This window comes from Amphibalanus amphitrite, unplaced genomic scaffold (assembly GCF_019059575.1).
Source record: "Amphibalanus amphitrite isolate SeventyFive unplaced genomic scaffold, NRLGWU_Aamphi_draft 001389F_arrow, whole genome shotgun sequence".
Lineage (NCBI taxonomy): Eukaryota > Metazoa > Arthropoda > Thecostraca > Balanomorpha > Balanidae > Amphibalanus > Amphibalanus amphitrite.
The window spans coordinates 115791-175805 of record NW_024882882.1 but is presented as its reverse complement, the minus strand read 5'-3'; the positions used below and the strand labels follow the sequence as shown (position 1 = coordinate 175805).

Here is a 60015-nt window from a genome sequence, read left to right as displayed (position 1 = left end):
GGGGGCAGCCTGGCATCAAATAGGGCTTTTAAAATAACCCGCGCACCGACGGGGGGGGGATATCCGCCCCCTGAGGTTTCGCGAATAGCGGGAAAACCGCGGCGCGTAGCGCCGCGAAATTTGGTATGACTATTCCTTATCATTTTACACATGGTGTGCAAGTTTGAACCTCCTACCTTTCAAGGTCAGGTCACCAGGTCACTTTGAATGACCAACCTCAAGTCACTTTTTGCAACTTTGTCACCGTGCCGAGCTACAGTAGATGTCGGAGGCCTTTGAAAGTCGCAGGATGTTATTAGGTCATTAGTAGCTACAATTTGTATATCTCGGAATTTTGATATCGGTGACCTAAGGTCAGGTCAATTTCGCGACCTCCCCATTATAAGTCAATGGGGGAAAAATCAACTCCCTGTTTTTACCACTAAAACGGGTCGGAATGGCCCCATATACCATACATGACTTCATATACGATCAACCTTCACTACCTTGAGGTCTGTTTTGCTGTTGGGCACCTGTGAGGTCATGTGACGTCATCAAAGGTCACCAAAGGTTTTTGGCCAATAACTCCGTACAGGAACAAGATACAGACGCGTGGATGGTCTCATTGTGTTCAGCTCGTCAAGACGCATCGAATGATATACATGATGACCTCGAGGTCACGTGACCTGAGGTCAACCTTTGACCTTGACCTTTCGAGGTCAACATATATATCATTCGATGCGGATTGACGAGAGGATCACGATGATGCCCTTAGTTTGTTCCTATCTTGACTAATTCGAAAGTTATTCGAGAAAAACTCTCTCCATATTTAGCGCCGCCATTTTGACTTTTTCGACCCCTGTGACGTCATCTTTGACCTGACCTGAAAATGACCTTAGTAAAAATTGTAGATCTTGACCGTGCGTATCCGATGCCGTTTACCGCTTGTCGCTATCTTGCTTCGTTCTCGAGATCTCAGGGGGGGCGGTCATCCGCCCCCCCCCCCGTCGGTACTAAGTTGGCGCAGACCCCCGTCGGTGCGCGGGTTAAAAAGAAGACGGCTGAACAGTAAAAATTTTTTTTGTCGCCGCTCACTAACCAGCTCATTAAAAAGAGAGAACTCCAAATATAGGACTAATTGGCTAGAGAGCGAATTGGCGAATTGGCTAGAGAGAGAGAGAGAGAACTTTTGCTTTTTTTAACCCTTTCGCGGGTCTGCAACCACGGATGCATTCTGTTAGCGGGTGCAAGTGAGTGCAACCGATTTTTTTTTCGTATTCGGGCACGGGTTTCCGGATTTTACAACAAAAATATGTGGCAGTCGTGCCGATGACGGCTGAAATGATTAACTTTGCAATGAAACAAAGCTCAACAAATCCTCTGCGAGTAGGTCGGCTTTCGTTGACTACATGCCTACTGCCATCACCAGTTAGCGGACGGCGACTCCCACCTCCCCCCTATCCCTCCGCAGTCCGTAACCACTCCCCTCGCCACGCCGCGCTGGCTGCCTCCGCGTGTCAGGCTTCGGTCAGTGCTTCCAGTGGCTCTCAAACTTTTCCGCTCAACCGCGGCTGGGACAGGCAGCGCCTTCCCTCAGAGTCGCCGATACTTTCAAGAGAGACTATACGATAGACGGGGACTGTGTCTGTGTTACGCTGCTCGTTATTTTAATGAGCAGCATGATTAATTACCCTCTTACGCCGAAGAAGACAGCGTGGTGGTTCCCGTCTATTTCTACATCTTTTTGCGACTTAGCTGCGTTTTTCCGCAGCTCCCCTCTCTCTCTCTCTCTCTCTCTCTCTCTCTCTCTCTCTCTCTCTCTCTCTCTCTCTCTCTCTCTCTCTTTCTCTCTCTCTTTCTCTTTCTCTTTCTCTCTCTCTTCTCTTCTCTCTCTCTCTCTCTCTCTCTCTCTCTCTCTCTCTCTCTCTCTCTCTCTCTCTCTCTCTCTCTCTCCCTCTCTCCTTTCCAGCTAAGGAGCCGCTCCCTCCCAGCCCCTGTCTCAGACGCGCCATTTCCTCACCCCTCCCAGCCGGCTACCCCAGCTGGCCATCTAGGCCTCCAATGCTGAATATCCCGGCCCGTAATACGGGTGGTCAGATCGGAATGTAAATGGGCTGATTGGACCGGTATCAGACGGCCATCGGACCGACCAATGATTGGGGTTTTACGGAGGATACCTTCTGCGGGCGAGCACCGGGGGCCCGGATCCTTGGGGGGGGGGGAGGGACGGGGGGAAGGCTGGATGTGGCGGTTACATGAATGGCTGGGTTGGATGATTTTTACGGTGATCGAACGATTGATTTATAAATTGATTTACTAAATTTAGTAAGTTACTGCCGAAAAATTTTGATACTACTTGTTGGTCGTTTTTATCATCGCGTACCTAATTCTTATGCTCCCCGTTTTGCAATAAACTTACCTACAATTTTAGGTATACATTGTTCAGAGTAAAATGACAATAATATTCACGAAATTACGAACCAGTGCTGTTTGTTTCACGATTATATTTCTCGCTGATATGCTCGTATAATCTTCATGTGTGATGTGATGCAATTCATCTCTGAACCGTATGTACTGATTCTGATCTCTGATCACGCACATCTCTGAGCCGTAATTAACCCTAAAAACCACCTAACTGGCCCGTCGCTCGTCAGGTGATTCTGAACAAGGGCCACGACAGGGCGGTGGACTACTGGAGTCTGGGGGTGCTCATGTATGAACTATACACCGGAGCGTAAGTAGACGGAGGGGTTACGGTCTATGGGAGGACGGTCTAGCAGAGACGATCACGGTCTTTTGAGGACGGTCTGTGAGGTGTCTATTAGCATAGACGGTCACCGTCTATTGTCAATGGAAAGGAAGTTTGTGGGACGTGTCTAGTAGCATAGACGGTCGTGGTGTATGAAGATCATTCTATGGGGTGACACCGAAGGGCAGCGTCTATTGGAGTACTGGGGTCCTAGGAGGCGCAAAGCTTTTTTATTAGATGGGTGACAGGAGTCAAAAACAAAGTTTGATGATTGTTGTGAAACTGAGTGAAACTTTGACTATGAGTGTAATGTGTATCGTTAAAATGTCTTGTAAATCCACCAAACTGGTGAGGTGGCTTATCACTACCGACAAAATACCCTGTGTAGTAACGATTCCAGTGACACCCCACCAAGAAATAACGCGCTGTACCATCCGTTTTCAGTCCGCCGTTCTCGGCCTCGGACCCGATGAAGACGTACAACATCATCCTGAAGGGGATCGACATTATCGACTTCCCCCGGAACATTCCCAGGTCCGGGGAGCAGCTCATCAAACGGCTCTGCAGGGACGTGCCCACAGAGAGACTCGGTCAGTGAAGGAGAGGGAGAGGTGGGAGAGAAGGCTGAAGAGGGAGTACGGAATAGGGAAGAGAGTTGTTAAAGTTTTTTTTTCTTACATGTTGTCTTTAACCGAACTGTCACATGATGAGAGAATATTTTAAAAGGCTTGCCATTGGAACCAAGGTTAACCCTCGCACGACCAGGCCATTTCTCATAACACGAACGACCAGGGGGGGTTGTTACGACCCCCCCCCTGGCGTTTCGAAACGGAAGGTCGTAGAGCTTAGCGGAAAAAACCAACGGATTGCTCTCAACGAGATCTCGCGATTGGTGGTATATTTTTTGGTCCTAGGTCAACATTTGACCTACTTATGACCGGTCAAAGGTCAAATTTTCCGAAAAAATCAAACTTTTTCAACTTTCCGCGGCGATTGCGGCAAAACGGTGGGAGATATCGACTTGAAACCTTCACTATCGTGTTCCTTGATCAATTCTCTATCGTTTGGTATGTATTTCGTTTCCCTAGCTCTAAAAATGGCGCGTTGGGAGCGCCGGAAGTCGGCAAGGTCACAGTCGGCGGCAGAAATTCGAAAAATCAAAATTTAATTTTTTGAAATCTGATTGTATTTTTGGATTTGGGAGGTCCATTTGCTCCCTATAGAAGCTAATATTGCTGCATATTCCCATTGAGGTGACAAGAATTAGCAAAATAGTGGTTCGGGCGCTTTTCAAAAATAGTACCGGACGCTGTTCCTCTTGTGACGTCATAGCTCCGTGACCTGACCTGACCCGGTCAATTTTCTTGCACCACACGATAGCCAATGCTTGCCCCAACATGCATGGGAAGTTTCATCATGATCCATCAAACAATGTGGGTATCACCGGCAGAAAACCTAGGGATTCGGCGCACACGTTTGGTAACTGTCGGCCGGAGGCTGTACCTCTTATGACGTCATAACTCCGTGACCTGACATGACCTGATCAATTTTTTTCGGCAAAAGATGCGCAAAGGTTGCCCCAGAGGGTATTGAAAATTTCAGCCCGCTACGACAAGCCGTTTAGCGTGCACTTCGAAAAAACCTCAGGGGGGGGTTGATACAACCCCCCCCCCCCCTAGGCGTTCTAGGGTTAAAATATGCGATTTATAATGATCAAAGATAGTTTCAAATTGACAATTACATACAAGATAAGAATGCTAACGTCGAGTACCCGAAGCTTGCCAAATTAGCCTAGCTATTGACTCCCCGTATTTTTAATGTTGCTACCTTGCCGCGACCAAATCGTTGCATTATATTTCGTGCTGGAATCGAGTCTAGAGAACGGTTTTCGGATCCCATTTCTTCCGATGGAACCGACCACATTCTTACATTATTCGCTCCCCACTGACTGATCTCTCCCTTTGCCAGGCTACCAGCGGAACGGTGTGGAGGACATCCGGAAGCACCGGTGGTTCCAGGGCTTCGACTGGGAGGGTCTCCGATCCCGACAGCTTGCCCCTCCTATCATACCACAGGCGAGTCCTTTAGAGAAGACGATTAGAGAGAGCGAGCGATGAGCGTGGAGGCATGAGGAGGTTATGTTTATATAGAGCGGACGTTGTTGTTGGATGGAGTCATGGGAGTGCTAATTGGATAACTTTGTTGGTTCTCATCTTAGCTGCCACGATGTGTTGCATTATTTTTGGTGTTAATTTCAGGTTGTGCCGCAAGTTTGGGCTACAATTTACTATGTCAAGCAAGTTGGTGACTAATGAATAATTAGGCTCAAAACTTGCGATGAAATAAACAACTAAATTTAGGCTTATCGCTGAAGAAGATGCTCTGTTAGCACTTCAGCCGTCGCTTGATTCTCGTGACCTGTATGTTTATCGTGACCCGTTTTCGTGACGTGTCTCTCGTCTACTACAGGTGAAGGGTCCGACCGACGCGTCCAACTTCGACTGCTATTCGCGGGATCTGGAGACACCCCCGGACGAGCTATCCGGCTGGGACGAGGACTTCTGATGGCCGCTGGACGCTCTATAGGTGGCGCTGCGGTCGCCCCTATAGGTGGCGCTGCGATCGGCGGTATAGAGGACGCCACCGTTGCGCGCTCCGATCGGCGCCCTGCTTCAAGCTCGTGATTGGGTCGCTGTGGTGCCGTGACGCGGGAAGGGCAGCCGCAGAGCTCAGGTGTTGTATAGGGAGTTTTGTCCTAATTTAAAAGCAGACGCACCAAAACACGTGCCTAATGGGACCGGTGACCGCGACGGCGGCCGCCGGGCTGCTTTCGAGTTTGTGTGTGTTCTCTCACCAAAGAGCGAGAATGACGAGTTAGTGAGTGACGAGTTAGTGAGTGTGAGTTTCAGTGCTTACAGTGATGGGTGCTGCGGTCAACATGTGTATGTGATAGTATGCGCGTGAAAGTGGTTATCTATACGTATATGGTGCTGTTAGAACCGGATGATTGAAATGTACCGGATGTATTCGCTGGCTTGGTGTCAGGCCGCAAATGTTGATTGATGTGAGTCATTTATAACACTGGGCTAACGTGTGGGACTGGAGAGACATGTTTATTTTTTGAAGTAGTGTCGTGATAAGCTCCTCTATATCGTATCGTTGACTGGATGTGTTTTCTAGCTATCTGGCGTGTGTAAACCTGCCTAGATCCGGACTGATTCGGATAATTCGACAGGTTTTGTGTCAGAAAGTCGTGGTTTAGGCGTTGTACTAGCGATATTTCGCGAGAAGGTCGCTATCTGGAGGATTTCTGCTGATAAATCCGTGTTCGCCGATGCCAGATGGAGACTAGTGGCCAGCTGCGGTAGACGGTTGTTGCACGTGCGGAATTTTATCTGCGTGTTTCTGGCGTGATGGCTGCCGGTGATTTGCGTCCGATTTCAATCACGGTTAATCCCTAGTGATGAGTCACCAATTGTGGGCGTGGTTTCACCCACCAATCAGTTGCCGTGGTTTTCCGATGGGAGATTTTCGTAGCCTGCCTGTTTTAGATGCGATAAACTTAAATTCTGAACCGTGTTTATATGAGAAAAGGCCTGCTGATTTTCGACAATACGCTTTTCGAGCTCTCTCCTACCTTTATGACACGTTATGAGACAAAATTGTGCTTAATCTGGAAACCTCGCTGGCTGTTCCACTAATCTACGGGCCTGATAAATTCGGAAGCCTTTCGCTTTAATTTAATAGCCTTTCTTCTTTCACCCCTTCCCCGTTATAAATTATATCATTTCCCAGAATTGTTTGGTTTGAGCTAAGCACCAAACCATATCCAGTGAACCAAGTGCTAACCGGAACATTTTCACGCTGTTCCAAGCAAAGCGACCAGTTAGCAGCATTGCCCGGGAATCGAACCTGGAAGATGACTTCCCAGTTCCCACACTGCACTGGGACAGTTTCGTGAACAGGCAGGCTAACTGGTCGCTGCCAGCACGCTGCCAGCGCATTTCGCTAGCTGACGTCACAGATCGTGGTAATGTTGGAGATACGACTTTGTTGATGCCTCCATTGAAACCCAATTTGACACGTGTAATCATAGAAATAGTTACCGTATAATAGCAGCGTGCTGGCAGCGGCTGCGAAACAGGGCCCGTCAGCGGGCACATGACGTCATCGGTCTTGACGTTTCACTATGTGACGTCACCGCCCCCGCGTCTGTGATTGGCTGTAGCGTAGTGCCGCCACAACCCGCCAACCCAAGTGACCTTGACCGGCCACTGCGCATGCGCAGTAGGTACGCTGTCTGGAAAATTCGGCCGGCCATCGACGTTTTGGCTGGGGCTCTGCTAACTGGCGGATCAGGATGGGTGATGGAGGGATCGTGAAAGGTCAGTTCTATTTGTGACAGGGACGTAGTCAAGGGGGCACGGGCGCCATGCGCCATGCCCCCCCCCCTTAGCCCGCGCCGAGCTGGTGCTCTGAAACTTCCGTGCCGGGCCGGGGGGAGGGGTTCTGAACACTCCCCCCCCGTGTAATTCGGCTCCTGGGCCACGTGGCGACACGCGGTAAGACTGTAAGAGGTATTCGAAAGTGCGTCAAAAAATGACGGAAACACTTTCAGTCATTTTTGGGTCAGGTCAAAGGTCAGGTCGCCAGAGGTCATCAAAGGTCAAATGTAGTCTATTTCAACAATTTTGGAAACTGCCAACGGCTAACTCGAGAACCAAGAGAGCTATAGCACCGCGGAAAAGCGCATTCACGGTGCGGGATAACCCCGTTGACCGTATTTTTTTTGGGGGGGAGGCTTTTGGCATGGTGGAGGGCCCAGTTCGCAAGTCGTGTCACGTTGCCCCTCCCGGAGGGGCACCGTGAATGGCATTCTAAAATCCTGTGTGCGCGCCTGCAGGGTCATGAAATTTTCAGGGTAGGTGTAAAATTGATAAACGCGCGGGCACTGGAAAGTTTGGTCATCAGTTTCGTCGCGATCGGCCGCTTTTTACGTTTTTTTTTTTTTTTACGGTTTGGTGCCTGTAGGGGAGAGCGGGGCCAGTTGAAACACGGGGTCAGATGAAACATGGCTTTATTTTCAACAGTATGCAACATATGGCGTTGCCGACACCACTGCGCATCCGCGCTCGACCACTTCCTTTGTCAACGGCGTTTGGGCGGCAAACGGACGGTAATTTTGATTTTACACTTGTTTTTGTGTTTTTGAGGGGCGCGTTAGGCGGCACGGGCGGACATCGATAGCAGCGCCTCTATCGGTCACTAGGGAAAGCTGGACTGTAGGCGACGAAATACCGGCTGGGTTGTCACACGTTGAATAGGTTTATAGACATCCGTCTTGTGAAAAAGTTAAACTTTTGCCTTCAATATTTCTACAGGCAATTTTAGAAGTGTCTTCAGATAGATTACAAAACCGTTTAGATTATTGTATTCACTTCAAGCCTTCCATATTGTTCTTGACGATGATGCGGGAACTATTTCTAATTAGTGTTTCTAGCTTAGTAAGAGAACATATCGTGCAAACGATGAAAAAAGCATAAATGGAAGATTTTAAATGCAATTTTCTCTGGCAATTAATGGTTAATTCTCTACAGATCAAGGAAAAGGTGCATGCTAACTGATAATTTTAAGTTCTTGGGGCCAGTTGTTTTCTTCTTTTCTTACGTCGCCCCAATGGCCGCGAATACACTCGTGATAACGCCTATCGGTTTGGGAGAAGTCGTTTTTATGAATATTTTGTGATATCTCATATACCTTTGTTTGCTGAAAGAAGAACTCCTGGCTCCGGAATAACACCTTACTTGGCCCTTCATTCAGCATGATGCCGTCCCTCCAGCTCGTTTGACATGTGCTTTACGGCGCGTGCGAGATGGCAGGAGCGGATGGGGTCAATTGAAACGCTTCTCTGAGGGTCAGTTGAAACAGGGCCACAGGCCGTTTCAATGGACCCCGGTGACCTTTGCAATGGTTATTGTTCAGGGCTGTAAACATTAAAGGAAATAGTCCACCTTTGAAATGAGCTTTTAAACTGAAATAGTAGTTTCATAGAGCTCAATTTTTGACCCCTTTTTCTCCAGCCTTTTGCTTGAAAGCACACTATAGCCTGAGATATTTCTCATTTTCCTCATCCGCCCATTTTACCATATATGGTATACTTAGACATATACATAGACTATAGTCTATGTATACTTTATGTCACCTATATTATGAGGAACTTTGCACTTTTAGCTTTCCAGCGACCTATTGAAAGTAGCATTTGGAAAAGTAAACCATACAAAATATCTCCTTAAGAAAGTGGCCTTTAAGAGGAAAACATCCCATAGGTGCAATTGACCCCATGGGCTGGTTCAATTGACCCTCGCATCGGGGTCATTTGAAACGGGCGTAGAGCTGTTTTATAAGCATGCGTTTGGCAGCAAAATATGTTTGAAACATAATTTTACATATCTTAAAATAAAGCCAAAAGAGCATATTTTTTCATGGCATTGTGCATTTTTCGATATGACAACTAGATCTCGCTGTGCATGTCAATATATAAAAAGTGGTTCAACCAGTGACGTACCCAAGGGGGGGGGCACGGGGGCCAAGGCCCCCCCCCCCTGAGCGCCGAAGGCGCTCAGGGGGCCCCTCAGGCCCCAGGATATTTTTTTAAACACTGGATAAAACGTCTTTTACTCAGAAGAAAAATTGATATTTAAGTTTCATTTATGTGCCCTGGGTACCCGAGGGGCCCCTGCAGTCATCCAAGGGCCCCCAGTTTCCTGGGCCCCTGGTCGCCTAGGGGGCCTCTGGTAGCCGGGGGCCTGGTCTCATGGGGCCCCTGATAGCCTGTGGCCCGTAGTCGCCTAGGGGGCCCTGGTCGCATGGGGGGCCTCTGGTCGCATGAGGCCCCTGATCGACTGGGGGCCCCTAGTTGCCTAGGGGGCCCTGATAGCCCGGGGCCTGGTCGTATGGGCCCCTGATAATCTGTGGCCCCTAGTCGCCTAGGGGGCCCTAGTCGCATGGGGGGTCTCTGGTTGCATGATATTGAGGCCCCTGATCGCCTGTGGGTACCTAGTCGCCCAGGGGGCCCCTGGTAGCCGGGGGGCCTGGTCGCATGGGGGCCCCTGGTTGCCTGGGGCCCCCGGTCGCCCCTAGTCGCCTGGGGGACCCTGGTCGCCTTGGGCCCCTGGTAGCCTGGGATCCCCTGGTCGCCTGGGGGCCCCTGATCGCCTGAGGGCCGCTGGTCAACTAGAGGGCCCCTGGTAGCCGGGGGCCTGGTCGCATGGGGGCCCCCTGGTCGCCTGGGGGCCCCTGATCGCTTTGGGGCCCCCAACCTTGGCCCCAAAGGCGTCATTGGCTAACACAGGGATGTGGGTCGATTTGCAATCGCATTTCCTCCTACCCAGTAAACATGACGACGTCGGCCCAACGTCGGTTCAACCTCGGCCCGACATCGGCTGGACGTCGGATATGCCCGCATGTTCCGACGTCCACCCGAAGTCCAGCCGACGTCGAGCCGACGTCGGGCCGAGATCGTTTGCCGAGGTTGACGAGATCGTTTGTCGTTGGACCGACGCACAGTGGGCCAGGCGCATCAAAAAAGCGGAATTAAGTCGAAAATCAACTTCGGTGAAATTCCTGTAATTATGGGATAGAGTATTGTAAAAATGTCCAAAGTTTCCGAATAAGCAAGTTTCCTTTCCCCAATGTCAAGGCAGATAATGCTATAACGTCGCAAAGTAGGACTTACCGACTGGAGATGGAAATGACTGCTGTGTACCATATTCCGTTCCCCCGCTTCAAAAGCTCTCAGTGTAAAATCATTAAAGTAATTTCGTACAAAATAGCTTTAAAAAAACAGCCGGTATTTCTGCGCATGTTTCTCGTACTCAAGTTCCCGGGAACTATTTCATGCTTACTAGTAGCGGTGGGGTTTACAGTGCCTGTTCGGAACCGTGGTAGTGCAACGACGCAATGAATTTATATAAGGATATAAAGAAAACGTCACCGAACAACACGAAGATATTTGCTGCCTGACTTTCCTCAAGGTGTATAGCTTGCTGCCCAATGCAAATATTTTGCGCATTTTTGCGCGAAATGGACAAATAAGGGTTTAACCCTCGCCGGCATAGGCCGTTTTGCATCCTTCGACGGCACAGGGGCATGCGACCCTCCTCGCGTTTGGCCCCTAATTGAGCTAGAGCCTCGCGGAAAAAAACCATCGTGTAGGTCGTCACGAGACGAAGCCAACGGTACCCGGTTTTAAGGTCATAGGTCAAATGGTGACCTCTGAGGTCAGGTCAATGGCCGAAAGTCGGGACCTGTTAGAACGTCGTATAGCGTGGCTGCTAAGGGGTTTTTCGGGATGCTGATCACGAATATCATGTTACTTTTGATCACAGATGATGTCTTCATGCATTTAGGCCAGGTCGGGTCAGCTCAGGTCAGGTCAACCAGTACGGGTCCTGCCGGGTATTCGTAGTAGGTGTCAACCCGCCTCTGACAGCTTCGTAACATGTTACGAAGGCACCAAAACTACTTCGTAAATGTTCAAATGGTTCCTAAATTCGAATTCAGCTCCAAAAACTAGCCCAGAAACATGTAAAACTCGAAAAAGTGAACCGAGGTCATCGAAGGTCAATGACCTGACCTGACCTTCAGGTGACCTTTACACCCACCCTAATGCATGGGACCAACATCATATCACATGTTTGAACGCTTGAAACCACGAAAAGACTGCAAACGCGCGGCCAAGGCGGCATAGTGCCCGCCTGTCCCAGGCATATGTGCAGCGCAGAAATTAAATAATGACGTCATAGGTCAGTGACCTAGCGTAACCAATCAAATTTGAAAATGGATATCGGATTCGGCTTTAGCATGATATTTTACCCTGTAACGAATCTTTTTTGGCACCGCAGCTGTGCTCATTGATTTAATTCCGCTTTTTTGAAGCGCCTGGCCCACTGTGCGACGGGGCCGACGTCGGCATGTTTATTGGGACAACGCGACAAAAATCTCAACCGGCGGCGGGATTCGAGCCCCCCAGTCGCCGACGTCGGCAAGTTTACTGGGACAACACGCCAAAAGCATCAGCCGGCGATGGGATTCGAACCCCGTATCATTCGAACGCAAGGTTAGTGCGCTAACCACTACACCACGCAGCCAGCTAACGAATTAGGTTTGTTTTGTTGGGTTATGCCCTTTCGGTCTGACAAGACTATTTCAGAGCCGGAAGGGTCATAGGATGGAGACATTGGTCTTCTTGGCGAGCACCCTCACCCTGGGTCCAGTTCATATACACCTTTTTACGGCCAATTATAGAAATAGTGCACACAGTTCAGAAATAGTGCAACCATTTCGACAGTTCGGCATAGTGCACCGCTACTTCGGCCGAGTGCATGAAATTCAGTAATAGTGCACACGGTTCCGATCCGAAACAGTGCAAGCAATTTAAAAGGTAATGCATTCATTTTCAGTAGTTGCGATTTCAGTTTCGCCGGAGTGCATTGCTTCGTCATATGCATTGGTATTCGGCGTACCGTAAAGCAATTTAGTTAACCCGCGAGTTGCTGGGGGGGGGGGGGCGTTAAACGCCCCCACTTTTTTCGCCGGGCCATAGCATAAAAACGGCGCGCCGCAGGCGCGCCAAATTTTGGGTACCTGTAGGGAATTGATTGAAGTGTATTGTGACAAAGCTTCAAAAAAAATCGGTCGGAAAATTTTTGAGATATCGAGGTTTTAGTGACGTCATGATTTCTGAGTTTTCGACCAAAAACGGCATATGTTCAAAAAATCATATAAAATCACAGAACAGACATACAGACATGCCGTAAACGCTATTAGACTGCCAATACCATGATCTATCAAATGGCTATCTTCGATTATTGATTATTGTTCCGCATTTTCCATAATCTTGAACTGAATCTTGACAATTTCTCGTGACTACTTTACGACCATGATACATGCATTTCTTAAATTGAACTTTTTGAGCCAAACACGTACACATATGATAAAATGAATGTCACCATCGTGTTCTACGCCCCAAATTACCTATAAAACATGTGTCACAGGCTGCGAATATCAGTTTTGATTTTCGGGGATATGTGCCTACCCGGTTGACCTGACCTTGACCCTGACCTATGCTTGACTGACCCCTACATGGAGCTGACACTCTTTTAGGCCTTATACACACAGAAAAATATTGACACCGTTAGCGGTGTAATTGCACAGTACATATCTGAGCACTTGAGGAAAGTTAATTTAGTCCCTTCCCCGCTTAAATTACTCGCGCTTCTAAATGAACACCAGGAAGAAGGTAATAGAACACCGTTAGGAGGGTTGGGTGTTTTACAACATGTAGTAAAACACCCAACCCTCCTAACAGTGTTCTATTACCTTCTTCCTGGTGTTCATTTAGAAGCGCGAGTAATTTAAGCGGGGAAGGGACTAAATTAACTTTCCTCAAGTGCTCAGATATGTACTGTGCAATTACACCGCTAACGGTGTCAATATTTTTCTGTGTGTATGATGGATTGTGCACCGTTTTGACAGAGTTTATGACGAGAGGCGCCCATTGCGAAGTCCTAAAGTCCATGCTACTGAAAGCCCGATTTCAGGTGTTTGACCTGACCTTGACCCGACCTGTGACCTCAAAATTCAACTTAAAAGTACTCATCTGAAGCGTCTCGTCGCGTTCTTTCGTTTGCCGCCTCGTGCGTTTCGCTGCGCCTATTGGTTCTCGAGTTATCGGCTGGGGGCGTTTAACGCCCCCCCCCCCCAGCAAACGGTGGGTGGCGAAATACCCCAGCAACTGCCGGGTTAACCTTCAAGTCAATTCGGTGCCCCATCTAGAAAATATTTTTGACAACGCTCTTGCTGTTCATCAAGTGCAGCGTGGTGCCGTTCAAACAAGCTGCTAATGAAATTTTACTGAATTACTGAAATTTCACTGCTAATGAAATTATTGAAATTTTAATGAATCTAATGAAAACACCCAATTTAGGCGGCAGTGCACACATTTCAGAGATAGTGCAGGCGATTTCGACAGTGCGGCATAGTGCATTCATATATTGAATCGCGGCACGACATTCGTCATATTGCAACCATTTCGTCATAGTGCAGGTTAGAGTAATCCAGGTTCAGGCATATTAGACATATCGCACATTATTCGTCAGATCGTTTCAATTTCGGTGTGGCGCATGTAATTTAGGCACTGTTCAGTGACACCGGCATTGCATAAATAAGTAATAACAATTTTTATTTGACATTTCACGCTACCTGAGCCTCCAATGGCACTCGTAGTCGGTCAGCAACGCAAAAAAGTCAAGAAGCCAGCTGCACTGTTATGGATGCAAAAGGTAGAGGGTATTTAATGTTTCATCTGGATGCCTTAGATTCAATCATATAAGACATAGTGCACATCATTCGTCGGGTGCTTTTATGTTCGGCATGAGCAATATTTTTTCGGCTTTGTTCAATCAAATTCGCCACGATGCTGAAAGGCGATAACAAGAATTCATAGCATTTCTGATCTTTTTGAACCAGCAACGAAGTTATGCATCCGATTCAGAAGCCCTGAATGCCACGTGACCGCCACTTGACCGTGTCACCGAGTTCTTAGAGCGAGACTAATGATAAGTTAATTCCTGAGAGCTGAAACTGCATTTGAGTAGCTCTATGGCCAAGATTCACGCTACTTTTGACAGACAGATAGGGGCTTTCAAAAATATTTTCCCAATCCAGCAGCGAATTCACTTGAACATCGCCTAAATTGCTTTGCTGGACGCCGACTATCAGGCCACATGACGAAACCGTGCACTATGACGATATTGAACCTACGGCTCACTGAATTTGAACGCACCATCTTCTAAATTGATTGCTCTTCTTTTGAAACGTGTGCACTATTACCGAATATCATGCACTTGGCCGAACTAGAGGTGCACTATGCCGAACTGTCGAAATCGGTTGCACTATTACTGAACTGTGTGCACTATTTCTACACCTTTTGTCAGTTTATTTCGGTACGTACGCGTCCATTTTAGAACTAGCGGATTCTTTGTAGACAGCCCGCAAATTTATGTATCAGTATAGCATTGCATGTCGGCCGCTGATAGCCGTGATCGGCATTAGAGCATTTAATTTCGGCGCACCAGCAAAAGGCGCCCGTGTTCGGCGTGTCCGCATTGTATTTCGGCGATGCCGCTGGAGATTGGAGGCTGCCGCACGATATTTAGAACAGCAGCAACCAAATTCGGCGATATTCATTCAATTTCGGCGGCTGTTTGGAAGCAGGCAGAGACTTCTCGCTTACAAAATAGGCTTGTTGGAGCATTGTTATTAAGTCAAGCGTTTTTCAAGGTGTTTACTGTTGCCACCGTCTCATTGTATGGACTTATACTATAGGGGAAGTTGGGGGAACGCCGAAGACTTTTTTTCTGACGCCCGTAGCACGCAAGGTAGACAACATACGCTATTCTTGTTGGCGTCATTCGAGAGGCCAGTCTTTTGCCTTTCAAACATACCAGGCGCATTTGATGAATTCGCATACCGTTAAGCGCACAAACTAAAAATATCAAAGAAGTGACTTTTTCGGCGTTGCCCCGGACTGCGGGGAAAGCCGAAAATGGGAGAAATGATCTACGGGGAATGCCGACATTGATGTTTTGCCATTTTATCTCAAACTTTATCCAGAATTCATCAAAGCTGACACACGTTTCAAGAGCTTGAGGACGCGGTGCACACTGGAAGTTATAATTGTGTGATATAATAAGAAAATGCCAGGTAAATCATTCCTTATAGGTAACAGGCCGTTGTGTCGGTTGAAAGTGTAATTTGTGTGACTAAAAATACGCGTTGCTATTCTACAGCAGTAAAGTCCACGTAGTGTGCTTTTAACACGTGCGTAATCGCACGTTTTCGGCATTACCCCAGCCAGCCATACTTTCATTTGCAGGCCCATAACTTTTCAACGTGCTGTATAAATTTCAAATAGGCAGCACACTTATGCAAAGACATGCTAAAGATTACTTGACCGAATTGGCCAGACAAACGGTAGCATAATGAGTAAAAAATGCAGCTTCAAAGGCGCATGTAGTACAAGGGAAACGTACCTTGAAAACGCTCTTGGCGCCCTCACAGTCGAAGTATTCCGAATGACGACTCGTAACAAACATGCGATAATTGTAGTCACTTAAGCTTCAGAGCATCACTGACAGGTGGCATCCATGTTTTACGGTTTTCGAAATATCTCGAATTTCGGCTTTGCCCCAACTCCGGCATTGCCCCAACTTCCTCTACTCCGGCCCTCCACCCTCTCCTTTATGGCCGCATATTCCATTCGCATTCGCCAGCAATGAGCATGATTTCACCTTCGTGCTTCCTGTGGTTTAAACAAAACATTACAATGTATTAATTTTTATCAAGGAAGAACTAACATAAGTGCACAGGTAGCTGCCTATAACGAAGACGGCGGAGAACAAAGCCAGGCCGACAGGGCACGCGACTACTGAACTTTGACCCCGCCCGTGCGCCAGAGACGCCCGGTGTCGTCGCGCGGTTGTTGAAAGGATGCCCCGAGCGCCGGATGGACAGTCAGATGCTGTTTGATGTGTGTGTGTGTGGGGGGGGGGGGCGAAGAAAGATACACCTGCCGCAACTACGAGTCTTGTCCATGGGACGGTTTAGAGTGTCGGCGCTAAGCTTTTGGTGGTGTTCATGGGGGTGGGGCGGAGTGAGGGGAGGAGTGGTGATACGAAACGGAATGCTGAATTTATTTTCGTGTCCCTCTGCACACAGTAGGTAAGGGACGTTTGATGTCATGGGTGTCGTTTTGTGTAGACTTGGTAGGGCCAATAATTTCGGAATTTTAACATTTATCCTATGACGCTGCATGGTAAGAATGGCTTTGGTATGCCAAAATTAACCATTAGAGTAAAATAACACCTTTTGATGAAATGGGTTCATGCTTTGGGCAAAACCCTGACACACAGTGACAACAGGACAGACGTGCTTCAATGAAAGATATTCGGGGTTTGCCTCGAGCCCAACGCTTGGCGTTTGCCATGTCAATCGTCGTCCGCCATGTGCGGACAGGAGCGGGGTCACACTGTAATATTAAAAAACGAAACCAACCCACTGATGTTATCTTTTTAGGATAAATGGTGCTAACTCAATAAAGCTGATCAATTTTCACATCAGAATTCGAAACGGGAAACAGCGAAACGGCCTTAGGTAGGTACTGTGACGCTAAACAAACCATGACCTGCTTTTCTCCCCCTGAGAATATCCCAAAGCCACAAAGCTGTATGACGATTCATTTGATGCTCAAGAAGCGCCCCTGAAAATATGAACCATCTGGGTGTCTCCGGTTACCCGCCGAAATTGAATGAACAGTGCCGAATTTGGTTGTTACTGTTGCTAAATAGCGTGCGCTACCTCTAAACCTGTACTGGCGCCGCCGATTCTACTTGCGCTATTGCCGGAGATGGAGCATATTGCCGCTGTGCCGAAATTGAATGTTTTACCGCCGACTGCCTGACCTGCGCCGAGATATTATGCGATTCTTGTGCATAATATTGCGGTCTGTCTACACACATTTCGTTAGTTCTAAAATGGATGATTACGCAACCGAATTTAACTGACAAAAGGTGTATATTTGGCCGTAAAAAGGTGTAGCGCATTTCACGTTCACGTGACATCCCACATTCATCATTATCTCCAGAGCTTTGCTGTGGGCTTAAGTTGCGTAAGAAGGCGAGATTTGTTTACATGATCGCTTATTTATACTGTGCTGGATTTATTTGAACATTGCCGTAAGCACATGTCGTATGTCGAAATTGAATTACCTAACCTGACTAATTATTTGCACTAAGTCTAATATGTCTGAACCCGGGCCACTTTTAACTGCTCTATGACGAAGTGGGATACACGATGACGAATATCGTGCCGCGATTCAATACATGAACGCTCTATGCCGAACCGTCGAAATCACCTGCACTGTTACTGAAATGTGCGCACTTCCGCCTAAATTGGGCGTAAAAAGGTGTAGAGTCCCTGGTCCCATTGCTGTTACGTGACACTTATTGGAAAGGGCGACCCCACAATGGATTCATATAGCCACTCTTACACACCTGCACCAACGTTGCCCAAAGTGTCCCTTTGATAAGTGGCACTTTGGCAAAGTGACACTTGCCGACTGGCCAATCGCCACGCCATATGTGGAAGGCTTTTGGCGTCAATACATACATACATACATACATACATACATACATACATACATACATACATTTCTATATGAACTGGGCCCGGCCCTGGTGAGTTGCCGGGGCTGAGCCTGACCAAAGGATAGGCCGAGCAGCCCCCAAGCACTCACCGCACCCGGCTACGGGCGAGCTCGGCTTACGGGCAATCCCAAATGGGATAAAGTTTCCCGTCCAGTCCGGATCAGGGGGTTGCGGCGTGGAGGAAGATTTGAGTTTCCTGAGGATATTTTGAATACAGAAGCTCTTTATGAAACATGAAACATGTATTTTATATTATTTTAACGGTCAAAACAGCGGCCGATGTCGGACCGACGTCGCCCCGACGTCGTCCGACGTCTGCTAGACCTCAGCAATTGATCTCGGTCCGACGTCGGCCCGACGTCGGCTGGACCTCGGCTGGACGTCGGAACATGCGGGCATATCCGACATCCAGCCGACGTCGTGCCGAGGCTGGACCGACGTCGGGCCGACGTCGGCATGCCAATGCCGAGTTGCCGACGTCACCCCGACGTCGGGCCGACGTCGGCATGTTTACTGGGTAAGTCCTATTCCTCCAATTAATACAGTGTCCCAGAATTACCCAAACATTTATTTTCTGGCTAAAAGTACAATTGCGCTCGATTCCTAGTGAAACATATAATAGCCGCGTTTACATAGGGCTTGTTGCCAGATAGTGGAATTCCGATAACGAGACATTTATTCCCCACTATTATATTATATACCTACATATCCGGAATTGGAGGATGTTCAGTAATTGAGGCGCTCGCTCATAAAATGCCGTGCGTTTCATGCACACTCCTCAAGCAAAAATATTTTTACTTTCCAAATTTCCACATTTTCTCAAGGCTTAGACCGTTACAGAGACCGTTTTAATTAACTTTGATGAAGTTGAACGCGAGAAATCACAACCAAATGCTACATTAGGTTGTAAAGAACTGAATTGCGTTTTCCCACACACGTGGCGTTTTCTCACCTACGTCTGCAGGAGAGACCGGACCCACTATGCCCCCCCCCCCACACCATCGAAAGGTTCTTCATGACTCCCGGGGGCCCCCGGGGAACCTGGGGGGCCCTATACACTGTGGGGGGCCCCTTCGAAAGCAGGTGGCCCCCTCCTGGGCGAAATCCTGGGTACGTGCCTGGGTTCAACTGGCCCCGCTCTCCCCTATACCTATTATGAGCGATTTTAGGACTAAAGTACGTATCGCTAAAGTACGTAGGACAAAAGTACGTATGCAAATGTTCGTACGCAAATATACGTAGGCGATAAAGTTCGTATGCCAAAAGTACGTACGCAAATGTTCGTACGCAAAAGTACGTATGCAAAAGTACGTAGTGTATAAAGTACGTATGTCAAAAGTACGTACGCAAATGTTCGTACGCAAAAGTAAGTATGATAAAGTACGTGGTGCATAAAGTACGTATGCCAAAAGTACGTACGCAAATGTTCGTACGCAAAAGTACGTATGCAAAAGTACGTAGTGTAAAATGTACGTATGCCAAAAGTACGTACGCAAATGTTCGTACGCAAAAGTTTGTATGCAAAAGTACGTAGTGTATAAAGTACCTATGCCAAAAGTACGTACGCAAATGTTCGTACGCAAAAGTACGTATGCAAAAGTACGTAGTGTATAAAGTACGTATGCCAAAAGTACGTACGCAAATGTTCGTACGCAAAGGTTCGTATGCAAAAGTACGTAGTGTAAAAAGTACGTATGCCAAAAGAACGTACGGTTCGTATGCCAAAGTACGTAGTGTATAAAGTACGTATGTTAGAAGTAGGGTATAGTCGTGTAAGTTGGGCCACTTTTTCTTTATTGCTGCTCTGTTGCCATACTGCAGGGAACTCATGATAAATTCATATACCAAATAATATAGCTTTGTCCATTTCGCCCATTTACTCATCAAGAAATTTTGCTATGCCTTGTGACAAATAATAAAGAATCAGAAAGGTATTAGGTACACATTGATCAACTTAACCCAAGGGTGGGGTACGTACTTAATACCCTACGTACATTTGCTATACGTACTTTTGTCCGTGACGTACTTTTGTCCACACGTAGGGTAGACCGGGGCAAGTCGCCCCGCCGAGGTAAAACGCCTCACCGATGTTTCTCGGAACTGGCAGGGTTCTGGGGAAAGATCCTCTCTTCTGTTAATCTAGTGTATGGGGCTTCTTGCCTCAGGCCGTGGGGTGTTTTGCCCGGAAAAAATGCCCCATTTGCAGTTGCTTCACAAAGCACTTCCTATAGCTGGGAGTCCGATCATAAGTGAATGAATTTGAGGGGTGGAATTTAACCCTATTAGTGGCAGGGGGGGTTGTTTTCATCCACCCCTCAGGTTTTTCGGGAATATCTCCGAAACCGCTGAAGCTACGATGCTGAAATTTTCTGACTTTTCCTAAAACTAAATTGGGCACATTCCCTGAAAATTTCAAGTTCATAACTTTACCAAGGGCGGCTCCAGAGCACTGGGAATTGGGGGGTCCTATTCGTGAAGCGAGTCATTTGGGCGATGATAACGATGCTGATGTATTATAACTGTATGCACCAGTTTTATCATGTGATAACATATACAAAGTTATTGTGCATCCTCTTTTGACACGTTTTTGCTATAATAGGCGGATCCAGGCGTCCAAAAAGGGGGGTTATGTTTTACCTCCCAACATAGGTGCCCTGACACCGCCTATGCATGACCAATACAATTGTAGTCGTTCTCTCATAAGAAAATTGTAACATAACAAGACCATTACCACCCTTTTTAGAAACAGTACCAACAAAAACCTTATTTACTATACTTTTTGTGTACCCCCAATCTCAATGATCTGTATCCGCCTATGATTTTTGAAAATGCATATTTTTAGGATCCATGTGAATTCCTGGTTCATTCTCTATCGATCGGCAAAAGTTGCGTTAAGATTGGTTCAGAAACCTGGCCGTGATAAACAGTCTAAAATGTATCTGCAATTTGCCCGTTTTTACCCCCCTCAACCCCCCTTTTGACATTTTCTTAATTTTCATTTTTTAGAAATGTAGATCACGTTGAGCGAAGTCGAATGCCGTTTGAATTTTGAAAATCGGCCCGTTAGATCTCGAGATATCAAGGGGGGGTCGTAAACAGCCCCCCCTGCCACTAATAGGGGTAGCCAGGAGCCTGCCACTAATAGGGTTAAAGTAAAATGTCCAAAGAACACATTGAGCACAAATTTGGCCTTCCAGGTGATGTGAGACAAAAGTAGGTACCTATGTAGCAAAATAAATTATCTGTGGCGTCTTGCCCAAGGCTACCCTTCTTTATACCCTACGTACATTTGCTATGCGTAGGCTTTTGTACGTGACGTACTTTTGTCCATACGTACTTTATACCCTACGTACTTCTGCGATGCGTACTTTTGTCCGTGACGTACTTTTGTCCATGCGTACTTTTTACCCTACGTACATTAGCCATACGTACTTTTGTCCGTGACGTACTTTTGTCCATACGTACTTTATACCCTACGTACTTCTGCGATACGTACTTTTGTCCCTGACGTACTTTTGTCCATACGTACTTTATACAGTACGTACTTCTGCGATACGTACTTTTGTCCCTGACGTACTTTTGTCCATACGTACTTTATACTGTACGTACTTCTGCGATACGTACTTTTGTCCTTGACGTACTTTTGTCCATACGTACTTTATATTGTACGTATTTCTGCGATACGTACTTTTGTCCCTGACGTACTTTTGTCCATACGTACTTTATACTGTACGTACTTTTGCGATACGTACTTTAATCCTACGTACTTTTGTTTACGTACTTTTGTCCTACGTACTTTAGCGATACGTACTTTTGTCCGTAACCCATTATCCATTATGAGCACTGAGCAGCTAGTGGATTCGGGGTCCGGTAGATGGCCTAGGGTCCGGTAGTTTTTGGCCACAGGTGGCAGCACTTGGCAACTAAGGGTTAAGTAAACCGTCACTAGGTGGCAGTAAAATCTTGTTTTGGGAGCGTAATCGGCGCAGTTGATGCAAATATGATTGTTTACATTCCACTTTACATTCCAATCGAAAATCTTGCTTTGAGAGAGAGTTGGGGAGCATTCCGGTCTAGGGGTAAGATACTTGCCTCTAGATTCGGCCATCCGGGTTCGATTCCCGGGCAATGCACGTGGCATTGCCGCTACCTGACCGCTTGGAACAGCGTGAGAGTTCGGAGGGCTGTTCACGGGCCCTGTGTGCGGTCGGACCGCACACAGCCTCGAAGCTCCGCCCACTTCGTCCCTACGTCAGCCTTCCGTCACCGCACACAGCGATCGCTGTGGCCGGTCGGGACTGGCCACAGCGGACCGTCCACCGCACGCAGCCGTGACGTCAGAGCCGCCTACCCATCCCCTACCCCCACGCCTGCTGGACGCACCGCACACAGCGCACGCAGCAGTGTGCGGTGCCCGTGAACACCCCTCCGGTTAGCACCTTGGTCCACTGGATGTGGTGCTTAACCCAAACCAACCAACCAACCAACCTTGCTTTGAGAGATGTGAATTCAAATTTCCAATATATTTTAATTTGGATTTTCACTTCAAACAATTCAGGAGTTCCAATTCATTATCTTTCAGGATCTCCGTGAGTTCAGATTATGATCGTTACTGTATAAATAGTGTGAAGGGATTCATATTCATTTTCCTGCCCTTTTGCTTTAAACCTACCTACTGTACAATTTCAGCTTAAGCATTTTTTTATATAAATTAAACATTTATCACGGTGACCATTTATGTCAGCTTCACTGCTGGTGAAATATGATTTTTACAAGGCATTTAAATTGTAAGGTTAATAATATTCTTAAGGTGTTTTTAAGTGCATGGAAACTGTAAGGAAAGGTCAGCAGTGAGGTAGGTAAGGTTAGGCAATAGGCTATATCAATATTAGACGCGTTTACATAGGGTTTGTTGCAAGCGTTTATCTCTGTCCGTGATGTTGCAAAAGATGCCAATGGTGCTGAACAATTTACAAAATGATCCCCTCTAAATATTTGAAGACCACTGCATCGAAATTATCGCCAAATTAACAAGCTAGAGCCTCGTCAAATATGCTATGTAAACCTGGTTATTGATGCTTTGATCAGGTTTGATCAGGGTTATTGAATGCTTTGTGAAGCATACTGTTAATGAATTACTTTGCATGTTTCAGCAGGCAACTTGCTTTTGCGGCATTTGCTGATTTGCGGCATTTTGTAAATAAAAGTAAATCAAAGATAACCTGACTCAACCTAATTACAGCTTACTTACACCTACATAGCAGTCTTCACCCTCTGGCATCTAAATTCTGATCATCTCCCAGTCACACACTTTCCACTGTTCACGGACCATCTTTCCCTCCCTCTTCCCCTTCTCTTTTCTCTCAGCTCCTGTCTCCTCCTTTCTTCTATGAGCTGGCCCTCTCCTCTCCTCCTCTCCCTCTCTTCTGTCAGCTCATTCCCTCTGCTTACTCTTATTGCTAACATCTGACCCTCCCCTCCCCTGCTCCAGGTCTCTATAATGGCAGCCGCAGCAGCAGCAGCGGCCGTGGGGCCCTCTCAGCAATGTTTTCTGCTCTCCGTCACTGGACAGGTGGAGTCGGCCCGCCTGGCTGGCGCCGACCAGCTCTACTGCCGATATCAGCTGCATGGAGGGCCCGACTGGGACATTGTCACGGTGAGAATAACAACCAGAGATATATATCTACTATCAGCTGCATGGCGCCGACCAGTTCTACTGTCGGTATCAGCTGCACGGAGGGCCCGACTGGGACATTGTCACGGTGAGGAGGGAGACATTTTGTCTCAGTAATAAAATCTCTACCAAGGCCCTTAAAAACACCAACCTATCTACCAGGCCTCTCTTCAACTGAGCCAGAGCATAGTAATAGGTACATCTGATAGCCCCAGAATAATGATGCAATATGTCCCCACAAAGATAATTTTTGTTTACTACAGTCTGGCAAACCTACTGTTAACGCCAGACCCCTTGAGACCCTAATTTTTCGCGATTACTTTTAAATGCGTGAAGGAATTTCAACCAAGCTCAGGACATGGCCGTTTCAAGACAGGCCGAAACTTTTACAATTTAGATATTTTATCGCCATTTCAATATTTCAGGCACTTGTCATTGACTCGTAATGTTAAATTTCGAGCAAGATTTTCATCCGGTGTGTAGAGGCTATCACCAGTCAGTCTGTGATACGTTATGACGTCACAGCTAAGCCCCGCCTCTGTGGTCTTGGCCTGCGGCGGTTTCGGGCCGGCGCGCGGTCACTCTCGCTGTGGCGGGGAGCGGGGACGGGCGACGGTCGAGCGGTGCCGAAAGCCGGCGGAGTTGTGCGTAGCGTCTTGGCTGACAGTGCCCAGAGAGCGACATGATGACTAAGGAGTCATAAATGCTCAATGCGCATTGCTTCTACAATGCTGATATGTTCGCTGATATATATTTTTTTTATAAGCTGCAAATGACGGGCAGATGGCATATAACTGACATAAGGTTAGGAAATATTCACCTGTATTTAAAGCCTATGGCGTTGCAGATAATGCGATAATGGGATGTCGGATGTCACCAAGTAGCTGCCGATTTGTACATCGCTATGCAACCATCGAACAACGCAATAATAAGTTAATTGCCTGAGCTTCACATCATACGGCCCGCTCGTATTTCAAACAGATACCCTACATCGAAAATCGTATTTGTTAGGAATCGTTAACGTTTGTTCGAAGCACGACTGAGTAGTAGGTTGAGGAGTGATGGTCCTCTTGGTCCTATATACAAGAGTCAACAAGAGCCTAACATTTACTTGACCGTCTGCTGCAATTGACTCATAGCACGTGAAGCGTCAGCGAAATTCATAGTCCTTCACAGATGGCAGGGGTGTCGTTTGTACAGAGGTCGCTGATGGGCACGGGTCAATGCCGCAGTCGTGGGCGGAGCCTAATGTCATATGACGTAGAAAGCCTCTATCCAGGATGGAAAAACAGTTAACATTACGAGTCAATGACAAGTGCCAGAAATATTGAAATGGCGATAAAATATCTAAATTGTAAAAGTTTCGGCCTGTCTTGAAACGGCCATGTCCTGAGCTTGGTTGAAATTCCTCCACGCTTTTAAAAATAATCGCGAAAAATTAGGGTCTCAAGGGGTCTGGCGTTAACAGTAAGAAAGAACGGAGCTAAAGCTCCTGAATCATTTTGTCACGTGTGTTTTGATCACTGGACGTGTATGGTTCAAAGAAAATTCATGTAAGAAGTCATGAGAGAAATATTATTTAATCAATTTTATTCAACATCAAAACGTCCATCAATGGAGGTTGCGCTTTGAATCCGTTCTTTCTTAGGTTTGCAAGACTAAAGAAACAACCCCTCTGTCAGTTCACTCAAATAGACTGTTTTGTTCCCCTCCCCGCCCCACCGATAGGGTCTGGAGGAGGGTATCTCGCAGGTGAGCCGTCCCAGCCAGGACGCCCGCCAGCTGCTGGTCTGGAATCTACCTGTCGAGGTCTCCTACAAGGCTACCAACCCGTACGGATGTGAGTGGGGGACTGCGGCGGACAGGGTAGAGATGTTCAGTAGTCGAGACAGACTAGATAATGAGAGGGGTACAGAAAGAGCGCGAGAATGATGTCGTGCAAAAACAAAAATGATTAGTCGTCAGGTCGGTCAAAAATATTAGGTCACAGGTCATTACGTCAGGCCAGATGTCACTGGAACGTAATCGTTTTTGCCTTTGTACGACAGAGGGGTAAAAAATATTAGGTCAGAGGTCATTATGCTAGGTCAGAGGTTATTACGCTAGGTCAGAGGTCATTACGTTAGGTCAGAGGTCATTACGCTAGGCCAGATGTCACTGAAACGTAATTGTTTTTACCTTTGCACGGGAAAATGTTCGGGAGGTGGCAGGAGGAGGGGGGGGGGGTACGGTTCATAGACGCTTCAGGCTGTTCTGAGTCTGTTGTGGGGCTTGTAGCAACAAAACTTGCCCAAGACTTGCTTCGGTCGGACAGAATATCTACGCTCTCAGTGTTTACTTCTGTGCCGACTGCCGTCTGTTCTCTGCTGCGCTGTCAGGGCCTCAGCTGATTGTCAGCTGCTACGGACCGGACCTGTTCGGCAATGACGTCATCAGGGGGTACGGTGTGACCCACCTGCCGACCGCCGCCGGCGCGCACCGGGTCACGTGAGTGACGGGGGGGGGGTCAGGACGCAAGGGGAGTAGGCGAGGGGGTGGTAAAATCCACCGGATCACGTGAGCCGGGGGCGGGGTTCAGGTCAGGTCAACTCAGCTGCTCAGGTCTGGTCAGCTTAGAGGACTACGTGGAGGGTGGTAGGAAAACAGCTCAGCTGAGATCGCAGTTCAATCTTGGCCAGTGACATATTGAATATGATCTTCTCTCGAACATCTTACAATGTACGGTACCAAGACTTCCTCCTTCCGTCCTGCCCCACTTTCTCTGCCCTGTTTCTCAATTCTATTCCCCATTCTCCCCGATACTGACACTCACTAATCATGCTTTTCTTCCTTACTGTTACATTTCCTGGCCATTGTGAAGGATGCCGCTCTATATGTCACACCATATGTTTGTGACCGTCCCCCCTCCTCATGATGCTGCGCTGCTGTTTGTGTTTGTGACCGTGACCGTCCCTCTCCCCTTCCCCAGGATGCCGCTGTTTGTGTTTGTGTTTGTGACAATCCACCCTTCCCCAGGCTGCCGCTGTATGTGTTTGTGACCGCCCCTCTCTCCCCAGGCTGCCGCTGTTTGTTCCAGAGTCGACGTCTCAGCTGCAGAAGCTGGTGTCGTGGTTCACCGGCCGGCGACCGGAGCTGGCCGACCCCTCCTCACTGGCTACCGGAGACGGCAGAGACGGTACGTGTTAGTTTAGACGGTAGCCGGGACGGTAAAGACGGACTGTCTACCAGGGAGGACAGTATACCGTCTTTGAATGTTTGTCTTATTTATTCAGCCTATTATCAGTATTATCATGCTATGACTGTTGTGTCTGAAACCAATCAAACCACGAATATATACAATTTTGTTTTTGTAGAATATTTTGAATTCTTGCTAAGGCTGCTACTGCTAACAAGCAACGAGCAGAGATAACGACACCATTCACTATTCAAGTATTCACCATATCAATATCGCGTTGCTCCGGAGCTTGCTTTTCCCTTGTGCTGCCCTCTGTAACTAGACAGGTGCTGCCACCTGCATGTACTTATGCCAAGCTAATGGAGTATAGTGCTGCCACCTACAACTGAATGTTTGACTGGTGCTGTCCTCTTGCAGTGATGCGGGTCCGCTCTCAGGGCTACGTGACCTGCAGTTTTCAAGTGGTGACCAAGGATCTGCAGCGGCTCGGATACGATAACGGACGGCGCGCCCCGGCCGGCGCCGCGGGCGGTGACCTGCGGCCGGCCGGCGGTGGCGACGGCCGGCCTGGCTGACCGCTCCGGGTCACCGACTGGGGACGGGGGGGGGGGGGGGTGAGGAGGGCTGGTTAGGTGTAGCATATCTTTTACTTCGGGTGTCTTGCACTACGCAGAACGATCCGTCCATTCATAACGCGTACAAATCATTATATTGTGTACCGTTCACTGCACCATCTAGTCCGCTGAAGTGTATCGACTGAATGTGAAATACTAGTCATGTTTTTCATCAAGAATGTTTGCAAACATTCCACTGTAACATATCATTCACCTGTTGTGTCTCGCAGATTGAGCTGACCAGATCCGTCCATACGCTCGTACAAACCAGTGTGACAAAAGACGTGTTGATGCGATGGCTTCTTGCCTCTAGTCCTGCTCGCACGGGATTTGTGCTAATGCTGTCACCACTGAGTCTGAAGAGTTTGATTTAGAAAATAGTGCCAGTAACTCTAACATGACGTTACGTTACAGTTATGCGCTTATATACTGTGTTGAATAGTCTCGCTTCGCTACATGCGTAGCATTTGTGTTTTTGTGTGAATGGTAGTGATGAAAAACTTTGTAAAATGTCTGACTAAAATATTTGTACTGTCAGAATGACAATTAATGTTGAATGCTTGGTCGAAATACACTTCTACTTTTGTTCTAATTCTGATTGTTTGTTGGTGAGCAGATGGTATGCGATGATAAAAATAGGTACTATTTCATTAACCCTATTCCTGGCGGGCTCCGCCGGGACAAGAAACTGGCGGGGGGGGGGCCGATTCGGCCCCCCCTTCAGATCTCAAAAACTACACATCGCAGCGACAAACGGTAAACGGCATCGGATACGCACGGTCAAGATCTACAATTTTTACTAAGGTCATTTTCAGGTCAGGTCAAAGATGACGTCACAGGGGTCGAAAAAGTCAAAATGGCGGCGCTAGATATGGAGAGAGTTTTTCTCGAATAACTTTCGAATTAGTCAAGATAGGAGCAAACTAAGGGCATCATCGTAATCCTCTCGTCAATCCGCATCGAATGATATATATGTTGACCTCGAAAGGTCAAGGTCAAAGGTTGACCTCAGGTCACGTGACCTCGAGGTCATCATGTATATCATTCGATGCGTCTTGACGAGCTGAACACAATGAGACCATCCACGAGTCTGTATCTTGTTCCTGTACGGAGTTATTGGCCAAAAACCTTTGGTGACCTTTGATGACGTCACATGACCTCACAGCTGCCCAACAGCAAAACAGACCTCAAGGTAGTGAAGGTTGATCGTATATGAAGTCATGTATGGTATGTGGGGCCATTCCGACCCGTTTTAGTGGTAAAAACAGGGAGTTGATTTTTCCCCCATTGACTTATAATGGGGAGGTCGCGAAACTGACCTGACCTTAGGTCACCGATATCAAAATTCCGAGATATACAAATTGCACATACTGGTACCCTAACTAAAGCCTGAAGAGAAGAAATTGATCGGTCAAAAACTCTAGCTCTGGCGTGATTGCAAACTTTTCTGAGGTAGGGTCACCAAACCGCCTCTGGTGACCTGACCTGAGGTCAGATCAACTCAAAATTTTCAGACATGTTGCGTAGAAGCCTTTTAGGAAAAGTCAGAAAATTTGAGCTTCCTAGCTCAACGCGTTTGGGAGAAATAACCAAAAAACCTCAAGGGGGGGCTCCTGAGGCCCCCCCCCCCGCCAGGAATAGGGTCAATACATTGGGAAAAAATTCCTGTTGATGAGATGACATATCGTTTACATTACAAATTTGCCGAACATGGCTTTACAGTGCGCTTCGCGTAATGAGACAGTGCAAACAGTGCCGAAAAACATAGCTTTTACAAAAGAACGATGATTTAAATGATCTTCTGCCTGAGAGAGACATATAGTAGACTAGCAACAGGAAGAAGAAGGATGTGTGGCATGTAATTCTTACCATACGCTAGGTGAAATACCTCATGCATAATATCTCCCGCAGCACTGATGAGATAATTCGGCATTTCTAGCTAGGCGTGGGTTCGACATCCGGATATTCAGGGATAATTTTCCGAGATCACCGGGATCATTCGGTATTTTAGGCTGATACCTTGCACAACGAACATGACAGCGAGTAGAATAGACATAAGTGAAGCAAAAACAATATAAATATGTGACTAATTGCATCAATGGACCCTGCAATTAGCAATACCAAATAATTAGGTCGTTGAACCCTCATTTTCCGGATGTCGAACGCAAGATAGAGCATACGCCTGATAGTAGGTAGGTATACCTAGTCTATACCTACTCTGTTCCGTTTCAAGTTTGCAGCCGAAGTGCCCTGCTGAAAGCAGTGCGTGATTTCTGTATATACAGCTCTTACATGTTAAGACGCAAATTCTTGAGCGGAGGAGTGATCTGCCGAAGAAACTCCAACTGCAAGCTTGATATGGAACAGACTATAGACTATAGGATCGTTATCTCACAAAGTCCCTAGCCGTGGCCCGTGGCGTTTGGCCCATCAGTTGAAAAACTGATTTGCATAACCGAAGCACGGCCCATATAGTGTAAGGCGGTAACAAGAGCGGTAAGGCGCTTGGCGCAAGCTCTTAAAAGAGCTAACACTGCCACCTGGTGTCCATACGTTGAACCCCTAGTTACCGCAAGTGCTGCCACCTACGGCCCAAACCGCCCAGCCTCGAATCCACTAGCTGCACATAACACAGGCACCAGGCAGTAGCGACAGATGCCACCGCTAGATGTCACTAGTTGTATAGCGCGCTGGCCGTGGCCTGTGTTATGGGCAGCTAGTGGAAATCGGGCTCGGCAGTTCAGGGCATAGGTGGCGCTGCTTGCATGAGGTAAAGGTTCTAAATGCCGCCGATAGATGTCTCTGCACATCTAATCAGCTGATTGTCACCGGGTATTTGCAAACAATAAACCATTCTCAGGCGATTTGTAGGATATCAGTCGGGCACACTGTGGTATTTCCGATCCATTTATGGAAACGTTTCCATTTTTGGAACAATGTTCCAAAAATGGATACGCCGTTTCCAAAAATAGAAACGATCTGTTCCATAAATGGAGACGCTGTGTGCATCGCTACCTTAAAAGCAATCTGGGCATTAATTGGTGCAATTTGGCATGCGCAGGATGCCACCAATCGACAGCCAGCATTCTAGTTTATGTTCCTGTTCTCCGACTTTCCGATCAGAAAACCGAAAGTTGACGAACGAGGCGATGCTTATAACATGTTGACGTGATAAAAAATTCACACGTTTTTCTAATCGAAAATAATAACATTTATGAATGTTTTGAACAAAAAATAACGTTTTTAACCGACTACTGAAAGACTGACCCGCTGATTGGAACAACCACATCACCGGGAACTTCAGTTTTTCATTCATTTTCACGCTGCGTTTTCCGGTGTACCAGCGGCCTGGTGGTCGTCAATCTTTGATTAAATCGCATGAAAGTTGTTGCAAAGCCCTATTTGGAGACTTAAGTGGGCATTTTATGATATTTCAAATGTGCTGAATATGATCGTAGGCTCGGATCAACGTAAATCTCCGTGCAAATACGTAAAAAGCAGGATGGAAATAAGGTCTGCACCGTCGTCACACCAAATACCGTTGTATTCTGACGATGAATTTATTCATGCTAGCTCATGTGTAACATCGATATTAATTTTATATATTGAAATGATATCTACGCTTTATGTATTGCCCACTTTGGACCACATCTGTCCAGTAGTTTCTGGGAAATCTTAGTTTTAGTTGACTTTTGAATGTGCTCAAGTTGCGGCGCGTAAGGTATTATTATCGAACCCGACGTCCAAGGTAACTGCCGAGAGCCGAGATGCTAAACCAGTCCCAAAACATCAAATTTTTAGTTGCATGTGAATTTTAAAAACACATTTAAGCTAAGTTTGCACACATTTGAACTTCAGCGTTTCTTTTTTTGGAACATCGGCGTTTCCATTTTTGGAAACTAAGTCTCCATAAATGGATACGATTCAGGAGCATTTTAAAGACGTGAATTTTAATGCATACGACAGCTTTCCATGCAAGAAGACAAGTGTTTTTGGTGTATCTGAGCTTGTTTTACGCGAAACAGTTGTTATACATCGAATCCAGCCACCCTTGGCAAGAAAATACTTGCGGAGATGTTAGCGTTTCTATTTATGGAACGAGCGTTTCCATTTTTGGAACAGAAGAGTAGTCAAAATTGGAAACGTTTCCAATAATAGAAACGTCTCCATAAATGAATCGGAGATACCACAGTGCGCCCGACTGATATTGAAGGACTTACAGTTGATTATTTGTGACTGTGAGAGCGGCAGGAACAGTGAGATGAAAGTTGTGCATTGTGCAATGTGCAAGGAGTTGAGAACAATTACGGTGAGTTATGAGCTGTGAGGTCAAGGCTGTATTTTGCAGTGGAGAGGCTGCTTCAGTGACGTTCCGGCATCGGCGATTATTTGTCCAGTGACTCGAGTGTCATGAATTAGGCGAACGGGGAGAGAGAGAGAGAGAGGGGGGGAGGGCCGAAGGGAGATTGGGTAATCGGTTAAGTGTCTGTCACCTTTGTCATGCTTGTGTCGGTGTCTGGCGCTGCGAACAGTTTGTACGTGTTTTCATGCTGCTTGCAGCGAATTTGGCAACGCGTAAGTTGTCATGTGATGTCGCTTCTGCATCCGTTTGTTTCAGAGTTCCCGTAGTGCCAGGTATGCCCCGTCCCCAGTGCAGGTATAGCAGCACCACAGCCCCTCCCCAGCCCCTCTTCTGTTGTTATGATTTCGTCAGTCCGCGGCACCCTCCCTCCCTCTCTTGTCCCTCCCCACCCGCAGCGTGCCCAACCCCTCACTGATCTCCACTCGCTTCCAGACGACTCAGATCGGCAGCTGTCACCGCCTGCGGCCATCAGAGGTCATCGCCGGGGTCAATCGGCTTGGCGGGCGCCGGGCCGGTCTAGATGTCAGGGGCCGAGTGCCGCCGGCGCCGCCCCGTCCGCCAACCGACCATGCAACACTTATCAATCGGACCCGACCCGAGGCACATCAAACGCGCACCAAGCTACGTGGCTGGTCGACTTTCATCTGAAGATGCCCCTGCCTCTTATGAAGAACAATTACTGTGTTTATTGTATTGTATGTTTTAATTGTAAATGTCTCAATAAAATCCGAAGTACGGCTCCAACGACGTGTCTTTGAGTGCTAGACAGTAGCAGTGTCCTGGAAGTCGCGTGGGAACTCCTTTCACTGATAGTCGGACGGTTCAGGGAGACTGAGAGACCCGCGTACAGAGCCAAACAGTCGACAGCAGCAGTGGACGTGACGTCACACGGGCTGGGCTGACGACGGAGAGAAGTGGGCGGGGCCTAAACAGCCCTAATCTCAGATCGGCGTAAAGCGCTTCTAGGTGCCCCAACGGGTTTACCCTGGTGGCCGAGTGGATAGCGTGACGTCAGCGTGCATTTTACACTTTCGAAGGTTTTGGGTTCGAGGCCCGTTTAGAGCGGAACAATTTATCGTAATCATGGCTGTTTCCGGGTCTCGAACCCAAAACCTTCGAAAGTCTAAAATGCACGCTGACGTCACGCTATCCACTCGGCCACCAGGGTAAACCCGGTGGGGCACCTGAAACTGCCTTATGCCAATTTCAGTTTTAGGGCCATCTAGGCTCCGCCCACTTTCTTTCGTGGCGAATGCCTTACCGACCGACCGACCGGGCTCGATTTCAAAAACGGAGACTTGCTCTAGCCGCAGGTTATGACAGATTTAGTGTGACTGCTTCGAGCAATCCCATTTTCTCCCGTTTTGCGAGTCTTGACACTCGTATCAGCCACGCGAGATCCGTTCTTGCGTCTCCATTGAGCGTCACACGACTTTTTCCCTTCGCATCGTGTTCGTACCACATCATACCACACATTCCATGGTTTTTCGATCTTTATTCGCCAAACATTCAGCAATCTCTGTGTCAGCTACTAGCTCACGCCTCGCAGTTCCAGGAGGACGGCCGAGGTACCAACATCAGGTCATATTTATAGATAAAGGCGACAGATCTTGCTACATTTTCAATCAGTTTTCAAATGCCTCTACATTGACTGGCGACGTACGCACACGGAAAACAGGGAGTACGCAGATCCGAGTCACAAGAACCTCATCTACCTCACGGCTTTACCAAGAGTCAAATGCAATACCTACAGCGAACAGAGATGCGCATCGCATGCACATTAAGCACAGCCATTGTCCCAATGTTCGCGCAGACAGCACGGTGATGACAGCGAAAACATGACACTGGCAAAGTCCACATACGTCAATGACAGGTAACCGCACAAACGCTACGCTAGCCTGAGATACGTCACAGGACGACAAAAGACGTCTTCAGCTTCCGCCGTAGTTACTCAGCACAAGCAGTCGACAAGGTGCAGCTATACAGCGAAAGTGTAACGAAAGAGATACGGCAATGATGGGTACAGACAGCGACACCTCACGTGACAAGCGTACAGGTACAGGTACAGTGAGCGGCGAGCGTTACAGAACGCACTTCCACAGATTTAGGAAAAGCGAGTCACACCGAAAGTACCTACTGGTTATTGGGCGCTGCTGAAGACCTAGTTCCGACGAATCTAGTTAGGACGGCAAGTCCTAGTAACATCGCATCATCAGATTCAACACCAGCAAAGTGACACCTAACAAACGCTGGCTGGCCCTTATTGCAGAGCGACACTGTTCTGGATCAGAGATATGAAACAAAAGTCCACCGGTTCGAAATACGCGCACTGACGGCCAGTCGAGCCTTGTGGGCGACGATGCTGCCATCTGTGGCAGCGGTGGGCTCCACCGGGGCGGCGCCAGCTGCTGGAGGTCGCTCGCCAGCCCCGGTGGCGCCATCTGCAGCGGCGAGCGCGCCACCTCGTTCTGCAGGTCGATCCACACGCAGTACTGAACCAGAAGGCGCGCCACCTCCGCCTGCAGGCAAACAGGGAGCGGGGGTCGTCAGAAAAAAAAATTACGGACGGCACACAGTGAATCCACTGGGAGGGGGGAGTAAGACTGGACTGCACGAAAGAGACATTGCATGATCGGTACGATAACCTTTCCGGCACAGCTTTGTTGAATAGTGATCATCATGAAAGGAGAAGATACGTAGGTACTATGAAGGATGACGAAAAATTGAAAAAAAAATTGATGGCAAAGGTCGATACAATTGACAATTGATGGGAGACACGAATTAGATCAGGAAAAATTAACGGTCTGTTCCATGTCAAGCTTGCGGTCGGAGTTTCTCCTCCGCTCAAGAATTTGCGCTTAACCCTAGAACGCCTAGGGGGGGGGGGTTGTATCAACCCCCACCCTGAGGTTTTTTCGAAGTGCACGCTAAACGGCTTGTCGTAGCGGGCTGAAATTTTCAATACCCTCTGGGGCAACCTTTGCGCATCTTTTGCCGAAAAAAAATTGATCGGGTCATGTCAGGTCACGGAGTTACGACGTCATAAGAGGTACAGCCTCCGGCCGACAGTTACCAAACGTGTGCGCCGAATCCCTAGGTTTTCTGCCGGTGAATGGTGATACCCACATTGTTTGATGGATCATGATGAAACTTCCCATGCATGTTGGGGCAAGCATTGGCTATCGTGTGGTGCAAGAAAATTGACCGGGTCAGGTCAGGTCACGGAGCTATGACGTCACAAGAGGAACAGCGTCCGGTACTATTTTTGAAAAGCGCCCGAACCACTATTTTGCTAATTCTTGTCACCTCAATGGGAATATGCAGCAATATTAGCTTCTATAGGGAGCAAATGGACCTCCCAAATCCAAAAATACAATCAGATTTCAAAAATTTAAATTTTGATTTTTCGAATTTCTGCCGCCGACTGTGACCTTGCCGACTTCCGGCGCTCCCAACGCGCCATTTTTAGAGCTAGGGAAACGAAATACATACCAAACGATAGAGAATTGATCAAGGAACACGATAGTGAAGGTTTCAAGTCGATATCTCCCACCGTTTTGCCGCAATCGCCGCGGAAAGTTGAAAAAGTTTGATTTTTTTTCGGAAAATTTGACCTTTGACCGGTCATAAGTAGGTCAAATGTTGACCTAGGACCAAAAAATATACCACCAATCGCGAGATCTCGTTGAGAGCAATCCGTTGGTTTTTTTCGCTAAGCTCTACGACCTTCCGTTTCGAAACGCCAGGGGGGGGGGTCGTAACAACCCCCCCCCCCCTGGTCGTTCGCGTTATGAGAAATGGCCTGGTCGTGCGAGGGTTAAAATGTATGAGCTGTACCTATATACAGAAATCACCCACTGCTTTCAGCAGGGCACTTCGGCTGCAAGCTTGAAACGGAACAGAGTATAGAAATATGGCACAATACATCTGAAAGTACACGGGACGACAAAATTATAGAAAATAAGAAAATGAATAGGTAAGTTGTTCCGAGCACGAATGACGGAACGTGACTAGGAGGTCGCCAATCGCCAACATAAACTTGATACGGCTACGCGCATCTAACACAATACACTTCGATCATTTTACATTTCTAGAGTCACAGTAGGTTGTGATTAGTGCGACATAAGACTGCAGGTTCTCGGTGGAGCTGACAAGATATACTCACGTAATGATCAGCGCTGGCAGCACGGCGACCGCCGGCGGTGCCAGCAGGACAGGAGCTCCTCCAGCGGTCAGGCTGGTGCTAACTGATGGGAGTCGCTCTCTGTAGAGGGCCGGATCATCGTCCTCATTTAGTTGAACCTGGTGAGACGAGATTATTTCACATGGAGTCATCGAAGGGTGGGCAGAAGGGAGGGATGGAGAGAGAGAGAAGAGAAAGAGAGAGAGAGAGAGCGAGAGAGAGAGGGGGAGGGAGGGCGAGAGAGAGAGAGAGGGAGAGAGAGAGAGAGAGAGAGAGAGAGAGAGAGAGAGAGAGAGAGAGAGAGAGAGAGAGAGAGAGAGAGAGAGAGAGAGAGAGAGAGAGAGAATCGCCGGTACAAATGCACCTTCTACTTTCGAGATTAGCCACGGGGTGGTTGAACTTAACCCGGCAGTTGCTGGGGTATTTCGCCACCCACCGTTTGCTGGGGGGGGGGGGGGGCGTTAAACGCCCCCAGCCGATAACTCGAGAACCAATAGGCGCAGCGAAACGCACGAGGCGGCAAACGAAAGAACGCGACGAGACGCTTCACATGAGTACTTCAAAGTTGAATTTTGAGGTCACAGGTCGGGTCAAGGTTGAAGGTCAGGTCAAACACCTGAGATCGGGCTTTCAGTAGCATTGACTTCAGGACTTCGCAATGGGCGCCTCTCGTCATAAACTCTGTCAAAACGGTGCACAATCCATCATATATGGCCTACAAGAGTGTCAGCTCCATGTAGGGGTCAGTCAAGCATAGGTCAGGGTCAAGGTCAGGTCAACCGGGTAGGCACATATCCCCAAAAATCAAAACTGATATTCGCAGCCTGTGACACATGTTTTATGGGTAATTTTTTTGGTCAAAGATAGTTTATTTACACCAAAACAGGTACATTTAACAGCACAATAAAATGATGCGGCGAGACATCATGCACGGGTGATCCAGATCAGAAGGGCGGGGCAGCGGGGCTAGGTCGGGGCGGACGCATATCAGGGGCGCCGCCTGGCCGTTGACGCCGTTGTGGCCGTTCTCCTGCTTGGACCGCTTCGCCTCGTCGTCGGCTGACGCATCCGAGGGACGCCGGGCCCGCTGTCGCCGCCGCAGCCGGCACCCGGCGGCAGCCATCCGTCGTGGACCATCGGCAGTGCGCCGGCCGTCCGGCCCTGCCGCTCCCGTCGGAAAACGGCGTTGTCTCGTTCCACGGCGGCTCGCAGCGGGCCAGGCAGGGCGGCCAGCGCCGACAAGCCGCCCGCCGCCCCCGCCACCGCTGCATCGGTCAGCCGGTACAGCAGCGTGTAGGCTGCCTCGGTGGAGCGGCGCGGCCGGCCCAGCGCGGTGGCCGCCGGCACCGGCACCGCTGACGTATCGTCCAGCCGCCACCAGCCGGTATCGTCCATCCCATCAATACCACCGCCACCGGAGGCGCGACAGAATGAGAAATAGTGGCCAGCGTCCAGCGAATGGCCCGCGTGGACTATCACTGCATACAGCCGGTACTGGGCGGGCGGGCCGGTGGCTAGCGGCACTGTCAGCCACTCGGTGAGCTCCACAGGGGTGAGAACCTTGCGGCGTGCACCGGTGCGCCGGTCAACCGCGAACCTCATTTTGATTGTTCGCCCCGACGGGTTGTCGGTCGTACCCCAACCACATAGGCCACGTATGTCTATGTGGCCTATGTGCGGATTATTTCTATGGTCACCGTTTATTTGGGACGTTCTACGCCCCAAATGGGTAATTTGGGGCGTAGAACACGATGGTGACATTCATTTTATCATATGTGTACGTGTTTGGCTCAAAAAGCTCAATTTAAGAAATTCATGTATCATGGTCGTGAAGTTGTCACGAGAAATTGCCAAGATTCAGTTCAAGATTTTGGATAATGCGGAACGATAATCAATAATCGAAGATAGCCCTTTGATTGTTCATGGTATTGGCAGTCTAATGGCGTTTACGGCATGTCCGTATGTCTATTCTGTGATTTTATATGATTTTTTGAACATATGCCGTTTTTGGTCGAAAACTCAGAAATCATGACGTCACTAAAACCTCGATATCTCAAAAATTTTCCGACCGATTTTTTTGAAACTTTGTCACAATAAACTTCAATCAATTCCCTACAGGTATGCAAAATTTGGCGCGCCTGCAACGCGCCGTTTTTTATGCTATGGCCCGCCGAAAAAAGTGGGGGCGTTTAACGCCCCCCCCCCCCCCAGCAACTCGTGGGTTAAAAAGACGGTCACATGGAAACAACGACAAACAGAAAGTCACATGTATAGTATACATATATACCAACCACGTGAAATCGATAGTTACGACAAATAAACGGTCACATACGCCACGATAAAAAGTCATATATCCCACGATGAATAGACGGTGACACATACAACTGCAAATAGACGGTTACACAATCAAATAGACGGTCACATATACCACAACAAAAAGACTGTCTCACATATTGCGGCAAATAAACGGTCACATATACCATGTAGGACGGTAGCACATAAAATATACAGCTACATATTATAAGACGTCATATAGACGGTTACATATAACGCGTCAAATAGACGGTCGGTCACACAGACCACGTGAAATAGACGGTTACATATACCACTTCAAAAAGACGATCAGATATATGCCACGACAAATAGACTGTCATACACGCCAGTCGCCACAATAGACGGTCACAAAACTGCAATATGCGTGAAGCTTAAAGGTAGTGTGCCAGCTTTCCTGGACCGTATGGAGTTAATGGCCCAGATAAGGAGAACCGGATTTTTAGAACTTATCCATACCTTCAAAACTCATGGAAACGTCTTAAATTCTTCAAATTTTGAGTACCCCAGTGCGAAATTCGCCCCGACGAGTTGTCGGTCGTACCCCAACCACATTTCACACCACTATGAACAATAAATGCACACACTGAAATCGCTATTACCGATATGCTCATCCAATCAAGTTTCGATAAACCCGTTCATCATCAGCTCCTGCGGTTTCGAACACGCCTGTTAGGTGGTGCGGTAGACCGCGCCCAAAGCCAGGGCCCCGGTAACGTGAGGTAGCCGAGTCAGGGCAGCGTGCGCTGACCCAAGCCGGAGCCGCGCGTCCTCCCGGTGTCATGTGATAGCCCGGGGCTGCCCGCGGGGATGCGGTAGACCGCGCCCAAAGCTGCGGCCCCGGCTTGGGTCAGCGCACGCTGCCCCGACTCGGCTACCTCACGTTACCGGGGCCCTGGCTTTGGGCGCGGATTCTGCTCATACTTTGTGGTGCGGTGGTGGTGCGTCGGGCTGCGCGCTCTGACTTCGGCCAAGAAAAATGCGTCAGCTGATCATTGTCATTTATGCCACTTGCGTGTGGTGAAATGGGGTCATAACTTATGAGACGGCTTTTTCATATCAATTATTTTACATAAAATCATATTTCAAACAATAAATAATGTTCGACAGCCAAATAAAAGAAACAATACCAATACAGGCTTACAGTTTAAGGCTCGACATTATGTTGTCCACGATTAGACAGCTGATAACTCATTCCCGTACGTCGTATGGTCGTAACACTATAATGACCTTTGCTTATTGTCACATGTGCGCCGCATTCGCGATTGTTGCCGACGCCTGTTTGCAGGTGAGCCCACTACAGCTGTTATACATATCGAAAAACCGATAAACTTTTAGGCGAAAAAGGCACTATTCCAGGCCCATTTTTTATTTTTTTTTTTGCGATATTAGGTAAAAACAGAAGCTTCTTATCCTAGGAAAAATAAAATGGGAAATCTTTCAAAGGTGGCACACTACCTTTAACCCGCGCGGGGCTGGGGTCTCCAGCCGAACGCGCGGGGCTGGGGGGGGGTAAATTTTACCCCCCCCCCCGTTATCTCCCGAACTAATGGTCCGATTTGGAAAATTCAAACGCCAATCGAAAGGAAAGATCTCATCACGAACAAGTAAAAACATGTACTAAATTAAAGTTTGAGACCAAGGTCAAGGTCAGGTCAAGGGTACAAATTGAAAGTGTCTACAGTATCGGCCTTGCACCGTAGTTGCCGAAGAATGGAGTCATGGACTGAGACTGATTGCCCAAAACGTGTTCTTAGGCTACCAAGACAAAATTCGTTGCATACAATATCATTCAGAGGTCAAGGTCAGGTCAGGTCAGGTCAGGTCACCATAGAAAAGGGCATGTGCGACACATGTTTTATGGGTCATTTTACTCATATAATTCAATAGGCACACTCAATAAGTGATATGGACCACCGCTGGATGAATTTCAGGTCGAGGTCAGGTCAAGGTCAGGTCAAGTGAGGTCAAATTTTGAAGTTGGTTGTTAAGGCCTAAAAAGGTGTCTATCTGATGCAGTTTTTCACGGCAAATCGAATGGTGCTATTTTTGTTTCCGTACGAGGTCTAGAACTTCCAAAAAAAATCATTTTTCAAAATATTTGTGTGTCGTGACGTAATAAAATGTTGAATAACTCCCACATTTTTTAACCGATTCTTCTAAAAATTGGTATGTAGGTGCACATAGACCACTTCTCTGACGTATATTCCGGTTTTTTCGATACACTCAAAATTTTGGATTTATAGCTTTCCCCCCCCCCCAAAAGTCAGTTTTTTGAAGAAAAAAAAGGGACAAAATCCAAAATTTTCAGAAAACCGAGATAGCCATTTGATAGACAAAGTAGAATTACGTATAACCTTTTTTGTTACGTCTTGATTCCTTTAAAAATGAAGATATTAGCGGCGTTTGAAATTTTGCCGTTTTTGAGGCGAAAATGGCGAACATGACGTCACTAAAACGTCAATTTCTCAATTTTTTTCCGACGGATTTCGCTCAAATTTTCAGAGAACGTGTTAAATTGATGTAAGAAAAGGTACTGAAAGTTTGGCGGCGCTGCGCGCCGCCAAACTTTCAGTTTTGTTCAGTTCAGTTTTTCAGTTTCGAGATATTGCAAAAATTCGCGAGGGGGGGGTAAAATTTACCCCCCAAGCCCCGCGCGGGTTAACCCGCGCCCGGCTGGGGGTCCTGGATTTCCACGCCCTGCTGGGGGGGGGGGTATTTGAACACCCCCCCCCCTTCTAACTCGGCTCCTGGGCCACGTAGCGATACGCGGAAGGCGGCGTTCGAAAGAGCGTCAAAAATAATGACGAAATCACTTCGGTCAATTTTTTGGTCAGGTCAAAGGTCAGGTCACCAGAGGTCGTTGAAGGCAAAAATTTCGCCGATTTCCAGGTCGAATGTCGACAATTTCCCAGAAGCCAACGCATAACTCGGGAACCAATAGAGCTACAGCGCCGCGGAAAAGCGCATTCGATAGCCCTATCAACGCCCTTTCTGAGTAATCCTCTCAGATTTGACCTAACGTCAACGGTTTTGCCTGCAGGGGGCAAAAACTGCAAAAATAGCCGATTTTTTCGGAAACAATTTTTCTGCAATAACTTTTGACCCAAGCCTTGTACGAGCTAACTTTTACCGGCTTCGTGTTCCTCTCGTCAAGACGCATCGAATGAACTATAACTTGACCTTGCAAGGTCAACTTGAAAATTTGACCTCAGGTCAAGGTCATGACCTGACCGGAATGTTGCATATCAGTCGATCCGTGTCGTCGAGATGAACACATCTAAGGCGTTTTCATCGCTCTAGCATGCCTCTATTAAAAGTTATTTGCGAAAAACTGCTAGATACCATTCGTGACCTAAGATGACCTCAGGGCATAAACGGTGGTCACGGACACCATTTTCATGTTCAGTGTGTCTAAGCCACTTGTAATTCAGTGTTTGGGAGTGTGTATAATGTCTTTCGTCCAAAATAGGCGCATTTCAATTTTCTCCCGTTGACTTATAATGGGGAGGTCGCAAAATTGACCTGACCTTAGGTCATCGATATCAAAATTCTGAGATATACAGGGTGTCCCGAAAGTTTTGCAACATCCTTAACGTTGTAAATTAAACACTTCAGAGTTGTCCTTTCCGCTTTATTTAACAACCAACATAGTCACCGCGAAGCCGGGCACACTTCTGGACACGTGATGGCATGCTGGCCACCAGGCGGCGCAGTGTGTCCGCGGAGATGTCTCTCCAGGCCTTCTTCAGCCGGCGCTCGAGCTGACCCAGGTTGGTGGCGGGCTCCTGCTGGTCGAGGCTCTCCTTCATGATTGCCCACACATTCTCTATTGGGTTTAGGTCGGGGGAGTTGCCAGGCCACTCCCCTTTACCCCAAAACCCTGGGAGGTGTTCCGCACACCATTCTTGTGTCCGCTTTGCGGTGTGTGCTGGTGCGCCATCTTGCATAAAAATTCCTTCTGACCTCCGGTCGACGATTTTCTTCTCCGTGACACCGCCATTGCTGCTCTTACGGTTGACCGCCGGCAGAAGTGAGCCCTCCAGAATCTCGGCCACGTAGTATGCGGTGTTGACAGTCTGGTTTTTGGGCACCACGTGAAGTTCAGTCAGGCCCTGTGCGGTCATTCCGCCCCACACCATGAGTTTCGCGGGGTGCTTGATGGTTTCAACCGGGGGCACTTCGTCGCGAGATTTCGCCCAGACTCGATCGTTTTGCCGATTTGGCGTGTGCTGGATTTCGAAGATGGACTCGTCGGACCAGATGACGTTCTTGAACTCATCGAAGCCCCAATTTTTTACCCTCTTGCAAAATTCCAATCTTGCAAGCTTCTGTTTTCTTGTCATTTTCGGCTGTTTTGATCTTTTGTACGACCGGAAATGCTTCGACTGGGTCATGAACCGATGGACACCCGACTTTGACACCGGGTAACCCTTTCGCGTCAGCCGCGTGGCCAATTTCCTGACCCTTTGGCCACGCTTGCCAGCAGCTTTGGCACAGACGATTCTGGCGACGTTGGACACGGCACGCGGCCGGCCTGAACGTTTCTTGTCGGCTAACGGTTTGCCGTCGCGAAAACGTTTCCACCACCGGTAGACAGTGGTCCGATCGACGCCCAGCTTCTCTGCGACAACCCCCTGCGCCACGCCACCTTCCAGCAACCCGATCGCGCGGGAGCGCACCGCCTCTCTGCGCGTTACCCGTCCGGCCACCTTCATGTCTGCGACTGACCTAAGGTCAGACGGCGGCCGCCCCAGACGGGTCAGCCGTGCCCCGCGGCAATAACCGCCGCTGGGTCGGGTGGGCAGTCGCGCCGTCTACCCGGGACAAGCGGAAGGTTGCCAGTGGAACGTTGATATTAGCGGTAGAGACAAAACATATGGGAAAACGGATGTTGCAAAACTTTCGGGACACCCTGTACATTTTGTACATGCTATTGCTCTTAGCAATCGCTGAAAGTTTCAAAGCGATCGGTCACTCGGTGTAGCTATGACAGACATTGAAACTTTTTATGAGGTGAGGTCACTTTAAGTGACCTGGTGACCTGACCTTGAATGACCTTGGTCTGAAATTTTCACAACATGTGTAGAATTGATATATGATAAGGTGTACCAAAAACGGCGGCGCTCCGCGCCGCCGTTTTTGAGATATTCGCGAAAAACCACAAGGGGGGTGTTCAAACACCCCCCCCCCCCCAGCAGGGCGCGGGTTAAGGATCAAGGATGGCCACGAATCATAAGATACGCTTGGTATGATTGGGTACGAGGTTCTATGTATATACCTACCCTGGGTATGAGTGGCCTTAGTCGTTTGGCAAAAGTTACTTAATAATAGCAGAAATGTTTATTGAAAATATGAAGTTGCGTTTAGATATCAATGCGTTCCAAAGAGCTCGCTGATTTCCTATTCTCGTGCCTGTCAGCTACCGCCAAGGACCGGTATAGTACTGTAGTCTGCGGGCCGGTAGTTCTGTAGTCCGAGGATAGGTACATAGTACTGTAGTTTGATGACGAGTAATTCTGTAGTCCGAGGACTTCTAAGCATTGTAGTTTGACGACCAGTCTTCCGAAGGCCCGGTGTGTCGGAGACCGGGCGGAGGGCAGACAGCGGACGGTGGTCCACAGAGTCTGAGTCACGCGGACACTGTTGGAGAAGAGAGGGAAAGATGGCGGCGAGCGGATATACAATGGAAATGATTTCCATTTTACCCAATATCAAATTTTATGAACTTGCAGTTGGATGATATATGAACTGAAGTGGTTTAAGGAGCATCGCCGATAATACAATTAAAACGCGTTTAAAACGATAAAAATATCACACTACAGACAAACCAACTTATTCTAACAGGATTATGATCAATTTAAACGGTTTACGTTGCCGTTTGTATAATACAACTGGGGCAATTCCACGACAAATCACCTATTTTTTTTCCAATTGTTTTCAATTGTTAATTTTTTTCCCATTGTTCACCATGACCTCTCCGATTTTGCTCAAATTTGGCATGCAAGTTCACCTATGGGCACTACTTCGTCCCAATGAATTTTTAGTCCCAATGTCACAGGCGTCATGAGATATGGGTCATCCAAATTTTTAGGTTTTCCGGAATATTGAAATATAAAGTATTTTTTATCTCTGCAACGGTTCACCGGATCAAGAAAAGTTATATATGAAATAATAAGCACATAGGCTGGTGCGTCTAGCAAAAATAAGAATGAAACCCCAAGGTCATTTTTTGACCTCGTGACCTTGTGACGTTTTCTTGACCCCGTGACCTTTCAAATTTGTCCTATTTTAAAAATTCTGATTTTTTCCCTCAGACATGTCTTATCCATGCTCTCAATAGTGGTATGTGATTTGGTTGGTATATTGGACCCGTTGACCTCAAACTGAGGTCAACAATGTGGTCATGACCTGACATAAAAATGACATCTGCCCAGAACGTCATGAATCATTGGCAATATGGGTGTCATATGAAAGCTAACTTTACGGAGAATACATTGGTGGTGTTTTTTAGTAGGTATGGACCGGGTCTAGGTCACATTAGGTCAGTGACCTAACACAGCATTGTGTTCTTTGAAGGTGGCGTATTTTTTTGTAAGTCCAATGACCAGAACACAATGAAAAGATAACAAAACGTCATAAAACAACGTCTTTCTTTATTCAAAAGGCACAGATAAAATACACACAACCATATACACACACTCGCACAAACACACGCATACATACACCTTGTTCGAGGAAGGTCTTTCAAACAAACCTCAGTGACACACGCGGTGTGAAGAACGAGTCTCCGAAGACTCGGAGAGCTTGACCCTGATCCAGATCCTGAGTCCCGCTGCTTTCTTCAAATACTATGAGGACCACCTTACCGATAAAATACATTCCTTCTTCGTTTCGGCAACGCAAATAGCAGAAACAAAGACGAAAATGAACGAACACTTCACAAGTGCCCGCATGGTGAAGGGTACCAGGACGTTTCACCGCTTTGTACCGCTCGACTCCCACACCATAGCAGCCTTCAAGCTCTCCGAGTCTTCTGAGACTCGTTCTTCACACTGCGTGTGTCACTGAGGTTTGTCTGAAAGAACTTCCTCGAACAAGGTGTATGTATGTGTGTGTTTGTGCGAGTGTGTGTATATGGGTGTGTGTATTTTATCTGTGCCTTTTGAATAAAGAAAGACGTTGTTTTATGACGTTTTGTTTTCTTTTTATTGTGTTCTGATCATTGGACTTACCAAAATAAAAAATAAAATACGCCACCTTCAAAGAACACAATGCTGTGCGAGGTCACTGACCTAATGTGACCTTGACCCGGCCCATACCTACTCAAAAACATCACCAATGTATTCTCCGTGAAGTTAGCTTTCATATGACACCCATATTGCCTATGATTCATGACGTTCTGGGCAGATGTCATTTTAATGTCAGGTCATGACCACATTGTTGACCTCAGTTTGAGGTCAACGGGTCCGATATACCAACCAAATCACATACCACTGTTGAGAGCATAGATAAGACATCTCTGAGGGAAAAAATCAGAATTTTTAAAATAGGACAAATTTGGAAGGTCACGAGGTCAAGAAAACGTCACAAGGTCACGAGGTCAAAAAATGACCTTGGGGTTTCATTCACATTTTTGCTAGACGCACCAGCCCATGCGCTTATTATTTCATATATAACTTTTCTTGATCCGGTGAACCGTTGCAGAGATAAAAAATACTTTATATTCCAATATTCCGGGAAACCTTAAAATTTGCATGACCCATATCTCCTGACCCCTGTGACCTAGAGACTAAAAATTCACTGGGACGTATTAGCGCCCATAGGTCAACTTGTGTACCAAATTTGAGCATAATCGGAGAGGTCATGGTGAACATGCCTAGGTGATCTGTCATGGAATTGAAGATATAAAACTTAATCGGAATTCACTGGGATTGTATTGCGTATGCAAGTCCAAATATTTCGGCCAATATTGTTTGGCCTTGGTCACTGGACAACTACAATAACCCTATAAGTATAGCTCACATTGTAGCGATACCCAAAATTCTAAATTAAATTCACAGACAAAAAATTCAAATCCCCGCGCGCTATCAACCATGTAGGAGATTCCAAGTTAAGAATATCTAGATACACTCACTATTTCCTATCAAAGTATGCTGTAAATTTAACTATAAAATACATACAAACACACAGACAAGAAGTTATACACAGAACACATTCGGCGTCATTAGTTTTAGTTCAGTCCACTCATACTACAGTGATGAGAGGAACGAATATCATCTTGCGTTTTTTAGAGGCAAATCCCAAATTGGGCTCAGTGCAAATTTTCCAACACCTCTGTTCATATCTGGATCCTTCTCTTTTATTTCGATGGCCTCGCGCACTGTCCTCTTCCTCCAATCACTGACATACACTGAAAACATTTTGGAAGAACGTTGAGAACGTACAGGGGTATTTAGACCCCTGTGGGGTAAAATGTTATGCCACCGTTTTTCAGAACCCCCATGGTTCTTCACGTAGACGGCTTTGCATTCTCATGAAAAGAATCCACACGATTCTTCCAAAGACTCTTATGAGGTTTAGGGTTTATAATAAGAGCGTTCCTAGCACCTAGATAAGAACCCCATAGGGTCTGTGAAGAAGTCCCTGAGGTTTACAGGGAAACCACCCTGTGTTCTGAATATCGGTTGTAGAACCCTTTCAGTTCTATTGCAATACCGCAAAATCCCCGTTCATTCGTCCATTGAACATCCCATGATGCATGGCTATCGACCTGCGCCGTCACATCTGCTGCGCAAACACAGTATTTGATACACCTTAAAATGTATTACCTTCCTCTTTACTCTGAGCAATCAGCCTGCAAGTATCCAGTCAGGAACAACCAGCCCGCAACCAGCCCATGCGATCAGCCCGCAACCAGCCCGCATTCAGCCTGCGATCAGCCCGCAATCAGCCTGCAAGAACGTTTTCCCCTCGGCTGTGTCACTTGCCTTACACATCCAAGCCAAAGAACTCCAGAGCCTTTCGGGCATGTTTAATTATTCAGGTTGATTCCTTCACGCTCAGGGTTGCTTTCTACGGTACAAATATGAACACATTTTTAGCTTTGGCAAGTGGATGTTTTCCCAAACACAGTTATATGCGCTATCGCCCATGTCAGCAGCCGGGTGGCGATATCGCATTCTCCCAAATCACATACAGTTTCTCCTTCCACCACCAGCTTCAAGCCAGCGTTTCCGACGATGTCGACGTCTCCGCGCGCCAGGACGCTCTCCTCAGACTCCAGGGCCTCAATCAGAGCGGAGATGGCCTCGTCCCCTAGAATGAAGAGTCGGGCAGATGCGTTATTCAACAGACAGGGAGTAAAGAAACTTAGATTGACTTCAGACACCATGAGCCTACTCCAAAAATAAAATAATGCACTTAACATATAAAGTGTAGCTAGATAAAATATTGTAGGTACTAATCAGCAAGAATTCATGTGTTCATCAAAATCAGCCAAATTTACCTATATCTAAATCAGTTGACCCCAAAATGGCAAGCTGATTCTATTCCTGATTTATCTTCATTTGGAAGATTTGTCTAAATACCACATGCATGATTTAAGCTATGAGGCAATTATACAACATATAAATACTTACTGCATTGATTGGTCTTGCATGTGAATTTTCTTCATCCAATGCATTTATCCATGCATTTCAAGAGCGTTGTGATATTGCTATCATTGTCAATCACAAGTAATATAAATAATACACAACACTTGACAAGCCAAAAATTAACCTTATTTCAGTTCTTCAATATTCGATTACTTGCCATTCACCCAATCTTGCACCAGCCGCTCGTCACTGCACAAAGCGTGATCCAACGCGATCGAAAAATGGCGATCGCTTCCGGTGGACGCTAGAACGTGGTAACGCGGGCGTGGTCTTGATGAAAGCCATTACACTGTTTAAACCACAACCCCTTCTTCTGAAACCCGATGCTAGTCCGTGCAAAACCTTCAAAGGGTTTATCTTTCGCGCGCTTTGTGTGACGTAATATCACGTGACTAGGGAGAACGAAGAAGAACCGGTGTTGGTCGAGTTGAAGCCCCCTGGGGCCGCTAAGACTGCACGCGAAGAAGCAGCACGGGTCTTCGGTCTATGTACAACACTGTGTGTGTTCTTCATGAACCAGACGTTCTGCTTCGCCTCTAAGCCAGTTTACCCTAATACCGAAAAAACCTAAGTGTGGAATATTTTAAGATGCTTTTGCATTACGTTCTTTCAACTTGTTTTCAGTGTAGGCTACTGTTCTTGCCTCCAAAGGGCGCATCTGACCAGAACACTCACTTGCGTGTCGTGCCGGTGCCGATTTCAATCTGCGTCCGTGTTGGATGTCTTGGGCGTGTTCATTCATTCTCACTGACTTAGGCCTTCCTGTCTCCCCTATGTACACATCTCCACATTCACATTCCACCTCGTAAACGACGCCTTTTCTCATCTCCTTTGGGGTTGTATCCTTTAGGTGAACCAGAGTGTTCCTTAGGTTTCTTGACGAGTGTCCTACGACAATGTTGTGGGCACGCAAAAATCGTGATATGGGCTCACTGACCCCTTTCACATATGGGATGGAGACATACCGTGGACGGCTAGGGCGCGGCTGACGTGGCCCGTCGGAGAACGGCTGGACGATCACTGGACTGCCACCGGAGGAAGACGTAGAACCAACAGGATCGCCGTTAGAGGACGTTCGTGCAATGGCTGGACCACCGTCGGAGGACGCTTGTGCCGTGACCGGGTCGACACCGGAGGACGCTCGTGCAGTGACCGAATCACCGTCGGAAGACGCTCGTGCAGTGACCGGGTCGCCACCGGAGGTCACAGGAGTAGAGACTGGGCCGCCGCCGGAGGTCACAGGAGCAGCGACAGGGCCGCCGCCGGAGGTCACACTAGCGATCGGGTCGCCACCGGAGGAGGCAGGTGCCGAGGGTCGATCGCCGCCAGAGGATGCAGGTGGTGCCGAAACTGGATCATCGCCGGAAGATGCAGGTGTCGAGAGTGGATCTCCGCCGCCGGAGGGACCAGGTGCCGAGGATGGACCGCCGCTGCCGGAGGGTACAGATGCTGAGGGTGGATCTCCGCCGCCAGAGGGTGCAGGTGTCGGGAGAAACCTAAGGAACACTCTGGTTCACCTAAAGGATACAACCCCAAAGGAGATGAGAAAAGGCGTCGTTTACGAGGTGGAATGTGAATGTGGAGATGTGTACATAGGGGAGACAGGAAGGCCTAAGTCAGTGAGAATGAATGAACACGCCCAAGACATCCAACACGGACGCAGATTGAAATCGGCACCGGCACGACACGCAAGTGAGTGTTCTGGTCAGATGCGCCCTTTGGAGGCAAGAACAGTAGCCTATGTCAGTGATTGGAGGAAGAGGACAGTGCGCGAGGCCATCGAAATAAAAGAGAAGGATCCAGATATGAACAGAGGTGTTGGAAAATTTGCACTGAGCCCAATTTGGGATTTGCCTCTAAAAAACGCAAGATGATATTCGTTCCTCTCATCACTGTAGTATGAGTGGACTGAACTAAAACTAATGACGCCGAATGTGTTCTGTGTATAACTTCTTGTCTGTGTGTTTGTATGTATTTTATAGTTAAATTTACAGCATACTTTGATAGGAAATAGTGAGTGTATCTAGATATTCTTAACTTGGAATCTCCTACATGGTTGATAGCGCGCGGGGATTTGAATTTTTTGTCTGTGAATTTAATTTAGAATTTTGGGTATCGCTGCAATGTGAGCTATACTTATAGGGTTATTGTAGTTGTCCAGTGACCAAGGCCAAACAATATTGGCCGAAATATTTGGACTTGCATACGCAATACAATCCCAGTGAATTCCGATTAAGTTTTATATCTACAAACATAAACCTGGGAAAAAGATGACTTTAAAACAGCACATATCAAGACTCTACGGAAAGTTTGTATTGAAATTTATGACCTGCAGACTCCTCTGTTTTTACCATGGAACAATAGTTATAGGAACAAAACATACACCCAAAAAATGTTGCTTTGTTATGCCCGTATCACCGCCCCGTTCCGAAGTGGCCGCCCGGTGTCGCTCTGCTGTCTCGGTCCGCCGCTGTTGTTCTGGTGCAGTCAGGACGGCGGTGACGATGGCGGTCCCCCGTCCACCACCGCTGGGCCGACGCCAGTGAAGTCCTGGAAGAAGAACGCACGACTGTCAGTAACTGAACATGATAGTTGACATGAGCAACGCTGAACGCCGCAACGAGCATCAAAGGAGCAAGACTGGACACAATTGGACGTGAACGATATACCGGTAATATAAATCCCAGTTTCTTACACATATCGCACGTTATCGAATAGAACTTTGCTCATAATTTGCTTTTAACCCTCGCCCGCACGTCATTTTCCCATATGGGAAAATGATTGGATATCCAAGAACGCACATGGGAGTGGGGGGATGCCCCCCCCACGCCATTTCGTTCCTGCTAGAGATAGAGCTTTGCGGTAAAAACCAACAGATTCTTTGGGGAGAGACAAATCCAATGGTATCCAATTTTACCTCATTGTGTCAGTCATTGACCTTCCACGTCAGGTGAAACTAAAAAAATGTTGCTGTTTGGGGTCACCGTTGTAATATCACGTGCGGTGCCCGTCATATACCGACCATATACCGACGACGCTGCCGTATTGGTGCCAAGCCAGCTATAACAGCTCTTTGTCACACTTCCCGATTAAGTTTTTGCTGGTTGTGGTCATTTTAGGTCAAGTTAGCTGTTAGGTCATCAATGAAATGTGTTTGTATGTCTGTGACTCTGTGTGTACGAGTATACTGATGTGTGCACCAATTGCTTTGTGTGTCCCTATTACATGATATCATGAACTGAGCTTTTACCAAAAATACAGTCAAAGAAACTTCACGAAAAGTAGGTAAATTCAGCCTGCCTAAAACGCAATGTTCTTAGATGAGCCTAGGTTGAGCTTACCCTGACTCTGACATCTGTACATCGTCGAACATGTTCCGTAATAGGTGGGAGGTAAAACGTACTGGCAAAAAAGGCGAAATCCAGGTGTCAAAAGCTCACAAGACCCATAGCCAACGCAAGATATTGGGTATCGTTCATTTGGGTCATGACATGACCTGAAGAACAAGGTCATATCTCCGAAACCAAAACCACAGAAACTTGACATTTTCAGTGGACATTAAGAAAAGATAGAGGAGCAGCTATCTATACGAAAAGTCAGGCTTCTAGCCTAAAAAATGTTTAGTGCAGAGTAGAAGTACGACCTGGGGGGGGGGGAGGGGGAGATGGCGACCCCCGCCCCATGTTCGGGCGAGGATAAAAGTTCATAAAGCGTGTAACTTTAACCATAAATCCTATGCTGCATTCTATCTCCCGTCATCCACCAGCGTCCCTCACCGTCTCCCGTCATCCACCAGCGTCCCTCGCTGTCTCCCGCTATCCACCAGCGTCACCGACCAGAACACGCTCCGACTCCACTATCCCAGCCACCCACCGCCCGGCCCGGCCACCAGACACCCGCTCCCCTCGCCTCTCCAGCGGCCACTGCCGGCCGGTCCGACCCGACACAGCCTCAGGGCACGGCTCGGAGCGCAGCAGGGGCGGCGTCAGGCCACAGAGGACGGGGGAGCAATCAGCAAGGGCGGCGTTAGGTTAGAAGGGACGGGGTTCAAAATGGAGAGGACAGGGATCGCAGAGGCAGTGTAAGATGAGTATAGCCTACATCTACAAGTCCGTATCGTTTAGGCGCCAATCTGAGCTTAGCGGGTTTTGGACCAGAAAACACCAAATACTGAACCTCTATTCGGACCAAGTTTGTTAGACAGGATGCTTATGCTGATCCACGTCCTAAAACGCGATTTCATTGTGTCACCGAGATAGAAGGCAGACGCTAGAAGAAGTAGAAGTTGGGACGTTTGAGGAGGCCTAGATATGGCCTTGGTGAAGGCTGAATGCCGGTCCACTCCCACTTTATCAAAGTCTAATAAGATTTCCTCCTAATCAAAATATACCGAGACTTGTACAATGGCAAAGAAAAGCTTCACGAATGGTTTTGACTGGCAAGTAAATCGCTTGTCACTTGCCAGTCAGTAAAGTTGGAAACAAATGCTCTAAAACAACCCACAAAACCATGGTCCTCAGTTACCATGGTGGGCTCGGACCTCGTGGTTACCGCTGCCACTGCAGTCGGCGCCTTTATGCTGCCTTCCCGTTGGCTGGAAGCCACAGTTGAGTGCTGGTATCCTAGCAACCGCCGTTGATGTGGTAAGGCACTTGGGCTAGCGAGGACCCACGTAACACACACACACACACACACACACACACTGTCGATTTCTCTGGAGAAACACCGCACCGTTGTGCAAAGAGGAACATACCTACAGACAAGCTTAATCACAACGTCAGACATATAGGCCCACAACACCCAACAAGGGGCAAACATGGCATTGCTAAATTTATTTCCCTGCCTGTTCGTGATATTCATTTTGAGGGAAGAACTGGCTGAAGGAGGAAGTTCCTTCCGACGAGAGAACATCACATACACCGGGGACCCAGCCACCACCGCTTTGGTGCCCTCAAAGATGACCTGTGCGGCCAAATGTCAAACGGAAGAGTCGGGTCTGTGTGGAGGGTTTACGTACCACACGAACGGTACTTGTCAGCTGTACAGCACGGGAGGTGAGTTGACCAGCAAGGCAACTTTGGAGAATAATTATATCTCCAATCTTTCGTACCTTTGCGTGCCTTCAATCACTAATGAAATATTATATGATTATTTTTCAAACACAAACAAATACTTTTAACTTCATTGTATGCAAGGAAATACATGAAAAGACATCGGCTGCTAAGCGGTGTAACCCAGGCTTATAATCACATTTTTCTAATTTCTTGTCTCTCCTTTCCCCATTCTGGCCTCTGTAGTCTTTTCCATTCCATCTTCACTCTGGCTGCACATTTCTGGCCTGAAACGTTACCATCATGCCGCATTTTTCACAGATGAACTTCGTTCGGAGGACACCAGCTTGGGGCAGCAAACCTTCCGGAAAGTTCATCTGATTACTGGTAGGTACTTTGGTACCTGGGGCATTCCACGTCAAATCGAACAAAAATCGGCTGTTTTGCACCTTACCATCAGCGATTTCATTATAAATTTGTGAGCGAATTCCTGTGTGGCCCCGGACATTACATTGATGTTTTTTGCACATTCTGACCACAGGTCTTCTAAATATAGGGCATCAAATTTTTGCAAAATGTTGCATCTTTATATTTTTGAACGACCATAACTTTGGTTGTACTTGTTTGATTTGAATGAAATAAACCTTACTGTTTAGGTAATTTCTTAAGCATTTGTTTAGAATTGCACCTACTTAAATATATGAGCTTGAAGTTTGCTTAACTCTGTTCTTAAGCACAAATATTGAAATAGCAAAAAACACGTCACCTTCGATTTGGCTCATTTTCATATATTTTATTGCCTACCATATTCTTAACAACCCGTGAAAAAATTAGAGTGGGCCATTCATAAGTTTTGAAGAAAATTGCACATATGCAAACGTATGTTAGCACGCGCAGTGGAGGGGGAAGAACGAATTTCGCCCACCCCTCCTGTTTTTCGCCAATATCTCATAAGATTAATGCGAAATTAATTATGGCTACCTGTCAAGAATTGAATTGGACATCTCATCGTGCAAGCAATAAGAAAATCGGTTCACAATTGTTCTAGTAATAGCGGTGTAAAGTGAACATCCTGTCGCCGCAGCAACGCGGCGACTCGGCAGCCGGCGCCGACCGCTACGCGCCGCCTGAATTGTAGACTGTGCCGGGACGGAACGGAACGGTTCCGTCTTTACATCGCGCTCCCTACCGCTGATTACGTTCGATTCGCGTCAAATTTTGTGAGAAGACTAAGAAATGTACAGGCAATCTTATGGTGAAAGAATTTTGAAAATCGGTTGGTAAACAATTGAAATATGAACGTGTAAACACAAAATTGTGATTGCTGCGTTTCCCGCATCGGCCGAGCCCGCCTCAGCCGGCGACATGTTACTCTTAGCAGGCCTCTAACTGCCATATTTATTATTGGGTTAACTAGAAATTCCCCATACATACTAAAAAATGTATGTTCTTTCGTATAGTGAAGATCAAAAGACGTGAAGATATCGTTGCGTGATAATGTTTTCGTTGAATTTACTTCATGATGCATTTCCACACGGCTCAAAATTCACCGCAAAATACCGTTTGCCTGAGACACTTTTACTATGGAACGTGAATGCTTCACTACGATGACTATGCATTTCCATTCTCGCAGAGTTTGGGATTATATATTCCCGACCGGGGCTGGGAAAATGCGTTTTATTCACCGAGGTTTTTGTGCGGAGGACCGAGTGCCGGTAGGCACGAGGTCCGTAGCAAAAAACCGAGGTGAATAAAACTGCATTTTCACAGCCCAAGGTTGGGAAGAGATTTACCACATGCCGTACCGGCGCAACAGTTAATATCATATTCATTTGATATTTTACACTTTAAAATAAATATTGTGTTAATATTATATTAGTACTATGTTCATATTTATAGTCACCGTGATTATTTTTTTTTTTTGTTTTTCATTATTGGGATTTGGGCTGCGTTGAGTATGAAAGATGAAATTCCTACTTCCCCCTTATTTAGGGTTTGAAAAAGCTGAGGATGAAGATGGCGAAGCGCCAGAAGTTAGAATAAAGATATGGAGTCCAGCAGGAGTGAGGAAACCGTGAGGAAAACTGAAAATTGGGTGGAACGCTGAATCAAACGCGTCTTGGATCCCAGCTGGAACAATATCAAATGTTTCATTGTGGCACGTTAAGATGCTTCACGCATTTAAATTGATCGTTTTTTGCGTTCATTATGTAGAAATAATTATTATTCCGATTTCCGACCATGTTCTGCAGCAATAAATACATTGGCATTGGAACGATAACCTTGTTTAGTTGAATTACGTTGACAGCAAAAGTAAGTAAACACGCAGTCACTTACTTTTGCTGTTGCTGTTAGTGAACACACAATCCGTAAATATCTTCTTTGAAATTGGTTCTTCCGCTCAGAGTATTCAGTAAAATTTTGTCTGGGAAAATCAAAAAGCCCTAGGGCCGAATCGTTTCCCAAATACCTTCAACATTAGCCGAGGCGGGCCGAAGCCATTTCCCAAATGCACGTGCTAATGTTAAAGGGATATCTCGGCATGTGGTAAATCACTAATCAGCAATCATTCATTTCAGAAAGTGTACACAAGCAAGCATGTCTTGACTCTGTCTATCAAGGTCACGCGCGGTTGCGTGATGTTGATGCAGGAAAACGGCGTTTGCCGCGAAAGTTATGAATGGCCCACTCCAATTTTTTCACAGATGGTTAGGAACATTGTGACGGACATAATATGTAAAAATTACCCAAATCGAAGGTGACGTGTTTTTTGCTATTTAAATTTTTCTGTTTTAATTCAAGGTCAAATGCATTTCAAGGTCACTTCAATTTAATTTGATAATTAAAAATCAAAGCCTTATCAATTGCCTATAAGACCCTTTAATATCATTTTGATACCAGAAAAGGAACCAGAGTTATAGCCATTTAAAAAATTGATGTGTGGCATTTTTCGCTATATTCGATGACCTATATCTCAGCGATACGTTATCAAATTTCGAAAATGTTATACGTAACTCAGTTTTGAACCATGCCCAGTCTGCCTACAAATTTTCAGAAAAATCGAAGGGGATGACGGATTTCGGTGTTTGATTTGACGTGGAATGCCCCACCTGGTAAGTATTAGCATTACATGTACTGGTAAAATAGGTATCGGCATGCCAGGCCTTGGTATAAAATAGGGAAATAGGAAAGTGCTTACGCAGTGTACCTTGTATAATATACTATTTGATTGTTTCTATTTCAAGAAACTTATTCAATTTAACCCTCGCCCTGGCAGGGCATTTTTCATAACACGGCCTGGCAGGGGGGGGTCGATGCGACCCCCCCCCTCGCGATTGGCTCCTATGGCACCTAGAAACACCAAATTTGGTAGGTAGGTGGGCCCCCTGGAGTTCTCGCCCCTGTGCAAATTTGGTTGCTCTAGGTTAATATTTAGGGGGGTTTTGGGGGGTATAAATGTAAAAATTTCGCTAAAAACAGGTCAAAAGTTTTTCGCTTATAACTTTTGATCTTTTGATCTAATTAAGATAGAGCAAAAAGAAAAGCACCAGTGAACTCAGCACGTCAAGGCGCGTCGAATGATATACTTTATAGCTTGCTTAACTCGCGCCCCACTGGGGTCTGCGTATAACACGCCCTACTGGGGGGGGGGCTATTCATAGCCCCCCCTCCTAACTCCGAAACTACTGGGCCGATCGTCAAAATTTAAACGGCGTCTGATAGCCCCGGAAAAACTGTCGAGCGAAACCTAATTTCATTGACCTCGAGGTCACCGATGACGTCACAGGTCAGGTCAAAGTAAAAATTATTAGCATTTTGGCTTGTTCACGTTTTGGGCTCTGGCCGCCGTCTTACAAGTCAAATCAGGCTCATTTTTGGATCACACACTCGGGAACAAATGCTCTTGTTACCCTGAGGGTACCAAACCTGTACTTTGATTTTCAGGTCAAGGTCAGGTCATCACAGGTCACGAAAATATTATATCATGCGTCGGTCACGTGACACATGTTTTATGGTCCATTTAGGTCAGAGATTTCAAATGTGATGTCGTCTGTGTCATTCGAGGTCATTTTGAGTCAAATTTAGCTTAGGTCAGGTCACGTTCAGGTCAAAAAAGGTCAAATTTGAAGTTAAAATTTTTCAACAGAAAAGGTGTCTATTGGATGCAGTTTGAGCTCAGGAACACGATGGTGCTATTTATATTGGCGTACAATGTCAAATACGTGGTGAAAAATTGATTTGAAAATTTAATAATTGTGAATTTTTTGCAATAATGCGTATAACTTGGCCATTTTTGAAGATATTTAGCTAAAACTTGCTAGAGTTAGTCATAATAACGCGTTCTATCACATATATTCCGGTTTTTTGGAAAAGTCAAAAACTTTTTGAAAAAAATGTAAAAATGCAAATTTTGAAATCTATTATATAAAATTTTCGAAATTTTCAAAATTCCGAAAATCCGAGATAGCAGTTTGATAGCGCAGTCCATTCTGAGTCCTCTCATGCAAAGAAATTGGATCTAGCTTAAAAACTGAGCCCTTGGGAGCGATTGCCGTGGTTGAATGTTTTGCGTCGAAATCGGCCGAACATGACGTCACTCTGACGTCATTTCCGGCCGACCTATGGTAGCTACGAAGTTCAAATTTTGACACAAGGTGTGAAATTGATGCAGCCTAAGGTACTGAAAGTTTGGCGTCGATATATCAAGCGGTTTGGAAGTTATTGCCGAAATAGCCCCCCCCCCCAGTGGGGCGCGGGTTAAGTGTACTTAAAGTTTTTCTTAAATTTTAAGTAAACTTAAATTAATAAATTAAGTTCAAGTTAACCAATTGCATCATATCGCATATCATTCGATTCGGCTGATCGCCAGGAACACTATAATACCATTTTTTAAGCACTAGCGTCATTATGTGCCAAGTTATTGGCAAAAACGTCATTTGACCTCAGTTGACCTCATTTGACCTGACCCATGGATAAGTACACCAAACAAAGAAGCACCAAGTGACCTGCTGTTAAGTACTGTGGTTTCAAAGCACAAAAGTGATAGAACGAAGCGGATATCTCCAGTATTTTCCGAATTTAGTATTTTCCCATAGGCTTAACATTACGACGTAATGACCTCTAACTGACCTCAGGTCAGTGACCTAAAAAAACCCGAACTATATGTTATACAACTCGGTGAACTTAGCACATCCTGAAAGTTTGAAGGAAATCAGTCCAAAACTGTGAGTTGGACAGGTGCAAAAAGAAAATTGAAATTTGACCATGACCTTGTACCGGTTTTTCTGACCTGGTGACCTGACCCAAGGTCACCCGGACCTGAAATTTTCAGGTCGTATGTAAAAAGATTGCCCCATAGGCTGTGCCAATTTTGGCGGCGCTGCGCGCCGCCGTTTTTACGCTATCTTCGAAAAACCTTAGGGGAGGGGGGTCGCATCGACCCCTGCCAGGGCGAGGGTTAAAGCTGTCAACTTCCAGTAGGACATCTGAAGCCGAACGAACGTTTTGTGCTCTAATCATTGACTAATCGAGAACTATCGAAACAAAAACTCGACGAGGGAGGCCAAAAACGTCCGTCGGGCCTGCATAGAGAATGGGATGATGGTTGATTTTATGTTGGACGATGACTTTATTTCCATGGTGGTTGTTCTTTGCAGAGAGCTCTACCGTGTCATGCGCCTGTCCGGCCGACTTCAGCCGCTGTGCCGGCCGCTGTCTGATCCGACCCCCTCAGGAGCTCAACTTCACCGAAGCTAAAGCCGCCTGCGTCTTGCTGGGCGCCCACCTGGCCGTGCCCCGCTCTGAAGAGGAGAACCAGTGCGTTCTGACCATGGCGGCTGGAGTGAACGTCTGGATGGGACTGTCGGAGCATGGCGAGGACGGAGTGTTCGTGGCAGAGGACGGAGGAGAGCCAGTGACCCTGGGCAGCCCCTTCTGGGGTACCGGCGAGCCCAACTCTGCTCTCTCAGCTGACAACTGCGTGCAGATCTGGTCTGCGACTCAGGCTTGGGACGACACTTACTGCAGTGCGCAGAAGGCATTCGTGTGTCAGCTCCAGGCCTGGTACAAACCCGAGTGTCACTGAGCTTCAACTTATCTTAACCGCGCCCCGTTGGGCTCTGCCAAGCAACGTGCCCTGTTGGGGGGGGGGGGGGCATTTTGCCCCCCCCCCCCAAGATCTCGAGAACCACGCAACCTAGCGACAAGCGGCAAACGGTGTTGGATAGCCCTATCAGGGAACTACCTTGTGACCCAATTTTATTGACCTAGGTCAAACCGATGACGTCACAGGTCAGGTCAAAGGTCCAATTTTCACCGTTTACAGGCATTTCAAGAAATGCGTTGTAAAATCGAGTAAAATGAATTTCATTGAAAATCGTCGATGGGGAAATGTTCTTCAAACACATATTTTGCTATTTGAGGTCACTGATACCAGGTCAGGTTACAGAGGTCAGGTCACTGGGGGTTCACAATATGAAAGTGTCGTGTGATACATGTTTTATGGTCCATTTTACATGACAAATGCGATTATGTGGGTCAGGCAGCCTTTGGGGCCAGCTTAGGTCACGTTTTGGTCAAGGTCAGGTCAAGGTCAGGTCAAGGTCAGGTCAAATTAGGTCAAATTTCAAAGTTAATATTTTTGCATAAAATGGGTATCGAATCGATGCAGCTCGTCACGGGGAGTTCAATGGTGGTCTTTGTTTTGCCGTATAAGGTCTAGAATCGCTAAAAATTGAGTTCAGAAATTTGACGTCATCATTTTTGAACAGTTTTTTCGCTATAACTTGGCAAAAAAACGAGATATCGATCTGAAATTTGGTATGTATATAGAAGAGCGCAGGGACTATCACATATATACCGGTTTTTTAGAAATTCGGAAAGTTTTGGATTTCTTTTTAGTTTTCTAAAAAAAAATCAATTTTTTGATTTTTTTTTGGTCAAAAACCCAAAATTTCGAAAATCCGAGATAGCAG

General features: G+C 47.0%; 4 protein-coding genes across 9 annotated transcripts; 3 read left to right on the top strand and 1 right to left on the bottom strand.

Annotated features, from left to right (window-relative positions):
* Nucleotides 1–2615: 2615 nt before the first annotated feature.
* Nucleotides 2616–6302, top strand: LOC122372703 (cGMP-dependent protein kinase 1-like; the record flags this gene model as incomplete). The annotated part of the gene is made up of 4 exons (XM_043350226.1): nt 2616–2713; nt 3173–3318; nt 4697–4803; nt 5198–6302. Coding segments are annotated over 4 exons (447 nt in total), but the record flags the coding sequence as incomplete, so codon positions are not given.
* Nucleotides 6303–22012: 15710 nt separating this feature from the next.
* On the top strand, nt 22013–28049 carry LOC122372706 (B9 domain-containing protein 1-like). Of its 5 annotated transcripts, none has more exons than XM_043350229.1 (6): nt 22013–22073; nt 23486–23650; nt 25397–25508; nt 26047–26155; nt 26725–26843; nt 27261–28043. In XM_043350229.1, exons 2-6 carry the CDS (start codon nt 23495–23497, stop codon nt 27416–27418), a joined length of 654 nt encoding a protein of 217 aa, XP_043206164.1. In that variant the 5' UTR covers nt 22013–22073; nt 23486–23494; the 3' UTR covers nt 27419–28043. The 5 variants fall into 5 exon arrangements, with proteins under 5 accessions (XP_043206164.1, XP_043206168.1, XP_043206165.1 ...); XM_043350233.1 differs by having other exon boundaries at nt 22042–22425; nt 27261–28049; XM_043350230.1 differs by having other exon boundaries at nt 22048–22162; nt 27261–28049.
* A 5251-nt stretch (nt 28050–33300) lies between these two features.
* Nucleotides 33301–51925, bottom strand: LOC122372709. 2 transcript variants are annotated; one of them, XM_043350236.1, is made up of 5 exons: nt 51767–51925; nt 50374–50540; nt 43825–43977; nt 35986–36122; nt 33301–34339 (listed from the first exon to the last, which is right to left on the bottom strand). In XM_043350236.1, exons 1-5 carry the CDS (start codon nt 51777–51779, stop codon nt 34081–34083), a joined length of 729 nt encoding a protein of 242 aa, XP_043206171.1. In that variant the 5' UTR covers nt 51780–51925; the 3' UTR covers nt 33301–34080. The 2 variants fall into 2 exon arrangements, with proteins under 2 accessions (XP_043206171.1, XP_043206172.1); XM_043350237.1 differs by lacking the exon at nt 43825–43977.
* A 1022-nt stretch (nt 51926–52947) lies between these two features.
* Nucleotides 52948–59126, top strand: LOC122372708 (type-2 ice-structuring protein-like). Its single transcript, XM_043350235.1, has 2 exons — nt 52948–53044; nt 58699–59126. Exons 1-2 carry the CDS (start codon nt 52948–52950, stop codon nt 59124–59126), a joined length of 525 nt encoding a protein of 174 aa, XP_043206170.1.
* The last annotated feature ends 889 nt before the right edge of the window (nt 59127–60015 follow it).

Excerpts from the sequence above, each read along its gene's own strand:
- LOC122372706 (XM_043350233.1), top strand. The coding sequence starts at position 23,495 with ATGGCAGCCGCAGCAGCAGCAGCGGCCGTGGGGCCCTCTCAGCAATGT. Across the intron at positions 23,651-25,396 it reads CCGACTGGGACATTGTCACG|GGTCTGGAGGAGGGTATCTC; the intron begins GTGAGAATAACA and ends CCCCACCGATAG. Across the intron at positions 26,844-27,260 it reads TACCGGAGACGGCAGAGACG|TGATGCGGGTCCGCTCTCAG; the intron begins GTACGTGTTAGT and ends GTCCTCTTGCAG.
- LOC122372709 (XM_043350236.1), bottom strand. Across the intron at positions 36,123-43,824 it reads TCATCAAACTACAGTACTAT|GTTCAACTAAATGAGGACGA; the intron begins GTACCTATCCTC and ends TCGTCTCACCAG. Across the intron at positions 34,340-35,985 it reads CTGCCAGCGCTGATCATTAC|GCGGAGGTGGCGCGCCTTCT; the intron begins GTGAGTATATCT and ends GTTTGCCTGCAG.
- LOC122372708 (XM_043350235.1), top strand. The coding sequence starts at position 52,948 with ATGACCTGTGCGGCCAAATGTCAAACGGAAGAGTCGGGTCTGTGTGGA. Across the intron at positions 53,045-58,698 it reads TCAGCTGTACAGCACGGGAG|AGAGCTCTACCGTGTCATGC; the intron begins GTGAGTTGACCA and ends TGTTCTTTGCAG.